A 72,089-nucleotide genomic window follows, 5' to 3' on the forward strand; every position below is an offset into this window, starting at 1 on the left:
TGATAATTTGCATGCGATGTTTACAATGCAAGATGTCTCACATGCATGGTGCTATGATCTCTCTGCCTTGAAACCTAACTTTTTTTATATTGCCATGATTTTACCCAACACACTCTTTATTCAAGCCTACTTGTATGGTTTACTTTAATGTTTCAATTTAGTCACAAGAAATTTGTTAGGGATAGCTGTTATAACTATGCATAAGTGAGTTATAAGATGTTGAATGATGGAGTAACAAGTACATAACTCATATAGCTATCTACTTGTTAAGACATAGTTCCTATAGCTATGCATATCCGAGCTATAAGATGTTGAATGGTGGAGTAACAAGTAAATTTTCTCTATTTCGAGCACTTTCTATCTATCTTTAACTCTCTCTCTGTGTACATGGACGTGCAGTCATGCACGCGCACACGCACACTCACACACACACACACACACACACATTCAAACATGTTTGAAACCCAGAGTCTTTACTACACAACTTATAGTAAGAGTTTGAATTCTATATGTGTGTGTTAGAGCAAGTTTTTTTTTTGGGACCAATATATATATATATATATATATACATACATATATATATACATATATATTTATACACATATATATATATATACATACATATATACATATATATTTATACACATATACACATATACATATATACATACATACATATATACATATACATATATATATATATATATATATATATATATATATATATATAAACAAAAAGCAGCTTTACATCTTTACATCAGATTTACCATCATGTAGGCCCTGTTTAGTAAATTGTAGACCAACTATCATCCTCGAACTTACAAAAGAAGACTGTTCCCATGAAATCTGATACAGATCATGGCTTCAGTAGTGCATCCTTTATAGAGAACCGTACCAATAGTTAGAGCAAGTTTTGAGATGCCCCCAGTAGAAGGAAAGGTTAGCTTGGCTTAGGTCTGCATGATTAGGTGTAGAGCCCCATGGAGGGACTTGGCCAACTCGTGGAGTATTTAGTGAAAGTCTGGCAAACTAAGAAAGTAAACTAAGTAGAGTGACTAAGGAAATTAAACTATATATACGTAGACACACGAGCGTTGTTGTCGGGTACAAAAACGAGCCGCCATCTTTGGCCGTCGCACGGACACGTCGGGACTCGGACACCAACGTTGTCCTCAACAGCAACAAAAGAACAGCTGCTTTCCTCTTCTTTTTTGCATTATCGTTCTTTCCAGCAGCAAGCAAGACTTGAGCTCATTTGAAGCAGAGAAAAGCACGAGAAGAGCTATTCCCTTGCTATACCCAGCATCGTCTTCTTCACCGGGTATTTTTTTCCCCCCACCTTCTTGCTGTATTCATCTCCGATCATGTGTTTCATTGGTGGTGATGATGATTATCATGATCGTAACGATGATGATAGGATGGGAAGAACTGATTTCTGTTTGTTGGCCTGAATGCATGATCTTTGTGTTCATTCCCTCATCCGTGCTCCGATCGTGTGTGTCGGTAGACTGTTAGATCCGCCCATGGTGAGCTTTGAGATGAAGGGATCGGCCTACAAAGCAGATCTTGCCTTTGCTGCCCTTTCTCGAGAGTTGGCTTGCTTGCCAGTTCAGACACAAGTGACTTACATCCAACAAAGCACACTAAATTTTCTTGCTAAGCTCTTGTGGCAAAGAGAGTAACAGAGAGAGGTGATAATGATGATGGGTCTTCTAATATTATAGCCAAGGCAGCGCCTGCAGGGAATGGGACTTGAAAGAGGGGATCTCTTGATTAGGATCCCTTGATTAGAGCCTGGTCAGTAAACCACCAAGCTAGAAAGAGAGAACAATAAAGGAAGCTCGTTCTCTTAACGTTTGCAGAAGGCCGAAATGACCTGATACATAAATGAAGACGATGGAGGTCCTATGCCAAATCTGTGGTTTAGAGAAAGGGAACATCAAATCAAACCAAAAACATTAAAACGTTTTAGTGTTCATCTATATACCACTAGGAGATGCAACATTTGCAATACTACAATATCGGCGGTCGTTAGATGTCAGGTGAGGTTCTGTTGACAATAGGTTTTACTTGAGGAGCAGCTGTTTTTGGATAATGAAAATTTTGGATGAGAGCTTTTAAATCATGGAAAACGGCCCATTTTCCTTATTTTGCACTGTGCGAATTTTAGCAAGTTAGGCACCTTTTTGCTTTAGTTGTGCTGGGGTGAACGATGCATGTTACTGGAGTATCTGATATTTCTGCTGGGTTCAACAGATCACATGTATCGATGAGTTTAATCAGTTGGAAAGAAAATCAGCATTTGTTTTGAAAGCACCTATGGTTTAGCAATTGCCACACATGCGTCCTTACTGAACATGAACATATTGCTTCTCTGCTTTCTCTTAGATGCGATGTACTTGGTGATGACACAACAAGATGGTCTCCTAAGAGCCACTGCATTATGGGACACCTGCCTTATAGGCAGAGAGAGAGAGAGAGAGAGAGAGAGAGAGAGAGAGAGAGAGAGAGAAATGAAATGAAATGAAATGTTATATTAACGTCTTCAAAAGGCCATAATGACCTATGAGACCAAAAAGTTACATCATGGTGGATCTGATACAATGTCTGGATAAAAAACCAGAAAATGAAAAAGAAAAATAAAGATGATACTATTGGCACCTAGAAAATGAAACTGGAATTGGAAGTCAAACAGAAACCCTTATAGGGTGTGAATATAGTGAGGGGGGGCTACGCTATGGAGGTGAGTGGAGTATAGTGAGGGGATACAATATCATGTGGGACGGGGGGGTACACTATGGAGGTGCCTCCATCTCATAATATGTGCCGCATCGGACGCTGGCGGATCTCCTCAATATCCTCTGTGGTCAGCACCCTGGCTGGGTGTCCCGCATGTCTCGCAAGAATAATCCGAATCCGCCGCTGCAACCTCCGTCTATGCTGGGATGCCCTCCTTCGTAGTCGTGGGCGTCTGGACCACCCAAGCTCAATCGCATGATCAATCAGTGTACCGCTGGTGTGGGCGGTATCCATGTCCTGCTGCTGCTGTGGTCCATCTGGCGCAGTGATGGTGGCTGGACTAAAGAAGTCTGTAATGTGCCTCTGAGTCTGGCCCTCTGTGCGCCTAAGCAGGCTATCTCTCGTTTAGTTAAGATGTCGGTGAGGCTGTGTTGACAATAGGTGTTACTTGAGGAGCTGCTAGTTTTGGATAGTGAAAATTTTGGATGAGAACTTTTTCATCACGGAAATGGCCCATTTGACTTCATTACGCGTTGTGTAAACTTTAGCAACTTTGGCACCTTTTTGCTTCAGATTTGTGGTGTTGGGGTGAGCGATGCATGTTATTGGAGTATCTAATATTTTTGTTGGGCTCAAAAGAAAGATCATATGTATCAATGAGTGTGATTGATTGGAAAGAAAATCAGCATTTGTTTTGAAAGCACCGATGGTTTAGCAATCACCACACATGCACCGTTACTGAACATGAGCATATTGCTACTCTGCACTCTCTTAGGTAGGATGTACTTGGTGATGACACATCAAGATGGTCTCCTAAGAGCCACTACATTATGGCACACCATCTTGATGACACATCAAGATGGTCTCCTTAGAGCCACATTGATGACACATCAACATGACCATCTTGATGACACATCAAGGATCGAGATGGTCTCCCAAGAGCCACTACATTATGGGACACTTATATGCTTAAGGACCTTCTCGTGACGGCTCAGTTTTACCACCTTGAGCACCATGTTACAGCGGCCCATGAGGGATGTGCTAGGGTGATATGAGAGCTCTCTGCCCATGTACCTAGATCAGATTTTATAGTTCTAGATTTTTGTTATCTTTCTTTATTACTATTTTGTAGATTTTTGTTATCTTTCTTTATTACTATTTTGTTATCTTTCTTTATTACTATTTTGTACCTAGGATGATGTACCTCATGGATATGATGTAACCTTTTGGTCTCATAGGTCATTTTGGTGTTTTGAAAATGTTAATACAACTCTCTCTCTCTCTCTCTCTCTCTCTCTCTCTCTCTCTCTCTCACCGAGTACATCCTATCTAAGAGAGCAAAGAAGCAATATGATAATGTTCAACAAAGGTGCTTGCATGTGGTGATTGCTAAACCATCAATGCTTTCAAAACAAATGTTGATTCCATTTTCAATCGATCACACTCATTGATACATGTGATCTTTCTTTTGTGCCCAACGACTCCAATAACATGCATCGCTCATCCCAAAACAACTAAAGCAAAAATGTGGCAAACTTGCTAAAGTTTGCGCAAACGAACACAAATGGGCCGTTTTTCATGACAAATAAGCTCTCATCCAAAACCAACAGCTCCTCAAGTAGAACCTATTGTCAACAGAGCCTCACCGACATCTAACGACTCCCAATATTGTAGTATTGCAAACGTTGCATCTCCCTCTCTCCCCTATCCACGAGAGAGAGAGAAATGTGTCACATGTGGAAGATCTGGGAGTCTTCTTTCAGTCCTAAACACCTTTCCAGGGACATGTAGATGCAAAATTCAAACAAAAGATGGAGAAAAGAGAGATAGTTGAGTTTTCCATATATTTAATATGGTATAAAAAGGGTACAATCTTGGCAAGCCCTAGGATGTCCCATAAAGGATGTTCTTGACTCCAAAAAGTCCCATCCTATTGACCCAGTGCTGTCCAGCTAGTAGAAAATACTCATAATATTATGCTTGTTGCCGACCGGTCCAATAGTCCATTCAGTACCCTGTTGGCCAGATCCTGCACCCTCAGGATGCTCTTCTTGGGATTCTGTTGTGCCTTGCTCATGCCCTAGTTATTCTGTTTATCTATTGCCCTTTCAGGGATCAGCATTTACATGTGCATGCAGATGACATCCCCTTCTGCTAAACATGATGACGGGATTCCAACTTTTGACCCTGGATGATTGTCATCATTCCTTTGTCTCCACATGGACTCCCCAACTTGTCATCCTTACCTTCTTGGTAACCTTTTCACTGAAAACCTTGCCTTGTTCTCCAATTCCACTCCAAATTCGATGAAGATCTGAGCATTTGTTTCACTTTGTCCCCTTGCCTTTTTGCCCTGTCCTTGAACACTTTCTTTGGTTTTTTTTTTCCGGAGTGTTGAGTTTGGCACTCTCACTCCATCCCTTGGAACTGTTTTCTTGAAAGCCTTTCTTGGATGTCCCAAGTGGCATCCGACACACAGGGTTGCTGCCATTCCCCTTCGGTGTTGTGGAGCACCACCAACCAACCTCTTGGGAACTTCTTCCATGTCTTGTATTACTCTTCTTGGATTGTGCACTCATTTGGGACACCATCAAGGTTTAGCCTTGCTGAGCCTGATGCTCTGATACCATTGACCAATGTCACATGTGGAAGCTCTGGGAGTCTTCTTTCAGTCCAAAATACCTTTTCAGGAACATGTAGATGCAAAACGCAAATAGAAGATGGAGAGAAGAGAGAAAAGAAAAGATATATTAATGTCTACGGAAGGCCAGATTGGCCCATGAGACAAATCTGTATACAAGTTTTTGTCTTGAGTGTCGTGGAAAGAAAAACTGAAATGAAAAGCTAATCCTAGTCATAAGTAGCTCACTATGCAGTTACTGTCTAGCATGCTATAGATGTACAATCATGATAGGTGGTATACTAGTATATCATACATGGGGCATGGGGCGAGGAGGACTCTCACATCTGTTGTGTCTTGGTGTAGCCTCTGGACTCTCTCCTCCATGGCTGTGCGGTATCGCGCTTGGATTTGGGCAGATTGGGCCTGATCGAGTAGTGGTGGTCAGCGTTTGGGTGGCAGCTCTGATCTTTGAGGTTCTTTGTAGTGTGAGCCCTCGTTGGGAGGTTGTAGTGTGAGCCCTCGTTGGGAGGTAGATGATATAGGGGGAGGGAAATGTGGCTCGCTGATAGGCCTGAAGAAGTTGGTGATCTGTGGCTGGGATCCTTGGCTCTGCAGTTGAATAAGCCTCTCTATGTCGGTGGACCTCAAGGAGGAAAAGGCCTAAGTATCTTTGATCAAGATACTCCATCATCCGGCTAGGTGGGCCAAAACCCTCTTTGAACAAGAAGTGGTATCTCTCTGATCTCATAATATACAGGGCATCTACATATGTAATGCTCCTCTGCCTCTACCTCTCTGTGGCATAATTTGCATACTGTGTCCTCTCTAGAGGTCCGTGCTGCACTCCATGCCTCAATCTCCAGAGTGTGAGGAAACTCTGATCTGACCAATAGTGACTCTCATAGCGTGAGACGTGTACATCCATATAGGCTGGGCGTCTGACAAATCCATCCTCTGTGAATCTAAGGAAATGACCTCTGTGTAGTATTGCATCTTGGTGGGAAGGGGACCCGACCAAGTCTCCTTGGTTTGGATCTGGATCAAATCTTGTCTCAGAATTCTATTCCTCTCCTCTCGGGAGAGTGTAAAGTATGGGGAGTCATCATCATATTGGAAGGGCGGTAATCTATCCATGTCGAGCCCATGTGTTGAGAACCACTCATCTACTGTAGCATACCATGATGGGTGATGGGTGATGGCCCTCTGTGTGGCAATACTCTGTGAGGACTCCATGGCCAAGCGGGGTAGTCTCTCTAGACCCATGCCTCTGATGCGTTTGATGTAGGCTATGGTCTGAAATAGAGTCTCTACCATCATGGGGGGCATTGCAAGCTTTGCTTTGACGATCTCAGGTGGGACTGATGGTTTGTTGCGAATCATCCTAGGGGTCACGAGGATCTACGGACTCTCCATCCGACGCTAATCATATGTGGAGAGGTTAGGGGCCCATACCTGTGTGGCATACATCATAGTTGGGGTGGCTAAGGTGTCAAATAGCCATCCTTTGGTGCGAGGGTCCTGGAAGTGAGCCTGATGACACTCGCTCCATCAATGCAAGGGCAGCATAACCTCGGGTGAGCCTGTCCTGCGATGCTTGTGTCATGGAGAAACGGCTCCCATTACTAGTGAAGGTAATACCCAAGTATACATGATTCTGTCACCTCCACCTGGTTTGCCTCTATATGTGATCATTGTATCGATATTTCATAACCTGTTTGGAAGTGTGAAAAGATCATAACCTTGGTTTTCCCAAGGTTCACTGAAAGGCCTCTCTGTGTACAAAAATCACCTAAGGCGTCCATGTGGCGCTACAGTCCCTCCTGCGAGTCAGATTTCAGAATGATGTCATCCGCATAGAGTAATAAAGTGACCAAAACCCCTGAAAGTGATGCACCACTCCCTCCTCCTCTGTCTGTTTAGTCCGTGACCTCATCTATGTACATGCCAAACAGTGTCGAGGAGAGTGGGCAGCCTTGCTTCACCCCCATAGTGCTATGTATCTCCTCTGACAGACTGTAAAGCGGCCTCGGTCCTCAGACGAAACCAAAGGGTGGTGCAAAAACAAACTTGCACACAAAACACTAACACCTTTGAAGACCTAGAAAAGGAAAACAAACAGGGGAGCTAGAGTGCTCCTGCAAATAGTACACGGACACCGATTGGCCCCAAAACGTAGTGGCGCCCCCTTGTGGTATTTCTTTAATTGATTATAAGAGAGATTTGATTACAATAAGGCTGGAAACTCGGCCGTCATAGTAGAACTCCGGAAGCTTGCAAAGACCCTGCATCATGGCTTCTTGTCCACTCGGCATCCACAAACAAGTCCAACCATTGTTCACATCAAAAGACTCTTTCACATGAGTCTTGCATACAGAAGCTTTCTCCCATGATCAGGGCTGCCACAACCTGTAACATACGGAAGCTTCGGGGGAGATCGGTAACTTCAATGCTCAGAAAAACAGCACACTTGTTGCGACGAAATTACCGAACAAAACTGAATATAGATGTGCAGAAAAATAGAGAGAGAGAGAGAGAGAGAGAGAGAGAGAGAGAGAGAGAGAGAGAGAGAGAGAGAGAGAGAGAGAGAGAGAGAGAGGACAAGAGGACACAGTATTGGGTCGCAAATACCCTCTGTAGGGCCCCCACCACGAATGGTGTATTTGCTTTTATTAGAATGATGCAAAATACTGAAATAAAAGACTGACTGAACCTTCTTGGCTGAGATGGATCTCTGCCCTTGACCTTCAATCCTTCACCCCTTCTGCGTTAGCTTGTTCTTGGCTGTCCTGGCCCTTGGTTCAGCTTCAGCACTTGGTGATTGATGAGATAAAAGAACTGATTTGAGCCTTGGGTATTTATACTCTTCTGGACAGCCAGTCGGCTGGTTTACAGCAGTCGGCTGTCTCATGAATGCTCCACGACTAGAAAAATACAGCATTTAATGCTGAAAATGCTGCGCATGACTACAAACAGGGCTGGGCACTATGCGCATTAGATATTGGCTGCTGGGCAGCCTGTGGGCTCCACCACACTTGCCCTACAGTCCCTTAGGGCTGGGTAACCAGTCGGCTACCTTTGCAAGAGCCCTAGGGCTGTCCTACAGCCCTCCTATGGCCATCCCATGGCTGGTGGGTACAGCCAGGGCCTTCCTGGCCCTTGTGGGGGTGGTCTTACACTTTCCCCATGCCCACAAGTGTCCTTGGGGTAGCTCTATGGGTTGGCCCATTTCCTATATGCAAACCCTAACTGTCTACACAGTGATCTGGCATCCAGTATCATACCAGATACACAGAACCACTGACGTCATTCCAGAGGGAGACTCCCAGCGCGGACTAGCATTGTTTCATGTGCAGGACAATGCACACCTGACCTCGAACGACTGGAATGGAACCCTGGCTGACTTGTCCCGGACGACAGGCCTCACAAGGGACCAGTTTTCCATCCCAGGTCCTGCACCTTTTGTACAAATATGTCTATGTGGCATCCAAGTGCAGGATGCACGTGACACAACCATCCATAGCCTCTCACCCTATGAACAGCATCACACCCTGACACATCCAATGCTCCTGCATCACAACAGACTCCAAACTATCCTGCACCCTCTTTGCCTTCCAAGGGTACTATCCATCTCAGCCATGGATTCTCGAACCTTTGTTCAATCAGCAGCAAGGCTGTACCAAACATGTGTCCATTCCTGTACCCACTGCCTGCATGTGACCTATCTCCTGGAGAAACCGTAAACATATGTTTCCTCGAGAAACCTATGACCTGTTTCCACATGAAACCCATAGGTCTGTTTCCCCCTTGAAACCTTTATCCTGTTTCCATACAGAACCATTCACAACACTATTCAAAAACAATGCCAACAACGGCATACATTCAGTCACATGTTCCCTCATGAAACATCTGGAAACATAGATATGCCCATAATTGTAGGTCCCTCTGTTCCTTTCAAGCAAGAAGAAAACAATATGCTCTGTAAACATGCACCCAAGTGAGCTTGCATCACTTCCATGCCAAGAAACGCATCCAGGTGACCCTGTACTTGCAGCTGGAAACCCAAGCACAGGCTGCGAGGCCAGGCGGCCAGGCCTGCCAAGCTAGGCGACAGGCGCCTTGGCCTACGCAGCCAGGGGCAGGCGCCTAGGCCACGCAGCAGGCGCCCAAGCCTACGTTGGCTTGTGGCCACGCCTACCCAGGCGGCCAGCAGGTTGGCGGGTGCCTAGGCCTACGTAGCCAGGCCTACGCAGCCTAGCGCAGGCGCCCAGGCCAGGCGAGGCAGGCGCCTAGGCCCACGTGACCTTGTGGCCAGGCCTACGTGGGGGTGGCGCAAGCCAGTGCAGGCCACCTGTGCGACCCACAGGCGCCGGCAGGAAAGCAATCACCGGCAGCATCAACGGGCGGCTCTAATCCGGGAGGGAAGTAATAAAAAAGAAGAAGGAAGCATTCAACGCTTTTGTTTTTTTTAGATTAAATTTTTTTTAAAAGTTTAAAAACCCCCTCCAAGATTAAAGGTGTTTTATTTTTTTTAAGAAAATTGAATATATATATATATATATATATATATATATATATATATATATATATATATATATATAACACAAAAGCAAAAGCTCAAGAAGCTTTTGGGGCTAGCTATATAAACCCCTTAAGTGGGCTTCTTGCCACACATCTCTCAAGTTTTCAAGCTCTCAAGCTCTCAAGTTCCCTTGCACTTTCATTGTGCAAAGATCAAATTTTCTCTCCACTTGTCCTCTTCACGATGTCGACCCAAGAATAAGAGTTGGAGCCCCTTGTTGAACGCGAAGGCTTGCCGGCTACGGAAGATACCGATGTCGATCTTTTTGATGATTATGTATCAAAATGAGATTTCCAAGAGTTCAAAGTAGCTCTCGAAGCTTCTTCGTCGGAACGTCAGGCACAAATCGCAGCCCAGATGCAAGCTTTGCCGAACTCCATCGCTCTATTGACCACTACCCTCTCTACTCTATCGGGTATGGATACCTTGGCTTTTGCCTTAGGCCACAACATTACTCCGGAACCGATCGGGGGCGAGCAAAAGCAACGCACCAAGGAGATCGTGAACACTTGGCATTCATAATCTCCACTCCATTAAGTCCCTTGGACTTACTTGTTACCACCTTCCACTCCTTTTTTGCCTTCTCTTTGACGCCTTTCTTGACCACGTCCTTCCACTCCACGGAGAATGCATGCTTGGTAGCTTCAATCTTAGCTTCCATGTTTCGGGCTAGTTTCTCTATGCGGGGCAATTCCCCTTCCTCCGGCATGACCTTCTTCAGGTCTTGTGTGGTGGTGGCCATGTCCTTCTTGAGAGGCTCCACTTGAGCTTGGAGTTGTTGTATCATCATGTATATTTAATATGGTACAAAAAGGGTACATACAATCTTGGCAAACCCTAGGCTGTGCCATAAAAGGTGTTCTCGACTCCAAAAAGTCCTACCCTACTAATCCAACTCATAACGGACTGAATGGTTCTAATTATTCTTGGTTGAGCCTTTTTATAGGCTTTGGGACCCCACTGTAGGTTGTTGATTGATGTTGGCCAGTAGAAAATACTCATAATATTATGCTTGTTGGTGACTAGTCCAATAGTCCCTTCAGTATCCTGTCGGCCAGATCTTGCACCCTCAGGATGCTCTTCTTGGGATTCCCTTGTGTCCTCGCTACTTATTTTATATGCTGCGCCTTCAAGGATTAGCCATGGGATTAGCATGTGCATGTGCATGTAGATGACATGATGACATGATGCCAACTGTATGCTACTCATGTTGTCACACTAAATGACAACGGTCCTATCCATGGGCTCACCCATATCACCAAGTAGCTTATGAAACCAAGCTATCTCACTAGTTGCCATAGCAGTGCTTGGGTACTCTATCTCTGTACTCGACAAGGCAATTGTCGGTTGTTTCTTGTTGCTCCAATTCACAACAGCACTCCCAAAAGAAAACATAAAGCTGCTGGCAGATCTCTTGTCTAAGACACTACCAGTCCAATCAACATCTGTATATCCGTGTTAAGTATCTCCCTGTGAAAATCCATAATCAACAGTGGACTTTATGTATCTGAGAATCCATCTAGCCACATCCAAGTGTGGCTTCCTGAGGCATGCATAAACTCACTCACAAGTCCAACAACATAGCTCAAATCTGGCCTGGTAACAGTCATGTAGATCAAGCTACTCACTATGTGCTTCTATATAGTGGGGTCTTCCACGAAAAGCTCACATGTATGTGCAAAAATCTTAGATTTCTGTTCCAATAGCATTGAAATAAGCCTATCATACCATACTTGGACAACATGTCTAAGTCATACTGCATTTGTAAGTTGTAACGGCAAAATGTCATCAGGTGACCTGACCACCACTATACCAAGAAAATACTGCAACTCACTTGGCGTGTGCATGCAAATCCCAGTGCTAATCCTTGAGAAGTAGCGTATAAATATCAGAAACGTGAAAGAGCTACCTAGGAGAACCGCCAGCAATGCGGAAGAGGACGTGAATGGCCTAGCCTAGTCGAATGGTCTCCCCACCCCCAAATCCCGGTGTCCACCATAAGTGGGGAATGAGGGAGACCACGGGGCGTAGTGCCCCAAATAGGAGGGCCATGAAGATCGAATCCTAGCATGTGGGATAGAAGCTGTTGATGTGGCGAATTTCAATGCCAATAGCCCCCCAGAAAGAGACGACTGAACGATGCCAAGCAGGAGCGAAGTCGAGCAGGAGCCCAAGAGCCAAACAGGCTCTGATACCATATTAAAAACGCAGAAGAGCCACCCACGAGAACCGCCAGCAATGCGAAAGAGGACGATGGATGGCCTAGCCTAGCTGAATGGTCTCCCCACCCCCAAATCCCGGTGTCCACCATAAGTTGGGGATGAGGGAGACCATGGGGCATAGTGCCCCATATAGGAGGGCCGTGAAGACTGAATCCCAACATGTGGGATAGAAGCTGCTGATGTGGCGGCGTAGGAGAGAAGGGTGGCGAATCTCAATGCCAACAAAAGACCTGATTTTGGAGCTTCAGCAACTATTAAAGGCATGCAAGGTAGTGTGATGGACTTGGTTCCTATCGACCAGCAAAAGATGGACTTATCATGGTGTCGGCTGCAGGAAGATGTTTTTATGTGGAGGTAATTGGCTGATAGCATGTCGGCTAGATAACAATTCCTTCAAAGGCCTATTTAAGGTAGGCGTTTGGCTCACATTCATCTCTCACCTATGGGTGTTAGGTCATAGTGAAACCGGCCTTCAGAAATCTGACGGGCGGTGAAACAAACACTCGCACATAAAACACTTCAACACCTTTGAGGACCTGGAAAAGGAAAACAAACAGGGGGAGCTAGAGTGCTCCTGCAAATACTACACGGACATCGATTGGCCCCAAAACGCAGTGGTGCCCCTTGTGGTATTTCTTTACTTGATCAAATTTGAGTACAAAGTACAACTTGTAGAATCCTCTACCAATAGGATCCCTTAAAGTCTCACCTAGGACTTCCAAATGAGAACTCTCGTTATCACAGCACAACATACCATAGAGAAGGCACACCTGTACAACACCTCCCTCCTTGAAAAGGTCTTCGCCATCTCTACCATGGATCCCTCAAACCCTTTCCCAAACATCAGTAGGGCTGTACCAAACCATATGTCCTTCCCTATAGCCACAGCTTGCATGTAACCTCGAGAAAACTACACCTGTTCGCATGAATCCAAAGACATGTTTTCCACATGAAACCAAAGACCTGTTTCTACCTGAAACTAAAGACTTGTATCCCATAAACCATAGGCATGTTTCCTCGAAATCAAAGTCCTGTTTCCTCTCGAAAACCAATGTCCTGTTGCCATGACAGATATGCCATCCAAGCACGGTGCCGAAATCAGGGTTGTTTTCCATAGCAATACCATGCGCTTTTTCCATAACCCAGAGAGAGAAGGATAGAGGACGTGTCAAGCAATCCCCTGAATACACATAAGTTCAAGACGAAGAGGAACAACACATCCCTTCCATGAACATCATCCTGTGCATCTTAACTGGATCCTCTGTATCCCAATCTCTTCAATAGGGCCTGCACCCCATGGTTTAAAATAGCAGTACTGTTGTACAACAATAGCAGGAGCATCAACAGTAGCCTTGCTCGGCACTACAGTACAATCCACACAAAGCCGCCACAACAGTAGCCGAGAGCAGTAGTACCTCCTCCAACAACCCACGCACACGCACACGCACGAGCGCCCACTAGCACATATACACACTGGTGAGTGTGCGCCCACACATGAGGAAGAGGGCAAGCCCTTGATGTCTCCAAAACATAGCCCAAGGAGACCTTTAAAGCTCTCCGCCTGAGGAATCCTGCTCAGCCACACGTATCTGCAAGTAGCGCGTGGATGCGAATCTTGTTGCCAGCCACACGTATAGCGCTTTGGGAGTCGCCAGACGACCAGCCACCCACGGAGAGAAGTGCCAGACGCTACATGATATCACCTGAGGCCATCGCCCCGCCTGGCTGCTTCCACACATGCAGCCGCCACCAGCATGTGGCTTGCTCCACGTTGCAGAAATTTGCCCACCTGGCTGCTTCCAAGGAGATGCGCCCGCATATACCACACGCTACCACATGACAACTCGAATTCTGCCACCCTTCGCCTTTTTATAAAGATGCGATTTGGTTCGCTTTCCAGAAAGCAAGATTTAAAGCAAAAAGCGCATGCTTCCATAAAAATAATATTTTAAATCATTCAAAGGTTATAAAACCTTATAAACTCAAAATCCCTTTTTGTCCCTTTCACACTTGGGCTGGCCACACATGGGTTTCTTTCTTGATTCCAAGCTGATGCCTTTCATACTGTCCATCCTATGCCCGTGCCCACCTGCTTGTTGTCTAGAGAAAAACACAGGGTTGTAATACATAGACTATATCACATGCACCCTTCACGCAGCTAGGGTACACAGTGACACATTGACATGATCATTAGTGCAACATTTTGTACAGAAGTAGTACCTTTTTTATGGGAACATTTGTTTGTGAACACGTTGTGAGCCCTCGGTCAAAGGATAGTCAGGCACATTCTACGTAGGTCAGTTTCCAAGCCATAGAGGTTAGTTGAGGGTCAGCCCTCTTAACCCACTTGGAGAATTCATCAGATAAGTGCATGTAGAGTCAGCCATAGCATGTAGTGTCATTATCCAGTAGTAGAACTTTATAGGTTTGCATTTGGGCCAGCCCATAGTGTCATCAGCCTGTCCAAAGGCTGTTCACACTGCACAGCCGTGGACAGCAGACAAGGCCAGCTGACCCAGTATGCTCCAGTGGGCCAGCATTTGCAGCAGGCCGACAACCTAACTTTGTATGAGCAGCAGTCAGCCAGCTTAAGGAATCGGCAGCAGCCAGTAAAAAGGCTTGAAATAGAGCATAAAACAGCGCTCAGCATTTAATGCTGATTAATAGCATTAAATGCTATTTTCAGCATTATTTGTCTGACAGGGAGCTGGCCGACCTGCTCCTGGAGGACATATATAAACAAGCGCTTTATTCCTCATGCATTCATTCAGGTATTGAGCAAAGTATTCAGCAGTTTAGCATCCTACTCATCTCCAGAAAACAGTGAAGATCCTCCTCAGCATTCAGCCAGCATGTGTGCAGTCCTACAGCTATCTGGACTTGCATCAGTGTCCCGAAGAGTCTTTTGCACTGCCTCCGATTGGTGGATACTCAGTCGAAGTACGGTCTTCCTCATCCTTGCATTGGGCATTCATATCGCTTGTTTCTTAAGCATTGTACAACATTCTGCAAAGAGTAATATAAGCAAATACTTTTGCTTTCAGGCGCGCGTGCGCACCGGGGGGTGGGCTTCAGTGGATATTTGGGACCCAAGAAGGTGTCGTGTACTTCACTCTCATTCTCTTCTCTCTCTACTCTTTGAATTTGGATGTTGAAGATTCTCACCACATAAAGGTATAAAGAAGGCCTTGTTGTGCATTATCACGATCAACCTCAGTGCATGTAACATTGGTATTAGAGCATTAGGTTGGTGACCCAACTCGCCTACCTAAAGAAGTGAGCATTTGGTGGATGGTAATACTGCGGTTTGGAAAAAACACCCAGGCCTCCACCATGTCGGGAGAGAAATCACATAAAAAAGAAAGCCAGCAAGAAGTTATGGAGGCACAAAGCTTCCAACACAACACACCAACAAAAGGTACGCTTTTGCTAAGCACAGAAGAGCTCTTGAGAATAATGATGGAGAAAATAAATTCTTTGAAGATGCAGCTTGCCGCAGAAAAAGAGAAACCCAAAGAAGGCATATCAAATTTGGCGCACATGTTCTTTAGCATGGAGGAACAAAGAAGAAAAGATGAAGATAGATGTGAAGATGTAAGAAATAAAGAAGAACAGAGACGTGCGGAGGAACAACGAGATAAGAAAGCCAGACACAAATATGGGGAAGACCAGTATTGTTGAGAAGTTGTTGATTGAGAGTTTCAACAAAGACTCGACTGGGAGGCTATGCAAATCCAACATTAGCAGACGATGACACAGATTCTGGAATCACCACTGTCGTACGAACCTCTTCAAATTTTAGTAAGTATGATGGTAAGTGTGATCATGCTGTTGTTACTCAATTTATTCATCAATTTGAGGCATATTTTCTTTTAGCTAAAATTATAGATCCACAAAATAAAGTCCATCTGGCAGCACCCCAACTCATTGGGGAAGCTCTTACTTGGTGGTAGCATTGGTCACAACTTCACACAGACCCCATCACAGGCCAATTTCAATTTGATTGGACTACCTTCGTGGCTGACCTCAAAGCTCGTTTTCTTCCATCATAGCACGTGACTGATCTTAAGGATGAGTTTTACAAACTCACCCGGGGTGGTTCCCTTGTTTTGACCTATTCCAACAAGGTCATTACAATGGCCGAGCAGTTGGGCGTATCGGAAAAAGATAAGCTCAAGCAGTTTATTCGAGGTTTGGACACTAACAATAGGTACCCAATTAGGAATTTTGAGTCTCAGACTTGTGCATGGGCATTGACCCTCACTCATAATTAGGAACTAATGTTGAATGGAGGTAAGCCCAAGTAGGTACGGTCTACTCCTAAGCCCCAATAGTAGTCATCTATCCACCCAGTAGTCATCCACCCAGTGTAAGGGACTTGGAACAACAAAGGCTAAAAGGACCAAAAGAAAAATTCTCAGAGTCAATCAGGCAATAGGAAGGATTCTAAGCTCAAGAAAACTCCTAAGGAAAAAGCTAAGGAGGGCATCATTGGAGGTTATCTCCAGTCGGATGAATAGACACAGTACAGGATAGAGAACCGTTGTTTCTTCTGTCACACTGTGGGACACGGGAAGAAAGATTGCACTAAGTTACAGGTTGAAAAGTCTGCTAAGGCATCCACTTCCATAGTAACAAACGTAGCAGGCCCATCCACATCTCCGCCATTAGCCTCTAATGTTGTTCAGCTTTTGCTCGCTTTGAATTCACTGCTACCAGTGGTGTTTGATGGTAAGCAAGAGGGTGAGGCTGAGGGATAGACAAAGGCTCTCATCCTCGCCTATGGCACTGCAAGGGGACGCTCTCATCCTTGCCTATGGCACTGCAAGGGGACAACAGTTCATTGTCCTCTTTGACATGGGTAGTTACGAGGATGTCATCTCTCTGCAGTTGGCAAACAAGATGAGTTGTTCCTTGGTTCCTTACCATCTAGATGTGGATGGGTTTACCCCTGGTCTACGTACACACATTTCTCATAAAGCTTGGCAGTTTGAGTTTCAGGTTCAGAGAGCAACATTCTAGTGGGATTTCATTGTCTCCCCTCTTTTAGGGTGTGACATGATCCTTAGGATCCAGTGGTTTAGACAGTATGCACCCATTCCTGATTGGAGGTAGGACACTTTCACTATCGTTGAAGGCTTTCTTGAGCCCATCATGATTTGCTGGGGGGGGGGGGGGGGGGGGGGGGGGGGGGATTGCAGCATTCCTGGAATTTCACTCATTTTTCACATTCAAGTCCAACGAGCCATCAGAAAAGAAAAGTGTGCGTTACTATGTGCGCTCTCAGTCTAATGCAGTTTAGATATCACTTGCAGTGGAGCAGTGGATGGTTGGTCTTTTGTCTCAATACATCAACATCATGCTCCGAGATGACCTTCCATCCAATCTCCCACCCAGTAGACTTGAGGACCATGGCATAGAGTTGGTTCTTGGTTTAGAGCCTCCCAGCAAGTTCCGCTATCACCTTTCTAAGGCGTTGGAGAGTGAGCTCGAGCAATAGTTAGCCTAGCTACTCCAGTCTGGATTTATTCGACCGTCCTCCTTTCCTTTTGTTGCTTCCATTTTGTTTGTCCAAAAGAAAGATAAGTCTACACACTTTCAGGGCGCTCAATAAGCTAACAGTCATCAACATAAATTCTATCAAGTTGATTTTTGAATAATGACCGCCTAGCTCCCCGAACCTTGACCTGCGTCCCTCCGCCTCTGTGGCTGCTTCGCCCCCTCCTTCCTCCGCCTCCCTTCCTTCCTCCATCGCTGCGCCCCTCCGCCTCTGTGCCTGCTTCGCCCCCTTCCTTCCTCCATCGCTGCGCCCCTTCGCCTCTGTGCTTCGCCTCATGCTTCCTTGTTGTTCGCCCCTGCCTCTGCCTGCCCTTCTTCGCCCTCTAGTTTGCGCTGTTTCGCCTCCCCTCCTCTCCCGGCCTCCCCTCCTTCCTCCGCCTCTTTTCCCTCTGTGAAGCCCTGTTGTGCTGCCCTTCCCCTGCCCTTCTTCGCCTTTGTGTCCAGCCATCTCCCCCTTGCTTCCCTTTCCTTTTTGCTTTTCCCTTTTCCACCCTCCCTTCCTTTCCTCCGCCTTCTTGCCTACCTCTTCCCCTTGGTTCGGATTGCTCCTCATCCGGGTTCAAGTCGGTCTTTTTCTTTGATTAGCATCATGGCTAATCATTCTCCCTCGGCCGGGCGAACCATTGTTTTTTTCGCGTCTCCAGGCTCGGGATTGGGTCCTGGCGGCTCTGCCCTCCGACCTCGCTCTACACTTTCGAGATGTCAGGTTGCTTGGAAGAGGTTTCTTCCAAGTGGATTTTGATTTTGAGGACGCAACCTTAGAGGTTTTGAAGGGCAGCCCTTTGCCATTGGGCCCGAGGAAGATATTTTTTCTTCCCTACTCCAGCTATTTTGACCCTGTTGAGGAAGACCGGAACCGTTTCCGATTACTCTCAGATTCCCAGGTCTTCCTCGCGCATATAGGCCTATGTTAGAGGCCATCGGGTCTGCCTTTGGGCTGGTTCTTCAAGTGCCCCCACTTCACGCCTTGCCGACATCTTCTGCCCAGGTGGTCACTGCCTCAGCGGATGCTGTCCCCAGGGTCATGGTTCTTGCTCGTGACATTGAGCTCTTTGAGGACTATGTTTTGCTTCCGGCCCCTTGTGGCCCTTTGAAGCAACGTATGGAGATTGCAGGTAAACCTGATCAGTGCCGGGTTTGTCACCATCAAGGTCACTTTGCTCGAGATTGTCCTTGGGCTCGAGGTCGTAGGAGGCCTCGTAAGCGTGCTTCTCAAGCGCCACCTCCCTTGGTTCCTTCCCGTCCTTCAGTCCGCCAGGTGTGGCGAGCTGTCTCTCACGTCCGCCCCCCTGTGCGATTGATGGAAAGGCCTCCTCGGATCATGTACAGATAGATGATGTTTTTGGTCACAGGGATGTGTCAGCTGATGCATCTTTGCATAGAGATGATATCACAGATCGGGATGATTTTGTTGAGTCCTCTCTCTACTTGGAGGGGGCGATATGCAGGATGTTCAGCACAGTGGGGATCATGTATTGCAGGATTTTCAGCATAATGCCATTGCCCTTGATGCCCCGCAGGGCGAACAGGTTTCTCGTACATATGCAGGTACTGTGCAGGGCCTCGGACAAGGGCATGTCAGTGGACTTTGACCCGTGGATTTTCCCGTCCTCCAGCATTATGAGAGGCGTCCTCAGGCTGTCCATCGTCTTCTTAGATCGGGGGTCAAACCCTCTTCTCTTCCATGAGAATTGTCTCATGGAATGTTCAGCGCCTTGGAGGGCTTCCCACCCGTGGTATGAAGCGCCTTCTGAAGGACCAGCTTCACCCTGCTGTTACAGGAGGGTCTATGGATGTGCTTTTGTTGCATTAACACAAATTGGATAGATCTCAGTGTGGCAAAACTCGTAAGCGTGCTTTCTGGCCACACCTTCTGGTCCTCGACAGTTGGAACTAGAGGGGGTGTTTGTATTTCAGTGGCAGCATCTATTATACCTCATGTTATTAGGCACGGTGTTATCATCCTTGCTAGAGCGCAGTGGATCTTGATCATGCATGAGGGTCAGAAATTGGGAATCTTGAATATCTATGCACCTAACGTGAAAGGTGAAAGGGTGGCCTTTTGGGACACCATTACAAATGTCATTCCCCAGGTTGATCATTGGATATTGGGAGGAGATTTTAATATGGTTGAGCAACCTTCTGACAAGAAGGGTGGACACGAAGGGGGTTTACACCCTTTGGAGCGAACCTCATGGGAGAGGTTCACGCTTTTCTTTTTTGGCAGGGATTGCTGGACTAAGGATGATTTCCAGAGAAGGCCAAATTCCTTATCTTTCTCTTGGCATAACCGCAGGAGCGGGGATGAGAGCATCTTTGCATGTCTAGACAGGTTTTATGTGGATGATTGGTCCTTGGACAGAGGAGGCACCATTGCTATTATGCTTGGCACCACCAAATCCGATCATTGCCTCGTCGTTTTGCGTCTCAGGGAGCCTGGGGCTCGCTCGGCCTCTCCCCGTGTCCGTATCCCTGACTCTCTTTATCTGATGCTGACATTTCCCTTGAGATCAGAGAGATATGGAGATCTTGTGACGGTCCTGATCCTCATCATAATATTGTGCTAGCTCTTGAGAGGACTAGCCATCATTATCATAGCACTGCCTTGTCTAAGAAGGAGGAGGCTCTGGACAAGGAGAGAGCTATTAGGCGTAGGATTGCTCCTCTTCAGAGGGAACATGAAAAGCATCCACATGCGACTTGGATTACAGACCTCTTGACCACAGTTAGGGCAGAGCTGCAGTTAGCCATGGACAGGAGGGCTGAGTTCGCCTTTCATGCGAACGAGGCCTTTTGGATTGAGATGGGCGGCAGATGCAACAAAGAGTCTTTTTCAGCACACAGGCCTTCCCATAGCAGGGATTCTGTGAGGTACTTGCAGGACTCACAGGGTGAGGTTCAGATTGAGCCTGACAAGGTGAGGGGTATTGCTTCAGAATTTTATCGGTCTTTGTTGACTGCAGAGGTGCCCTCTCCTAAGAGAGATGTGGCACGACAGAAAGTTTGGGAGTGCATGCCCAGGCTCATTACAGATGCTGTGTGTTCTTCCCTGGATGCCTCTTTCTCGAAGGATGAATTCCTTCACGCACTGCATGCTCTTTCCAGTGGTTCATGCCCAAGGGATGATGGTCTTTCTCCCGCCTTCTTTATTCTTTTTTTGGATCATATTGGAGATGCTATCACTGTTGCCCTCCAGGAAATGTGGTTGTTGGGTATGATGCCTCCATACCTCACGGAGGGGCTGATTCACCTTATCCCCAAGAGTGGGGACAAGACTGAAATCAAGCAATGGAGGCCCATCACCCTCCTTGGATCTGCATATAAAATCTTAGCTAAAGCCTTGAGTATAAGGTTGCAGCCGATTCTACAAAAGGGCTATCCATGATACCCAGAATGGTTTCCTCCAAGGAAGGAGTATATTTGATAACATTTTTTCTTTCTAGTGGGCAAAGTCTAGTCAGTAGCCTCTTGCCATTCTTTTGCTTGATTTTGAAAAATCTTATGACAGAGTGGATTGGGATTTTTTGGAGGGCACTATGGCACACATGGGGTTTTCTCAAAACTGGATCAGAGGGGTGTCTTGCCTATACAGGGAGGCTCATAGCACTGTTTTAGCCTCTGGGGGACGCGGTGAGCGTTTTCAGATTTCCCGTTCAGTGAGGCAGGGCTGTCCCCTCGCCCCTTTACTGTACCTCATTGTAGCTGAGGCTATGAGCAGGTTTCTTCGGGCTGCCCCTCCCTGGTGTTGTGGGTCTCAGGCTGCCTTTATGTACGGAGGAAGAGTTTTTGGACTCTTGAGTTAGCAGATGATATGGCGTTGTTCCTTGAGGCTTCACATGCTTGTTTATGTTCTTTCCGGACAGCCTTGGAGGCCTTTTGTTTGGCAGCAGGAGCTACTATCAATTGGCATAAGTCACTCGGTTTTTGGATCAGTAATTCTCCTCTTGCAGATTGGGGTATAGATGTTGGTTTTATTTGGATTGAGAGAGGATGCTCTGCCAGATACCTTGGTTGTCAGGTGAGCGTTGACATCTCCCGTGCACAACAGTTTGCTCCAGTGCTCTTAAGCATTAAAAGCAAACTTCATCACTGGAGTAGGAGGAAGCTCGACTTGGCCTCTAGAGCTTTGGTGGTGAACCAAGTTTTGCTAGCCACGACTTGGTTTATCGCTTCATGCTGGATTTTTCATAAGGGCTGCATTGGCCAGCTTCGTCGCCTTATTCGGAACTTTCTTTGGTCAGGGCTTGATGGAAATGCACACACCAGGGCTAGAGTTGCTTGGGAAACCATTATTAGGCCTAAGTAGGAAGGTGGATTGAATACCATTGACCCTGAGGTGCAATGTAAGGCTTTGCTTTGTAAGCTGGTTGTTAGGGGCTTTCTTCCAGGCACTGAGCCGTGGAAGGACTTTCTCATGCGGCTGATCACGAAGTGTGTCCCTGTTCGCGGAGGTGATTGGACTCTTAGCTCACGCTTTATTTTTTTGGATGCAGTTCACCGCTCCCCTTCATCACCCCTGGTTAGGTTCCTCCTACGGGCTTGGGACTGCCTGAGGAGCTTTTTGGTACACATCCCCCTGCGTTCAGCGGAGGAAGTTAACCGGCAGCCCATTCTATGGAATGATTTGATCTTAGATGTGCATGGTAGGCCTCTTGGGACAGCTGTGCATATTCTTTGGGTTGGCTGGGAGATCCTATGCCCCACAGTGCTGGCTTGGAAGAGGTTTCAGAGCCTCACTGAGGTACAGAGATTGGATTTCACGCAACATTTGAGAGGCTCTAGCCGGAGGATTGCACAGATTGATGCAGCCATTCCCAACCACTGGATTATTGGATCTTTCTTGGAAGGCTGTCATCATTCTTGGTTTGGGGTTTATTCTGGGACAGGTGTTCCTCTTCAGGTTATGTGCCTCCCCTTGCCTAGGGAGGATGATGTACCGGTCTTTTTTTTGTACAGGATGGATGGCAGCTGGAGAGATGTGACGTGCAGGACCTTATTGAGGTCCCTCAGATTCGTCCAGTCAGAGTTGTTGGCAGGTTAGGGAAGCACGTCTTTGTTGACCCCCCCCCTCGGGATGATCACAGAGAGTGTTAGTCTTTGGTTGTATGGTGGCTGCCCTATCAGACATTTGCATTGGGACCCTAGTGAGTGGGAGTGGAAGGATGCTTGTAACCCTTTGAAAAGCATGCCTTTTTTCAGTTATACGGTGTGGAATGCCAGACATCTTATCTTGGGACACATTCAGAGTGTCCGTACTCTTAGACCCCATTGGGAATCTTACGGCATTTCGACTGACATTTAGAGGTTTTTTTGGCAGAGATTGTGGCATTCTTATAGGAAGCCACAGATTTTCTCCTTTATCTGGGTTTCTCTTCATGGTGGTCTGGTCACCAATCAGTGGAGGTTTGTTACTGGTGCTTGCCCAGCATGCCCTGGATGTGCAAGAGTTTCGGAGTCAGTTTACCATTGTTTATGGGAATGCAGGGAAGCACAGAGGGTTTGGTCTGCGATTGCACACCTCTTTGGTAGGATTAAGAGGGATGCTATCATTTCTTTTGGTTCTATCATTTGGTTGACACAGTCTGGGCCTCAGCTGAGATTGGAGGGGACTGACAGGAGCTTGGCCATTATGGTTAGGCAAGGAGTTGCTCTGCAGTGTTGTCTTCAGGATTTGCCACTTTCACACTTTGTCCCTCCGGCACAGAGGTTAGACAGCTCTTGGAAGATTATTGCTAGCATCTTAGCCTGGAATATCTGGAAGGCTAGATGCACCGAGGCCATTGAGGGTACTCCCGTTCTTGTTTCTCAGTGTCTTTGCAGGATTTGGAGTGATATTATTCACACCATCATGGCTACCTGGGCCAGAATCCAGGGATCTTCGAGGGTTGCGGAGAGGAAGCGCGGCCAGTTTATGAGAGAGTGGGACATTGGTATCTTTTTCACGTCCTCTCATTCGGGACCCTATTGGCAGCACAGGGCTCCTGATTGGTTGAGATATCCAACTTACTTGGTGTGAAACCTCCATTTTGTAAAATTTTTTCATACTTAATAGAAGTCTCCTTTTTGAAAAAAATAAAATAAAAAAAATAAGCTAACAGTTAAGAATAGATTTCCCATGCCTAGAATAGAGTACATCCTATAATGACTCAATGGTGCAGATAGATCTTAAGAGTGGCTGAGGATCGGTAATAGGTGTGGGAGGACGGGGCTCTCTGAGTCTCCTCCAAGCAGCAGCAACATCTCTGCTCATGAGCATGTGATGTGTGTCCCCAGTACTGAGCCTCCTCATAAGCTCGCCGCTTACGGCAGGTGAGTATGCATCCTCCTGCCTGCCTGCCTGCCTCTGGGTGATCTCCCCGCGAGCCCTCTGCACTCGGAGATTGCGGTAAAGGTTTCTGCACTCATCATCATACCATCGGTTTTGGGGCATGCTCCCAGATGTAGGTGGCTGTCCTGTCTGTATGTGGTATGGGAAACTCCTCGCGGCTGCGGAGTGCAGTACATGTGAGAGCTGGGAGGTGAGCATAGCCATGGCTGCCGATGGGTCTAAGGCAAATAGCTGATCATGAACATGATAGTCGTACACATCGGCTAGGCATAGTTTCCAGAAACGGCGTTTCTGGACCACCGTTTCCACGTTTCGGAAACGTTTCCAGAAACGGAAACGGCGTTTCCAAGTTTTATTTTTTCCAGGGTTTAGAAACCCGCGTGCTCTCTTTCGCCGGCATTTTGCGCCTTTTTTCCGCCGCCTGTTTGGAGCTGCTCTACCCATCTACCTTGCCCTCTACTCCTCTACCTCCACATCAGCCCTCTACCACGCCCTCTACTTGAGCAAAGATGTATTTTTCAAGCTTTTGTAATGTTTTTATTAATTATATATGTATGTATTAAACCCTAAAACCGAAACTCCGTTTCCCCGTTTCTTCCCGAAGGCCGAAACTCCGAAACTCCGTTTCCCGCCGTGCTCCGCACCCCCGTTTCCGAAACTCGTGGAAACTATGCGGCTAGGTCCTGAGTGAAGTGGAAAATAGTGCGTGGTGGCTGTATGATGGGTGGGTGGGTCTCCAGTAAGCTCCTGAAAGTGAGGGATAGGTATGTATGATTGTATGATGGGTGGGTGGGTCTCCAGTAAGCTCCTGAAAGAGAGAGAGAGAGAGAGAGAGAGAGAGAGAGAGAGAGAGAGAAAAGAATCGCTTATATTTGTAGCAGATATGGAGGCAAGCAATCAGCTATATATCAGCCTTGAACGGAGTCGACCAGCCTTGTAGAGCTATTGTGCATGCCAAACTGACACCTGTCCTCAAACCCTAGTGTGTTCCACTCCAAAAACAGCTAGAAAGGGGGCGCCTAGCTGCTTTTGGCTTCTCTCCCAGAATAACAACTCATGGAGCTATTATTGCATGATGGGCTGCCCACTTTGAGTATAATTTGTCCGCCCAAACTTAAGTGGTAAACATCTGCACTCATAAACCTTAGTATGATAAAATATAAGCTGTAAATTGAGTTTGGGGTCACTTGCCACCTGCAAAACACGTAAGACCACTGCCTCAGTCCCAAACAGGTGTACACACACGCGTCCACAGGGTTCAAGGTGTCGCCGGAGTCCATGGACAATCACAAGCAAAAATACCAAGTCTTGTCTGGGCAGCTAAGACAAGTCTTTCATGCATGCCAAAACACACACAAATGCTTTATGCATAATATTATGGATTCCATCTCCCAACTTATTTATCTTGTTCAGAACCTGTCTCGGCGGGCACCGTCCATACAAGTATAAAGAATGCTCACCAAGGTGTCCACCCTTCCATGAGACTTCATCAGCATGCCGGGAACTCTCACCAAGGTATCTACCCTTCCATGAAGCCCTTCCACATGTACTGAGCCATGCCAAGAACTCACACCGGGATATCAATCCTTCCATGGAGCCCTTCCACATGTAACAAATCATGCCAAGAGCTCACACCAAGATCTTGATCCTTCCATGGAGTCCTTCTACATGTACTAAACCATGCCTCAAACACACACCAGGGTCTATACCTACCCTTCCATGGTGTTCCTCCACATGTGTATAGTCAGAAATATGACAGTAATCTTATCGATTTAGCCCGAAGGAGGAGGACAAGATTGCTTGGCGATTGTAAGATTATCTTAATAAAGGTTTTGTTCAGTCTAGTACGTCTCCATGGGGCTCGTAGAAGAAAGATGGTAGCATGCGCTTCTACGTGGATTACAAAGGCTTGAACAAACTCACGGTCAAGAACAGGTATCCTTTGCCGAGGATGGATGACTCGGTAGATTGTCTCCAAGGTGCTAAGTATTTCACCAAGCTTGATCTACAGTTAGGTTATCATCAAATAAGGATTAAACTTGAGAATGTGCTTAAGACTGCGTTTCGGATGCGCTATGGCAACATTGAGTTTTTGGTCCTACGTTTTGGGTTGAGCAATGCTCCTGCTACTTTTCAGTAGATGATGAACAATTTATTTTGTCCATATTTGGGAACGTGGATTGTTGTCTTTTTGGATGATATATTGATTCATAGTAAGTCATTGAAAGAGCACATACAACATCTCAAAGTCATCTTGGAGGTACTTAGATGAGAGAAGCTATATGTTGAGGTGGGTCATGTCATCTTTGTTGATGCAATGAGAATTGATCTAGATAAGGTTCGGAAGGTCTTGGAATGGACATTTCCATAGACAATTAGACAATTGAAATCATTTCTTGGCTTCATTAGCTTTTTCAAGAAGTTCATTGAGGGCTTATGTCACGATTGTTGTCACTCGTGACTCAACTTTTGAAGGGGTGAGAAGTAAGAGGGGCAAGTTAAGTTCTTTGGTGGTTTGGAATGACAAGCTAGATTAGTGTTTCAGAGCACTGAAGGAGCTAGTCACCTCAGCACCTATGTTATAGATTGTGGATCCTGGTAAACCTTTTGTGGGTGAAATGAATGCGAGTGATTATGCAATAGGTCCTGTCTTGTTTCAGGATGGGAGATCCATAGCCTTTGAAAGTAAGAAGCTTTCAGAGACGCTTTGAGAGGTGGTATCCTACCTAGGAAAAGGACCTTTTGGTTGTTATCTATGTAATGAAAATCTAGAGACGCTATTTGTACTAGTCTCGATTTGCTATTTGCATGGGTCTCGATTTGTTGTCTGGATGTATCACCACTTGTTGAAGTATATTTGTGATCAACCCGACCTTAAGGGTCGGAAGGCCCAGATGGGTTGATCTCATGGAGAATTTCGGCTTTGAAATCCGTTACTATAAGGAGGTAACAACCAATTGGGTTGCTGATGCCCTTAATAGGATCCCTGAGGTCAATGCTCCCCGAGGTCAATGCTATTGCTTTTTTTGAGATAACGTCTGACTTCTATCTGTCTCTCAAAGGACGTTGCCAACATGATTTCCATTTTGGTCGAATCTAGCAATTGGTCAAGATTGGTTGTAGCCCACGAGATCCGAGTGTTTCCGAGTCTTGACACTCCGATGAGTATTGTTGAGAGAAAGATACTGGAAAAGTATTCCATTAGAGGTTGATTATTGTTCAAGGATGGCAAGCTTTTTGTGCCTAGTGACCTGGACGTCCAAGCTTTGATAATACATGATTGCCATGATGCACCTAGTATGGGGCACCCGGGCATTCATGGAACCTTGGCCATGGTTGGTTGGCATTTCTATTGGCCATGCATAAAATCCTTTGTTGGAGGATTATGTGCGAAAGTGTATCGAGTGACGGCTTAATAAAGCTGAAAGGCTTTAAGTTGGAGGGTTATTGCATCCTTTGGAGATTCTTGAGAATAAGTATGTGGTGTCTTGATGGATTTTGTAGCTGGATTATCTTGGACTAGTAGGGGCCATGAATCATGATTCAGTATGTGTTGTTGATTGATTGACGAAGATGGCTAGATTCATCCCTACCAAGTTGTCGGTAAAGAGTCACAAGTTGGCTCAACTCTTTGTGGAACAATTGTATAAGCTGTATGGACTGCCTGAGGAGATTGTTTGTGATCGGGATCCCAAATTCACTGCATAATTTGGCAAACACGCTTGAGCAAGTCACCTTCGGATCATCCCGAGTCGGATGATCAGATGGAGAGGACGAACTAGACTATGTCTCCAGGAGACAATCTGAGTGGGAAAGGTCTCTTCCACAGATTGAGTTTGTTTATAACAGTAGTAAAAGCACGCGGCTATTGGTTTTAGCCCATTTATGCTTATGTACGGTTATCAGCCGAAGTCTCACCCATTGCTCTAGAACTACAAGGAGTCAAGTTGCAATCAGTAGTAGATTTCTTGCATGATATGCAAGATATGTTGAAAGTAGCAAGGGAAAGCGTAAAGGGTGTTGAGGATCGTGCTTAGTATTACGCTAACCACGGACGAACCCCAAGAGTTTTACAAGAGGGCATGTGGGTGTATCTTAAAGTCCCAAATGACTCTAAGATGATGAGGACTGGTGAACATTACAAGTTATCTTCTTGATCTTGTAGTCCTTCCCCGGTCACAAAGAAGATTAGTGACGTGGCTTACCGGTTAGCACTACCTCTTGGATTCACCTTGTATTTCTCATTAGTCATTTGAAAGAACTTTTGGATGAAGGTGATGATGTTGTGCTAGATGGTCTTGGCATACCATCTATTCAGAGTACTTGATCAAATGTAATGGACGGTCTGAGGTCGAGGCTACATGGGAGTCAGTGCGTAGTCTAAAGAGGCGCTTCCATAGATTCATTGCTGAGAACATCAATGGTTCTTAAGGGGGAAAGTATGTTACGTCCCAAGGCTAACTAGGGTCAAGAACTTTAGGTTAGGTTAACCATAGCCTAGGGGAGCCATGTCTCGGATGCTACTACTCCCTTGTGCTCGGGGTGAGCCTGAATGGCTCTATGGTTGGGTGGTGAGCTAGATGCCCGAGTCTTTGTGTGTGTTCCTTTTTGTTTATACTTAATCGAAGGGGGCCTGACACCTCCTATAAACTAGGAACCATTATTAGTCCGTGCCTCATAAATACACTAACCTCCCCATAAGATGCCTAATCCCGAGTCTTTGGTTAACCTAGCCCAAGGCTAGACATGTTAACCTTGGTAGAGCCTTGGGACGTATCGGCGGCCAGCCCTTTTATGACCCCAAAAGGTCGTTTCTTGTGTTCATATTGTGCCCAACTTGTGTTCCAACTATCGGTCCATGTTCTGGGCACCTCTTGCACCTATTGGGCTGCCAAAACAGGCCCAAACAGGCCATACTCTGCCACGCACTTTGCCTAGAAGGTGGCTGCGAAGTGGGAAGCATGCCCATGTGACACTCATATGGGTGATGCACGTGACATCATATTTCTTAAGGTCATCAGCCTTCAAATATCACATTGATTATATTTTGCAAGCATAACTCGTTATTTAAGTCATTCACTTAAGAATCAGTGGTTTTAGACCTCCTGTTTGTTATCATATATTTCTTGGAATATTTGATAACTTGTGTTATAAGTGTGCTTTTAGCATATAAGAAGTGCAGTTCACTTGTATACTATTTTCTTAGTGTTGTGGTGACAATATGATGTCTCACATTGCAGCATTTCTTTTGCTGAAAAAGTTCAGTGCTGCAGCTGGTGTTTGAATCGGTGACAATGAACCTTCATGACTGCCTTTAGATGATCTGCAAGGGAAACATAATAGCTAACGTGCACAGGTTTGCAGCAACTACTCAGACACCTCTAGCATGGAATCAGAGAATGAAGTTGGAAGCACATCTCCTGCAGATCACATTGGTAAAGGATCAGAGGAGGTAATGTTTTTCTCTTTTGGGAGTTGATTGCTCTAACTTTACTCACACAATAAAGACTTGAGAAAGCTCACTGTTGGTGGAACACTGTTTTTCAAGTCTTACGTTTAGTGTGGATTTTGGAAGTTATCATTTGTATTAATACTTCTTAACCTTGGGTCTTTGAATGCAGCCATCGAACTTGGAAGCAATGGATGGTTTGCATCTCATGCCTAACAGTCATGGAGATGATGTCAGCCCAGAAAAGTTTGTGCCAAGAGAAGACAGAGGTCATATAAACTTGCCCCATGGTGATGAGGAATCTGCCAAACAGGAAAATGAGTTAAGGGCAGCTCAAGAGAGCATTGAAAAGTTGCAGAAGGAATTAGCACAAGTGGAGGAGGCAGTGGCAATCAGTAAAAAAGATTCGTTTGAAGAGATCTCTTCTCTGCAGGATGAACTACAGAAGTCTAAAACTGAGCTTGAAGCTGCTTTAGTTGATCAAGGGAAGCTCAAGGCCTTCAAAAGTGAGGCAGATCGTCTTGCAGAAGAGCTCAGTGCTTCCACACGTGAGGCCACTAATTTAAAGGAGGATTTACAAATGACAAAGGAGCACCATGAACAACTTTGTTGCCAGGTCGATGGTTTGAAGGAAAAAGTGTCTATGTTAGAAGAACAACTCTCTGCTGCAAACATGAAAACAAGAGAAGCTGAGGGAAGTCTTTTATCACAAGTTGAAGCCCATGGAGCAGAGCTGGCTGCAAGGGAATTGAATGAAGAAAGTATCAAAAAGGCACATGGTGAGACCCAGATAGAGGTAGAAGCCTTTAGGAACAGGGTTTTGGACTTGGAAACTGCCCTTAGGGCTGCATCCAAGAAGGCAGAAGAGTACGAGAAAGAAGCAAGGAATCAAGAAGCCATTACCAAAGAGTCTTTGGATGAATCTCTAAGCTTAAAAAATGCAGCAGAGGTAGCAATGATTAAAATTAGCGAGGCAGAACAGATGGTAAAGTCCTTGCAGGGGGAACTTGCTGAGATGAAAGGCCAGATTCTTGAGGGAGCTCAAGTAGAAAAGAGCCTGGAAGAGACAAAAGCTCAGATGGCCAAAGTCGAGGAAGACTGGTGTCAAGTGAAAGGTGAACTTGTCCGACTTGAAGGGGATTTTGCTGATGAGAAAGCCCGAGCTGCAGAACTAGAATCGAAGCTACAGAGCACAGAAGCAGAATTGAAGAACCAATTAGACTGCGTTAAGACAGCAGAGGACACTGCAGTTAAGGTCAAAGAACAAGTTGTAGACCTAGAAGGTATGCACAAAGATGCTGAAGATAAGCTTAAGGCAAAGGAAGAAACTGCTGGTACTCTACAAGCAGAACTGGACGACGTGAAATCAAAAGCTGTAGAACTTCTGAAAACAGCCGAGGAGAATTTGAAACAATTGGAGAGAGAGCATCAGGAACAGTTGAAGGCTTCTGAAGAAAGGTATCAGGTCCTTGAGAAATCTATGTTTCGATTGGAAGAGAAAACTGCTCAGCTGCAGGACTCTCTGGCTGCTGCTGGATTGGATGCTGAAACTGCCAGGAAGAAGGTAGCTGAGCTAGAGCTTGAACTGGAAAACCTTCTACAGAGCAAGGGTAAATTTGAAGAAGGAGCTGCAGAGCTTCAAGCACAACTAAAGAGCACTGAAGAAATGCTAGGCAAACACGTGGACGGTCTGAAAGTAGCAGAGGAGAATGCAGATAAAGCCAATGAGCAAGTTTTGCACCTAGAAAGTGTGCTCAAAAGTGCTGAGGAAAAGCTCAAAGCAAGTGAAGAAATCATGGAGAGCTTACAGTTGCAAGTGAATGACTTGAAATCAAGGGAAGCAACATCTACAGAGCGCCTCAAAGAAGTCGAAGAGACCTCACAAAAGCTGCAGCTTGAACTTCAGGATAAGCTAGAGGCCTCTGAAGAAAGGTGTCAGACACTTGAGGAGAAGGCCGCACAGCTGCAGGACTCTCTGGCTGCTGCTGGATTGGATGCTGAAACTGCCAGGAAGAAGGTAGCTGAGCTAGAGCTTGAACTGGAAAACCTTCTACAGAACAAGGGTAAATTTGAAGAAGGAGCTGCAGAGCTTCAAGCACAACTAAAGAGCACTGAAGAAATGCTAGGCAAACATGCGGACGGTCTTAAAGTAGCAGAGGAGAATGCAGATAAAGCCAATGAGCAAGTTTTGCACCTAGAAAGTGTGCTCAAAAGTGCTGAGGAAAAGCTCAAAGCAAGTGAAGAAATCACAGAGAGCTTACAGTTGCAAGTGAATGACTTGAAATCGAGGGAAGCAACATCTACAGAGCGCCTCACAGAAGTCGAAGAGACCTCACAAAAGCTGCATCTTGAACTTCAGGAGAAGCTAGAGGCCTCTGAAGAAAGGTGTCAGACGCTCGAGGAGAAGGCCGCACAGCTGCAGGACTCTCTGGCTGCTGCTGGATTGGATGCTGAAACTGCCAGGAAGAAGGTAGCTGAGCTAGAGCTTGAACTGGAAAACCTTCTACAGAACAAGGGTGAATTTGAAGAAGGAGCTGCAGAGCTTCAAGCACAACTGAAGAGCACTGAAGAAATGCTAGGCAAACATGTGGATGGTCTTAAAGTAGCAGAGGAGAATGCAGGTAAAGCCAATGAGCAAGTTTTGCACCTAGAAAGTGTGCTCAAAAGTGCTGAGGAAAAGCTCAAAGCAAGTGAAGAAATCACGGAGAGCTTACAGTTGCAAGTGAATGACTTGAAATCAAGGGAAGCAACATCTACAGAGCGCCTCAAAGAAGTTGAAGAGAGCTTACAAAAGCTGCATCTTGAACTTCAGGAGAGGCTAGAGGCCTCTGAAGAAAGGTGTCAGACGCTCGAGGAGAAGGCCGCACAGCTGCAGGAATCTTTAGCTGCCGCTCAATCTGAAGTTGGAAGGGTGGGGAGAAAAGCTGGTGACCTAGAGCTTGAATTGGAGAGCCTGCATCATGACAAGGGTGAACGAGAAGAAAGGGTAGGGATTTCGGAAGAAAAGTGTTCTCAGCATGAGAGTAATGCACACACTTCAAGGATGAGAAGCGTGGAACTGGAGGGCCTCATCACTCAGCATAAAACTAAAGCGGATGATGCACTCGGTAAGGTTGCAGTGCTGGAGGCTGCCTTGGTAGATGCCCAGAACAAAAGCATTGAATTGGAAATGAAGTCAAGGGTAGCTGATGACAATGCTCTGCTGCTTGAAAACATGGCCAGTGAATTGTCAAACCGTCTTGTTAAGTCGGATGACTTGACAAAGGAATGCTCTGAAAAGATTGTGGAACTAGAAATGGCTTGTGCAGGCTCAAAGCAAAAAGAGCAAGAAATTGCAGAGAAACTGCAGTCTGCAGAAAAGATGCTGATAGAGAGGCGAACCGAGGTAAAATGTGCAACTGATAATATCAATGAGCTGGAGTTGTCCATCACAGCTATTGAGGCTGATTTGAAGGGTGCTTTAGAGAGGGAGAAGCATCTGACTGAGGAGAAAGCTTTCCTGGAAGAGAAGATGGCAAAATTGGAAGCATGCACGACAAAACTAGAAGCAGATGTTGCAGAGGCTGAGTCTAGAGTTGCTGAACTTGAGCCATTGGTTGAGAAAACGAAGGTTGATTTGCATGCAGCTGCTGCCAGTGAAGGGAAGCTGAAAGAGGAGATCTCATCTTATCATTCTTCCAACAGTAAGTTGCAGGATTTATTGTCCCGAATTGAGAATGAAAAGCAAGCTATTGTAGTTCAACTTGACAGTACGCAGAAGATCTTTGCTGAATTGAATGAACAGCTTGTGGAAGAGCGGCAACAGCTACAGCAACAGGTTTCCTTCACCACCACATTTCTTTAGTTGAAATGTTTTATGGGCAAATACAGCATAGTTTTGCATGCTAATGTCTTCCAACCAACAGTGTCATATTCTGGCTGGATTACTAACTTTTGGCTGCCTTTTCAATCTGGTTAGATAGCAACACTTAAGCAAGAGAATGGAGATTTAGCAGAAAAGTTTGCTGGTATACAGGAGAAGTTGAATGCTACTCTTAGGGCAGCAGAGGTGTCAGCTAAAAAGCTGCAAGAAAGCTCATCAAAGGAAGCCACATTGGATGCTGAAGTTGAGGATCTGAAGATCCAACTGAAAAAGGCTCTAGACAACTGCTCTCAAATAGAAAAGCTAGAGAAAAATCTCAAAAACTCTCTCACCACAACAGAACAGCACCAGGTATCGGCTACTGCTTGATTAGTTTTTGAGATTTGAAACAGATGATCTTACATATGGTTTTAGCATAAACAAAGGTCTCTGATGAATACAATGGAAAAGTTTGGTTATCTGTTTTTGTGATTTTGATGGACTTCCCTTTGATCTCAGGCACAGATCAACCAGTTACTAGTTACCTTAAGGCAATCTGAGAGCAAGCTAGCTGAAGCAGAAGAGCAGTTGTTCAAATCAAAGCTGGAGATCAATAAGGTCCAGAAAGCTTATAACGAGCAGGGAACCCTTGTGAAGGACCTGGTATTCTGACTCCTGAGACTCTACTATGTTTTTTTTTAAAAAAAAGGACTCGTGGAAGTTACGAGTCCTTCCAACTGCACTTTCTGTTAGATTCTAAGCAGTAATTTTTTGATGGTGGTATGTATGCAGGAAGGAAAGACAATGAAGGCAGAAGTCATTGATGACCAGCACCCTTTGGAATCTACCAAGACAAGAGATGTTGATCTGGACTTTCAGTCCCCAGGGAAAGTTCGACAGAGGAAGAAGAAAGGGGTCAGTTGGGAGGCAGACGGTGTTGCGGCTTCAAAAACGAAGGCAAATGGAAAGCCTACACACCTTCCAGTGCACAGCCCGAAGCAATTTTTAGCCCATTTGTGCATAGCTATAGTATCACTAACAGTTGGATTTTGGCTTGCAAGAAAGATTCATTTGTAGCTCTGGTAAATGAAAGGAAGCAGGAGATAGCTTAATCAAGAGGATTGGTCATGCTGTGAAGGTTACGGCCTGGACTTTTGATATAAGAAACATGATGCTTTGTTGAATGGCTCTCCTTGGGGGTCAGTATCTTGGAAAATTGCAGTTTTGGAGTTGTAACAAGTCACTTTTGGCTGGCCAGCTAGTATTTTTGGAGTGTAGATAGATGGATGTTCAAAGTTGAGAGCTTATTACATAAGTAAGGTAATGTGAAAGGGTATGATGATATGTTTTGTATATCTAAATGCGTGAACGTTGTAAAGATACAGATAATCTTCAAATGCGAGTGTGAAAAATGCGTGTGTGTGTGTGTGTGTGTACAATCAAAGAGCTGTTTTCATATGCAGTTAGCCAACAATAGGAAGATACCATGGAGATGACTTAGATATGACATAGAGAGAGAGTTGGATGGGCCGGATTGCCTGTCCATGCTCGATGAAAGCATCCTAGATAGCAGGACGCCATAGTGAAATTTGTAGGGCTAAAGTTAGTCAGGAGCCAGTATTTTTTGAGCCACAAATAGGGCTAATGTAAAGGTATGGTTTGATGATAAGTTGTGTGTGCAAATTCTTAGAGACTAAAGCCCAAGGGTTTGTGAACTTTGTGACAGGCTTCACTAGAGAACATTATGCAAGGCTGTGTTTGATCGAGTTAGTATCATTTTATCAATTGCGACTACTGTTGCTCGTTGGCAATGGTGCAGAAAGTGCTCTCTATATGCCAAGAAAGTCCTCGTGATTGTACGTCCCCTTTGCCCTCCTTTCTTGTTCATGATGGCATGGTATCTGAGCTTGGGAGGCTATGTTGATTGCATGTGGGTATTTCTCAGCCATTTTTTAAAGACTGCCTCTGGGCTTTTTCTAAACGGCTGAAACTGCCAGAGGCCTCCTTTGCTTGTTGTTAATGTCTCGTTTTTTTGATTAAGAAAATGTGGTGCCCTTTCCATCCCCTTGCCTGAAGCCACATACAGGCTTCTTGGATAGGCAAGATCGCTTGTTCATGCTCAGAGTATCGCCAAATAATAAAGGACGAAAAGTAGAGAAACGACAACATGATTAATTATGAAACTAATTATGCTATGGTTAGACATACACAATGATTAACATAAGTAGAGCTCTAATTATATTGCAAATTTCACTGTAAAATGAGCTTGTGAAGATATAAATTTATAGCTCTCAATGAGTTTCTCTAGACCCACTTTTCTTCTTGTTATCTTTATTTTTTTTCCAGAGAAAAGATCATAAGTTAAAATCAAACAGCCAAATGCCACATGTACATGCTCAGAGCCCTCAAAAGAGGTGAAGATAAAAGTTGGGGTGGGTGTTCCTTCCATCGCTGGTTGCTCTTCGAGGGCGACTACCTCATACAACAGCGGGGTGGGTGGGAAGCCAAACAGGAGACTTGTAATGCTAAGTGATCTATCATATAGAAAAGGGGACCATTGCCGCCCATGCATGTGACTTGAAGCTTCTTCCATTGACCGTGGAGAGTATGAATGATATCAGTCCAAATGGAGCGGATGGACTTGACTTAGGGGTGCGAATGCCCTCGATGGCCTCAACATTGCATCTGGCTCATCATATATGCCATGCAACAATGCTATTGATTGATTTTCCATCTCTAACTATCTTGTTGCCTCCTCGTAGAAAGAGGGCAGGGCTGACCTCTGTTGCCATGGCAACTGCATCTTAAGTGACCACATGTGGTGAAGACAACATGGTTGTGTAGAGGCAAAGAATCCTTTGCCAAACCTAGTGTGCTTTGTGATAGTCCCAAATATAGTGCTGTTGTGATCCAAGGGGTGATTACAACGCGTACATTGTGTTGATCGTCCTCCGTTGGCCAGCCAAAGTGTGAATAGCAAAGCTGCGGTGAGCTAATTGCCATAGAAAGAGTGCGATCTTCCTTGGTCAAAGCTATGGCATAGAAAGAGTGCGATGTTCCTTGGTCGAAAGCTCTCCCTTGGTCAAAAGCTATCCCATAGACGCTTCCAGAAATCACCGAGGAAGTGGGAGGAAATGCCCTGGGAGGGCTCCATGGTTTACTGTTTGCTGGTGTCTTATCACATGTCTTGTGACCCATCCTGTTGTGTATAGTAAAGAAGGGTGTGGTCGGGCTCTTGGGGGGGCTGAAGGGGTCTTCGCCAAGGTCTCATGGTGGGACACATCAGACATGCATCAAAAGGCAGGTTGGCTTTCATAGAGCCATAGCCACCAACAGTTGTCACGGGTATTAATGTGCCAGTGATGATCATGAAAGCCAATATTCCTCACCTGCTGAAGTGAGGCACCGTTGAAACTGAAAAAGGGCAGCCATTTGAATCGAGGACAGGTAGGGGGTTATCATGACGAGTGAAGGCTCTGATGAGCGGGGGGAGGGGGAGGATGTCCCATGTGTCTGGGAGGAGCCTCTTGAAGGTGGTCCGAGCTGAGCAGGGCTAGTGCAATAGCACCCAACAAATGTTGGATCAATGATGCCAAGGACACCATGACCATGAGGTTGGATAATCACTCTCCATGCTTGCGGCGCAGGTCGATTGTCTCTAACCAAAGAAAGTTCCTCATCAACCGTTGCACTTGTCCCCAAGGCATGCTGTAGAGAATCCCGAGCAAGAAGTAATGTACCACATGTTAGCCATGCCTCAAGAGTAAGTGCCACGGGTCTTTAAGACCTCGGTCGGATGAAATCGACAGCGATGGAGCGGTGGAAAAGTTGGTGTGCAAATTGTGGCCGTCGATGCAAAAGTAAACTAGGGCTAGTAAACTAGGGACAATAAACTAGGGTCGATGAATTGCGTATCGCGGAGAATAGTGTGGAAAAACGTACTGAAGGAATAATTTTCAGTTGGTGAATATAGAAGGAATAAAATGACATGCACAAACTTTTAGGTGGATATAGCAGAAATAATCAAAATTTGAAACTTGTAAAATTTTGAAATAAGAAGAGATTTTTAGGGAGAGGGCCTTCTTTGAAATCTTGTGTATGGTGTCCCAAAGTAAACTGTGTGTCCAATGTGAAGGCTACAAGTCAAAGTAAACTAGGGCAGCTTGTGGAAAACTAGGTAGTAATTAACGTAGTAAACTAGGCAGTAGACTAGAAAGTAAACTAGGAAAAAACTTGGGATTGAGCGCTTTGTATAAAGTAAACTAGGTTGGCCAGCAAAGTAGAAAAAACTTGGAAATGAACGCTCTGTGTAAAGTAAAGTAGAAATTAAACTAGGCATGGGTGATAAACTAGAAGGTAAACTAGGACGGGTGGTAAGTGGGCTTCATTTCTCTTCTAATCATTTTTCTCTTGTTTGATATCTTGTGTAGACGGATGGATTGGCTTGAAGATGATTCTAGCGATTTTGTGCTCGAGGAGGAGGAGGACTTAGTTGATGATACAAGCTCCTACGATGAAATGAGTTATGATGTCGATATTGAAGAGCTTCTCGAAGACACCCTCAAAAGCAAGGAAACATCAAGTAAACGAAGCATTGTTTCTGCAATGGATCCAAATCTCTATGTCTCTCCTACCTTCTACTCTTTTGATAAGAAAAGTTACGAAGCAATGAAAAGTGCAATCCAAAGGGATGTTACTATAACCTTGGAGACTTTGAAGTCTTGTGATAGTAGAGACGTGCTTGATCTACAGAGATGGACAAGAATGAAGGAAAACATTTGCTTGTAGGGATGGTTCCCTTTGTCTTTGTCTAAACTCCCCTCCAAACTTGAAAATTCCCTACATAGAGGAGTGGGAAAGCATAGTCCAAGATTGTCATGTACTCTTGGATGGAAAATATCACCAAGGTATAGATGAAACTCTTTAAACTCTAAAGTCTACATGGTGCGTAGACATCAAACGCCATGGAATTCCTATCTCTTATGTGAAGGATTATCTCAAAGCTTGTGATTGTAAAAGAATAATAGAAAAAGTCTATGTTGAAACCCATGGCATACTGCTTCCAAAACAAGAGCCAAAGAAGCTTCTTACACATCAAAAGAGTGTAGAAAAGAATGAAATTGATAGAGCTTTGGAGGAGATAATGATTGAGCATAAAGCTAGGCGAGTTAGGGTTCATTCATTGTTGATTACTCATGCCAGCGAGGTGGAAAACCTCATAGGAGATCAAGAACAATCAAAAGATTGAGGATCTCAAAGAAATGTGATTGTCCATTCAAGGTAAGAGTGGAGTACTCTACTAAGACAAACACAGCCTCCATCTTAGTATTCAAGACTCATGAGGGACATGTCCCTGGCACACGTAATGATTTATATCATCTTCTTGTCCATCCAAGTGTCATTGAGTGTTGCATGGAAGATTTATTTGATGTTGGTATTTCGTGGCATGTGGTAAAAATGTCCACATCAAAAGAAAGGTTGCATAAGGAAAGAGCTTTCCCACTTGACCAAATAATATACAAGTTCTTTATGATTCGAGAAGAGGTCTCCATACTATCTTACCAAATACACAATGAAGGTATGATGAATGGTAATAACTAAATTGTTTGTCTATTAAGCATGTCACTCGGTTTACATTTCAATTACATTGATCGTATTTATTTATACAGGGAGCCTTTCCAAGGATGATTGGAAGGCAATGTACATGGAGTCCTTAATTTTGAAAACACAAGACAAGGTATGTACTTCAATCTTAAAACAAGTGGTTAATGAGACCATATTTGTTATTAACCTTTTACAAATGCCTTGTTTTTTAAACGGGTATTATATTGTCAGCCATACAATCCTCATGTAGAGGAGGATAAAGATAAACCATTCATTGTTATAATCCAAGAGAATTGGATGCTAGAGATGGCAATTCGCTTTTCTAGGCACAATGCATGGGCTATTGATAGCACTTTCAAAACAAATGTTTTTGGTCTTCCATTATATGCAATTAAAAAACCTCCTTTCCTGTAAGGTTCCTCCCTTTAAAAATGGGAGAAACACTTAAGATAGTCCGCTAAGTCTTATCTTGGGAAAAATTTCCTATTCATCGACACCTTGACCCTGTAGAGATTCAAGGATACGATTTATAGGTATGACCTAGCTCTATCCCGCAGGGGGAGCGTGATTTCCTAAACGTCAAATCACCCATAGGGCAATTGATCAAAAATTGGGCAACTACTAGACTTGATTTCTAGGGACAACGCTTTTTTCCTCATCTTATGCAAGGCACAGCCGTTGGCCTAGTCTTCTTGAATAGAGTTGCCCAAGAATCTAACTATCTAACGTAGGGCTTTCACTTAATTTGTTGGAAAGCTACCCGACTAATCGGGTCCACCCATCCGTAGGATGGTGCCGTCAGGGCATTCCATCCTCCCACTTTCCACCCTACTCACGCATCAATTTGTTATCTAATTAATACTACCACACTGTTTGACATAAATAAGCATATTCCTTAATTAGGGTCCTTCTTCACAAGGTTCGTTATAACAGTCTTCTTACACAATACAATCATACCAAAGACAAGATGCAATTATATAAAAAGTTTATACATGAATCCATTTCCATACAAGCCAATCCGGCTCTCTTATTCTTATTCTGCCGATGATCTAAAATTCGGCCTTCCAGTCTCTACACGCTGGGCAAAACCCTACGGGACCATACACCTCATCGTCGGCCGCTGGCGAGGACTCAAGCCGGCCTGTCGCCCTCTCAGGCTCCATCGCTCGATCCTCCCGCCCCTCAGAGGGATGTCTGCGCACTAGGGTGGGCTTATTTACCGCACTAGCCTGGGCCCTCAGAACTAGGCAGCCTCATAATCTCTCGCCTCAATCGGCGATCCTTATTCTTCCAAAGGTATGAGGGATACCTTGGACCATTACCGGGCTTTGCTAACGACGCCGCCCGGCTACACAAGCACGGAACGGAGTTAGCGTTGAAGCCAAAAAAAATCTTGAATTCCAAAGATAACAACTTCAATGCAATTTTCTAAGTATAACATTCTTTCATGAAGATAGCAATTTCAACGTAATTTATCGAAAACAACATCACATAATTCATAATTTCGTGTAATTTTTTTTTTGTCATCATTTTAAGAGGAAAAGACACCATTCATTAATACTAATTTTAAGAAAAAATCTCTCCTTTTGAAAATTAACCAATCTAACCTGGCCACCGTTTCCTTGAGCGGCTTGAAAAGGGCGGACTGGAGCCGCGTTGGGCGCATCTCCCTCCATCTCGTTGTTACGTGCGCCTCTTGAGGCAATATTTTGCAGTTTCCAGGATGAGGCCATCGTAGGTGTCGCCTTGTAGAGCTCGCTGCTGCGATCGAAACGCTTCAGCCGGATCTGAATTCCGAGCTCGTTTGCTCACCGTATGAGCAAAAGAAAATGGCGCACGAACCCTTGCTTGAGTAAAAAATCCCTTACTAAAGTCTACGCAAATGGGGGGGGGGGGAATTGTGAGGGTGTCCTTAAGGCCAAAGGCAAAAACGTGGAGAGGGTTGGGAGGGGTGGCTGCAAGCCTCTCTGTAAGTCTATTCACACGGGGGGGGGGGGGGGGGGGGGGGGGAGGAGAAGAGTTAAGGACACTGGCCTATGGCAAGAGGAGGATGGAGGAAAATTGGCTTATCTGAAAAGGGCCAAATGAGGGGGTGTGAGAGGGGTGGCTGCAAGGGCGGTTGTACTTGCAGCAAGTACGCTACGGCGGTACGGACGGCGGCACAACAGGGCATACACTACACAGAAGTGCGTGCCGACTGAGGAGCACCCCGGGGGTTTATATAGCTGAGGGGTGAGGGTGCGGGCGTTGCGCAAAGCAGGGACGAAAGGACGGTGTACCTTCAAAGTCTATGGATCAGTGGCCTGCATGGGTCTACGGGAAAGGTACGGTGCCGGTTGTCTGGGAAAGGAGTGGTACGCATGTACCTTATCCGGTCTGGGTGTCCGCCCAAGGGTACGCGTGGACCAAACAGTGGACGGTCGTCCTTTGGCCATTGTATGGGCGCCCTAGTAAGTGTGTATGGACCAAATTTTGGGGCGGGGTACCCAAATTTGGGGCGCCCGCCTCGATTTACGTGCCGGACCGCCCCGGGGGGCGAAATTTTTTTTTTTTTGTCCGAGAGGTTCTCCTGGTCGCAGGGGTTCAGACCGTTCGTCAAACGGACGTGCGGTCGTGCATTTATTAAGGTTTAAAGGTCGTCGTTTTTTAACTAAAATGATTGAAATTAGCGTATAGGCTTGATCCGGTGTCCATTTTGGATGCTGTAAAATCCTATATTAGGGTAAAATCGCGCGCAGATTCCAAATTTGGGCTCAGAATTTGAAGATTCTAAGTAGAAATGACTCAAATAATCAAATTATTGATATTTATACCATAAAAACTCATAATTACACGGACATTTCTTTATTAGTGAAGATGGGTACGTTACATCCTTCCCCCTTTAAAGAAATCGAGATGTCCTCATCTCGTCATGAATTGGGGATAATCCTTTAAGAGTGTAGCTTCATCTTCCCAAGTTGCATCCTCTTCAGGGTAATCTTTCCACTGAACTAGATGTTCTACAAGAGTTCTATTTCGGAGTTGCCTTTCCCTAGAATCTATGATGCTATTGGGCTGTAATTCAAGGACTCCTTGAGTAGGGATTACAACTTGTTCATCATCAAGAATATGATCGAGACTGGGGACATATGGCTTTAACAGACTTACATGAAATACATTATGGACTTTGATATGGGCTGGAAGTTGGAGTTTATAGGCACTTTTACCTAGACACTTGATAACTGTATAAGGACCACAATACCTAGGGCTGAGCTTCTTATATTTCCCAAGTGATAGAGAACTTCGTTTGGGGTGCACTCGTAGAAGAACTTTGTCTCCTTCCTTGAAGATCCTTTCAGACCTCTTGTTGTCAGCATAATGCTTTTGTCGGTCTTGGGCAGCTTTAATATCCCTTTGGATAGCTTTGGTTTGTTCCTCCATTTCTTCGAGCATTCTCCTGGATGCCTCAACTCTTATGGTCGGATCAGAGAAATTTAGAGGAGACAAGCATTCTTGCCCATAGAGTGCTTTGAATGGTGACATTCCTATGCTTTGATGATAAGACGCATTGTAGGCGAATTCCACCAGAGGAAGGTATTGAATCCACCTTCTGGGTTCCCGTCCACAGTATGCTCTGAGAATGTCTTCAATTACTTGATTGACTCTTTCAGTCTGGCCATCGGTCTCTGGATGATAAGCTGTGCTAAAGCAAAGTTGAGTCCCCAGAGCTTGAAATAAAGACTACCAGAATTTTGAGGTGAAGTCAGAATCCCGATCACTTACTATCCTTTTTGGGAGACCATGAAGTTTGAAGACTTCCTTGATGAATATACGAGCAACATCAGAAGCTTTGAAGGTCTTCTTTGCTGGTATAAGGTGAGCTACTTTGGTAAGTAAGTCCACTACTACTAGAATGGAGTCATATCCTCCTTGAACAGTGGGGAGACGTGACAAAATCCATACTAATGCACTCCCACTTCATTTGGGGAATATCTAAGGGTTGAAGCTTTCCAGGCATCTTGACCCTTTCAGCCTTGATCCTTTGGCATGAGAGACATTGTTTCAAGTACCGAAGCACATCATTTTTCAAGCCTGCCCAATGAAAGCTCCTTCTTACCGCATTTAATGTTTTTGCATAACCTGGGTGTCCTGCAGCAGGGCTATCATGAGCTTCATGGAGGATTAGTTTCTTTAAAGCAGGATCCTTAGGGATACATAGCCTGTGATTGAAGTAGAGGCTTCCTTCATGAGTGGAGTATCCCTTGATTAGATTCTTCTCTTTCTCTGAATGTCCCCCTTCTTCTACTAACTTTATCATCCTTTGATAATCTGGGTCATGAGATGAGACTTCTTCCACCTTGACCAGTATGGGATTATTTGGCATTGAAACTGCATTCAAGAAAGATTTGCGGCTAAGTGCATCTGCTACCACATTATCTTTCCCAGGGCGGAATTTGATGTCGAAATCATATTCTTGTAGAATTTCAATCCATCTCCTTTGCCGCATGTTGAGGTTAGGCTGGGTGAAGATCCACTTTAGACTTTTGTGGTCAGTTACAAGCTGGAATTTGCCTCCCAAGAGATAATGTCTCCATAATTTGAGGCAATGAACAACTGCTAAGAGTTCCAAATCATGGGTGGCATAGTTTGCTTCATATTGCTTCAGCTTGCGGGAAGTATAAGCGACTGGTCTTCCTTCTTGGCCTAAGACACCACCAAGTGCTAGGCTACTAGCATCGGTAACCACTTCAAATTCCTTGGAGAAATCAGGAAGCTTTAAGACTGGGGCAGAAGTAATAATGACTTTCAGCTGATCAAAGCTGTTTTGATGGATTGGCAGCCACACTATTTTGCAATCCTTCTTAAGAAGATCTGTCAAGGGTGCAGCTACCAAGGCATAATCTTTGATAAAAATCCTATACCAACCCGTGATTCCCAAGAATCCACGAACTTCACGAACTGATTTAGGGGGTGGCCATTCTAGAATATCCTTGACTTTGGCAGGGTCTACTGAGATGCCATCTTTGGAGACGATGAATCCAAGATACTCAATTTGATGAGTAAAGAAGGTACATTTGCTCTTCTTGGCATAGAGTTTGTGTCTGCGCAGCAATTGCAGAACTCTACGCACATGCTCCTCATGCTCTTCCATTGATTTGGAGTAGATTAGGATGTCATCAAAGAAAACAAGCACAAACTCATCCAAGTACGGGCGGAATATATCTTGCATTAGGCGGTTGAAGGTTGCAGGAGCATTGGTTAACCCGAATGACATTACAGTAAACTCATAGTGGCCATAACGGGTATTAAAGGCTGTTTTGGGTATATCTGCTTCCTTGACTTTGATCTGATAGTAACCAGACCTCAAATCTATTTTTGAGAAGACTTTGGCCCCATGAAGCCTGTCAAGAAGTTCATCGATGCGAGGGATAGGATACTTATTCTTGACAGTGACTTGATTTAGCTCTCGATAATCTATGCAGAGGCGGAGAGTCCCGTCCTTCTTTTTTTGGAAAAGAACAGGTGCTCCCCAAGGAGAGCTACTGGGGCGTACAAATCCTTGTTCAATGAGTTGGGAAAGTTGCTCCTTAAGTTCAATGGCTTCAGGAAGGGACATTTTATAGGGAGTTTTTGAGACGGGTTGAGCTCCAGGGATCACCTCGATTTCATGGTCGACTTCTCGAGGAGGCAGTAACCCTGTAAGCTCGTCAGGGAAGATGTCAGAGAATTCTTGGAGCCAAGAGAGTTCTGTCTCCATACTAGGTTCAAAGACTTTGTTGAGTTTGACTAAGAAAACTTGCTGACCCTTACGTGTCCCCTTGAGAAGATGTTTTGCCTTGACTACCCTAGACTTAGGTTTTCCTGTGATTCCCTGAACAGATATTACCTGGCCATGCTCATTTTCAAAAGTGATACTCCCCTGGTTACAATGAATGCTAGCTTTGTTTGCAATTAACCAATCCATCCCAAGGATTCCATCATAAATTCCTAGTGGCAAGACTCTAAAGTGACCATGAGTTTGCTCATTACCCAGCTCAAAATCAAGGTTTCCTATAGAGTGGCGAGATACTACTTCTTTCCCACTGGCTAACTCTACAATCATTTTTCTATCTGTTTTTTGACTCAAGTTTAATTTTTGTAAGCACCTAGGGGAAAGGAATGAATGGGTACTGCCACAATCAATCAAAAGCTGAAATGGCTTACCGTGATGAGTGGCGGGGGTTTGGATTACACCAAATTGTTTATTCGGACCTTGGTGTTCTACTGCCGCATGGACGGTGGCGCGCTCTTCTTCAGCCTCTTCCAAGGTTGGTTCTTCACTTATAACACAGGCAGTTCTAGCAACTGTTCCTCCGTGGCCTCTGCCACGGCCACTGCCTCTTGCCCCTTGGTGGGTAGGGGTTCCATGGCCTTGATTTCCTCTGTTACCTTGGGGGAATGATGTTGCCATCTTGGGACAGTTGGCTCTAAAGTGTCCCGGCTCATTGCACTCAAAACACAGAGGGCCTTCTCTGGAAGAAGCAGCATACGAGCGGGGGGCAAAAGAGTTGCCTTGTCGCCCTCTGTTGTAGTAGGGGAAATTCTGTTGAGGTTTCTTGTAGGGTTGATCTCTAAGGTTTGCCTCAGGGTAAGATCTCTTTTGATTCTTCGGTTTGTTAGCCTTCATTTCTTTCACAAGGGGCTTTGCCCGTATTAGAGCATCCTGTAAAGTGGTTGGCCTCATTGCTTCAAGGCGGGAATCTAGGGGTTCATTTAGCCCTTGGCAGAAACGAGCCACTTGCTGGGAAGTAGTCATAGCTGGGGCATACTTCCGAAGGGTAATAAATTTGGAATAGTAGTCCTCAAGAGTTAAGGTGCACTGTCTAAGACTAAAAAACTCATTCATCTTTATGGACTCATGGGATGGAGGAAGATATCTTTCCTTCACTGCCTGCTTGATGTCTTCCCACGTTTGAGAATGCTCGGTGACCTCCTTGTCACGGCACCACTGTTTCCACCAGAGTTTAGCATCTCCAGTGAGGCGAAACCGTGCGAGCATAGACTGATTTGCTACTCCAGTACCGGCAGCAGAGAAATAATCGTCCATCGCCTCAATCCAGACTTCAGCATCCTTCTCAACCTTTGAACCTTCTCCTTTAAAGGAGGGAGGTTGCATTTGCTTGAGCAGGAGCTTCTTCTCCTGGGTATCGGTATAAAGCGCATTGGGAAGTGGAGGGTGGTCATCCTGGCCATCATCGTAAAAACAAATTTTAAGATTACAAGATTCATATTTGCACAACGCTTAATTTTTGGAGAGCAAAACCATTGAAATTATTTTATTTCCAAATATTTACAAGGACAAGTTTTATTACAAAGATCTGAGACTAATATAATTAGTCTTATTTGACATCAAGGGAAATTCCTAGGCTTCACCGTGACATAAGGGTAGAGCGGTCCACATATGTGAAATATGGGGGTTCCGCTGTAGTTTCTAAGACTCTAAAAACTGATGGTAAGGGTGGTAAACTCTGGATTGGGGTGGGTCCCAACACTGCTACTCTATCAACAGGTAAGACCTGCATCACTTTGTCATACACCCAACGATTCTGAGGTATGCGAACCCTATCTATAGTCACCGAGGTGTCGTCCCTGGGGGTACCGACGAACCAAAATAAGCGGACCATCTTCAGCTTCTCAATCCAACGAATCCGCTTAAGGTCGGTGGTGAGGTTCCCAATCTGATCTGCTCGGATGATGAAGTATCTCGGCCCACGACTCCAGAAATCTCTACCCCATCCTCTCTGAATACGAGAGAAATGAGGGAGGGATATCTTCTCTAATATCTGCACCATGGTGTCGCAGAACTCGAAATTCGAGGAGTGACTAGCAGTCTCGAAGATGCATTGGAAAACTAGAAATTTGGAGTAGGCATCTTCCTCTTCCTACAATCATTCAAACATCAATTTAATTTATTTGTTTTAGTAGGATGTCTTTACTAATTATGTTAGGTAAAACATTTATTACAAAACAGTCCTTAAATAGCAATTCCTAGGAGCCAAACAGGCTCTGATACCAATTGTAAGGTTCCTCCCTTTAAAAATGGGAGAAACACTTAAGATAGTCCGCTAAGTCTTATCTTGGGAAAAATTTCCTATTCATCGACACCTTGACCCTGTAGAGATTCAAGGATACGATTTATAGGTATGACCTAGCTCTATCCCGCAGGGGGAGCGTGATTTCCTAAACGTCAAATCACCCATAGGGCAATTGATCAAAAATTGGGCAACTACTAGACTTGATTTCTAGGGACAACGCTTTTTTCCTCATCTTATGCAAGGCACAGCCACTGGCCTAGTCTTCTTGAATAGAGTTGCCCAAGAATCTAACTATCTAACGTAGGGCTTTCACTTAATTTGTTGGAAAGCTACCCGACTAATCGGGTCCACCCATCCGTAGGATGGTGCCGTCAGGGCATTCCATCCTCCCACTTTCCACCCTACTCACGCATCAATTTGTTATCTAATTAATACTACCACACTGTTTGACATAAATAAGCATATTCCTTAATTAGGGTCCTTCTTCACAAGGTTCGTTATAACAGCCTTCTTACACAATACAATCATACCAAAGACAAGATGCAATTATATAAAAAGTTTATACATGAATCCATTTCCATACAAGCCAATCCGGCTCTCTTATTCTTATTCTGCCGATGATCTAGAATTCGGCCTTCCAGCCTCTACACGCTGGGCAAAACCCTACGGGACCATACACCTCATCGTCGGCCGCTGGCGAGGACTCAAGCCGGCCTGTCGCCCTCTCAGGCTCCATCGCTCGATCCTCCCGCTCCTCAGAGGGATGTCTGCGCACTAGGGTGGGCTTATTTACCGCACTAGCCTGGGCCCTCAGAACTAGGCAGCCTCATAATCTCTCGCCTCAACCGGCGATCCTTATTCTTCCAAAGGTATGAGGGATACCTTGGACCATTACCGGGCTTTGCTAACGACGCCGCCCGGCTACACAAGCACGGAATGGAGTTAGCGTTGAAGCCAAAAAAAATCTTGAATTCCAAAGATAACAACTTCAATGCAATTTTCTAAGTATAACATTCACAATTCATGAAGATAGCAATTTCAACGTAATTTATCGAAAACAACATCACATAATTCATAATTTCGTGTAATTTTTTTTTTGTCATCATTTTAAGAGGAAAAGACACCATTCATTAATACTAATTTTAAGAAAAAATCTCTCCTTTTGAAAATTAACCAATCTAACCTGGCCACCGTTTCCTTGAGCGGCTTGAAAAGGGCGGACTGGAGCCGCGTTGGGCGCATCTCCCTCCATCTCGTTGTTACGTGCGCCTCTTGAGGCAATATTTTGTCGTTTCCGGGATGAGGCCATCGTAGGTGTCGCCTTGTAGAGCTCGCTGTTGCGATCGAAACGCTTCAGCCGGATCTGAATTCCGAGCTCGTTTGCTCACCGTATGAGCAAAAGAAAATGGCGCACGAACCCTTGCTTGAGTAAAAAATCCCTTACTAAAGTCTACGCAAATGGAGGGGGGGGAATTGTGAGGGTGTCCTTAAGGCCAAAGGCAAAAACGTGGAGAGGGTTGGGAGGGGTGGCTGCAAGCCTCTCTGTAAGTCTATTCACACGGGGGGGGGGGGGGGGGGGGGGGGGGGAGAAGAGTTAAGGACACTGGCCCATGGCAAGAGGAGGATGGAGGAAAATTGGCTTATCTGAAAAGGGCCAAATGAGGGGGTGTGAGAGGGGTGGCTGCAAGGGCGGCTGTACTTGCAGCAAGTACGCTACGGCGGTACGGACGGCGGCACAACAGGGCATACGCTACACAGAAGTGCGTGCCGACTGAGGAGCATCCCGGGGGTTTATATAGCTGAGGGGTGAGGGTGCGGGCGTTGCGCAAAGCAGGGACGAAAGGACGGTGTACCTTCAAAGTCTATGGATCAGTGGCCTGCATGGGTCTACGGGAAAGGTACGGTGCCGGTTGTTTGGGAAAGGAGTGGTACGCATGTACCTTATCCGGTCTGGGTGTCCGCCCAAGGGTACGCGTGGACCAAACAGTGGGCGGCCGTTCTTTGGCCATTGTATGGGCGCCCTAGTAAGTGTGTATGGACCAAATTTTGGGGCGGGGTACCCAAATTTGGGGCGCCCGCCTCGATTTGCGTGCCGGACCGCCTCGGGGGGCGAAAATTTTTTTTGTCCGGGAGGTTCTCCTGGTCGCAGGGGTTCAGACCGTTCATCAAACGGACGTGCGGTCGTGCATTTATTAAGGTTTAAAGGTCGTCGTTTTTTAACTAAAATGATTGAAATTAGCGTATAGGCTTGATCCGGTGTCCGTTTTGGATGCTGTAAAATCCTATATTAGGGTAAAGTCGCGCGCAGATTCCAAATTTGGGCTCAGAATTTGAAGATTCTAAGTAGAAATGACTCAAATAATTAAATTATTGATATTTATACCATAAAAACTCATAATTACACGGACATTTCTTTATTAGTGAAGATGGGTACGTTACATTTCCAAAATTGAAGCAGACCTTGAGAAGAAGGACTCAACCCAAAAGAGGTCACTACTAGAGCAACTCAATGTTTGCAAAGAGAGCCTCATGAACTGTGATGCCTTCAAGGGGCAACATTTGCCAAATACAAGACAATGATATACAAACAAGGCTTGGCCATGGAAAGAAGATGGATTCTTGTAATATCATGCAACCCATTCAAGATAAAGAGCTTCTTCAACCTGCCAAGCATACTTGTTTAACTGGTGTGTTGTGGCGAAAGTATCAACGAGGGAGGTATCGTGTTCGCTTTTGTAGAAAGGCCACGCATTTGGTGTCCTCATTGTTGAACAAAGACTTTAATGATAGACCCTTTGGTTACCATCTCATGCCATGCATTATTGCCTCTAAGCTCAAGACATGCTTCAATTGAGGTAATTTCCACACTAATCAACAAGAGCATGAGATTTTTCCTCATTTCTCCGAGTATGGTATATAAAATTACCTCTATAAACTATGGTGAATTTATAGATGGTGAGAGACACTTCTCATTATTGACTAGGGATGGCCAATTGGTTACCAATGTATTTGCATCTCAAGAAAGACTTTTGCTCTTGTAGTGAGAATCAAAATCTTTTTACTTTGTAATGAGAATTGTATCTTTTACTTTGTAATTTGTTGTTTTATTTGTTATGAGAAAAAAGTCTTTTACGTTTGTAATGAGAATTGTGTCCAAGTTTACTTCATAGTTTACTTCTAGCCTTTCTATTTTCATGGCAAGACATAAGGCTGTGTTAGCAATCAAGAAAAGCTCCATATATGAAGGAATGCTTATTTACTTCGTGATTTTCTTCGTAGTTTACTTCCAAATTTACTCCATAGTTTACTTCCAAAGTCTACGGCTAGTTTACTTCGTAGTTTACTTTGTAGTTTATTTCCAGTCTTTCTATTTTTATGGCAAGACATAAGGCTATGTTTGCAATTAAGAAAAGCTACATATATGAAAGAATGCTTATTTACGTCGTGGTTTTCTTCATAGTTTACTTCCAAGTTTACTCCATAGTTTACTTCCAAAGTCTACAGCTAGTTTATTTTATAGTTTACTTTGTAGTTTATTTCCAGTCTTTATATTTTTACAGTAAGACATAAGGCTACGTTTGCAATTAAGAAAAGCTACATATATGAAGGAATTCTTATTTACTTCATGGTTTTCTTCGTAGTTTACGTTCAAGTTTACTCCATAGTTTACTTCCAAAGTCTCCGGTAGCAATTAAGAAAAGCTTGTCACATATCCAAAATGATTACATATCCCAAAAAGAAATGTAGAAGGGTACATATCCAAAATAATGCTTTTCCAAAATTACACACAAGGAATGTATCCAAGTATGCTACTTTGGAATTCTACTTGTTACATATCCAAAATGATTACATATCCAAAAAAGAATTGTATAAGTGTATGATGCTTTGTATTACGCAACTAAAGATCCTTCCCCATCCATAGCATGAAGGCACCAATCAATGAGATCTTTCTTCAAAGTCTCCACTTCATCGTGCTTAAACCATCTTCTTGTTAGCTACATCGGATGGAAAATTGGTAAGTTTTCAACCAAGTTAATAGAAGAAAAAGAAAGATATCCATTAAACCCTAAACTCACCCAATTCTTTGATCTTGTCTTTAGAAAAGCTCCTTCAATAAGGTGCTTCATGTATGTTATTATATAATAACCCACGATCAATAGTGTTTGGCTGGCGTGGTACCTATGTAATTAATTGATGTGTTAATGTGTATACCTTGAGATCTATTAGTAACCTTGAAAAAAAATATGGACTTGATGTACCTCGACTATAGACACAAAACATAATCTCCAAAGATTTCTTCAAAATGGGATTTGTGCATGTTTGTGAGATTAGTTGAAGTGCACTGAAAAAGAAAGAGCAATGAATTATACTAGCAATCACCAACAAGGAGAAGGCAACAAAACAGATATAAATTATTCTCACCGATGAACCACAAGAAGATAATGTTGAGGGTCACTTAGCGGCATAGGGTCAAAAAAGATGATGCCATCATTATCCCATGGCAAGCATGTTATTCTCTTGATATGATGGTTGTACAACACATAGAGAACTCAATGTCCCCTTCAAGGAATCCAAATGTTAAACCAAATATATCTACAACAAAAAAAATTAATCACAAAGAGTGAGGCTATTCGGGAGAGTACAAGTATACCTATCGACAATTGGAAGGAATTGTAGCATTATGTGGTAGTGATGTGTGTAAACACACTTAGGACCGCTGGGGCACTTTTTCCCTCATTAGGAGGTTTTTTTCCCTGTGCGTATGTACACCCTCTTATCTACTCATTTTGGGGTGTGTACTTACCTTTTGTATCTGGCACACATTTGTTCATTCTCATCTAGTGAGTTTGTGTGCTCTCAAGCTTCTCTATCTTGTGTGTGTGCATTGTTGCAACCCTAACCCTAATTCTAACAATTGGTATTAGAGCAGCTTCCTTGACACTTGATTTAGTAGTCTGCGCCTCCCTCCTCACGACCCTGTTTCTATCTCCGATTGAGATACCCTCTTAGGAGAAGATGGTATATACTGTAGTGTGCTATATACAAAGTTTACAATGTATACAAAGTATACAAATTTTTCAGGGTTCGTGGCACAATTCGGGTGCTTTTTGGACACCACAAGGTTTCTGTAGATGTTCTGGAGAGGCGTCATTTTGGATTGGTTTTGCTCGATTTTGGGTGTTTGGGTTGTGTAGCGACAAAAATTTAGTGTGCAGCAGCACCTACAGTGTCTTCAACAACATCGACCATCATACTTTTGTCCCAATAACACTATTCTCTACTCTGTGTTATTTTTCATACATTTTGCAGGTGATTCAGTCAGTTGGCAGCCATCCAGGATCGCATTCAGTGAATACTGAGTACTTACAGTGCATTGAACGATTTTGCATTTGGTAGAAAGTCATTGGCTGGCAGTAGTGATGTATTCAACATGTTGTCTGCTGGACAAACTTGATGGGACTAACTAACCATTGTGGTCCTATATGATGAGGCATGCATTGGTTGCTAAAGGCCTTTGGAATGTGGTAAGTGGTAGTGAAACTCATCCTGTCTCACAAGTACCAGTGCAACCAGGTGCTGCAAGTACATCTGAAGTAGAATCTGATACAGATGTGGCACCTCCACATGCACCACTAGTACCTCCCACTACTGCTCAAACGAGATGGGATGGAAGAGATGCACATGCACATGCATTGCTTGCACTTGCTATGAAGCGAAGCATTATTCCTCATATTTGGTCATGTAAGACTTCAAAACATGCATGGGATGCACTTGCTGTACAGTATTCCAGGTGTGCAATGAAGCACATGTTGCATATCTGTGCAAACACTTGGAGTTTGAGCACATGAATAAGGGAGACTCAATGGACAGCTTCTTAACCAAGATCAAAGATTTTAAGGAGTAGCTTGCTAGTGTGGATGAGATATATCCTGATAGTACATTGGTCCCACATTTCTCAATGCATTGCCGGATTCTTATTAGAGTTTTGCCTCTACCCTTAGACTCATGATGATGAAAGGAAATCCAAATGCCCTTACATTTGATGAGCTGGTTTTAATACTCTTGCAAGAGCAGTCTAGGCAAAACAGATCTGTTATGCGAGTTGGTGACCAAGCTTTTGTTGCCAATCAGAAAGGAAAAGATAACGCTTCTTCGCATGGTGGCTATAAGCCAAAATCAGAATCCTCAGGTAAGGATGCAGAGAAAGAAGGTGATAAGCCTAAAAAGAAGGGCAAGTGTCACTATTTCAGGAAACGAGGGCACTACATAAATGAGTGCAAGAAAAGACTAGAGAAGGAGGAAAAGAAAGAATCGGGCATGGTTGTTGGCTGATGCATTTGCACCACTGCAGAGAAGAAGGAATCTGCAAGTTTTTCTCAAGATGATTGGACATGGACTGTACATGGCAGTTATGACCCTTCTGTTCATGATGTATGCATGTCAATGGGTAGAATCGGATGCTTGGTACTTTGACAGTGGTGCTAGTAAGCACATTACTTCACAAAAAAAATTGTTCTCATCTCTGGAATCTGTCCCAAGTACAAGAACCATCACATGTGCAAATGGTTCCTCATATCCTGTCATTTGTGCTCACTGCTACAAATGGGGACGCATTTACTCTTTCTAAAGTTTTATATGTGCTAGGCATAAGAAGAACTTGCTGTCAGTTTCAGCCTTAGCCTTGTAAGGCTTGATGGTGAAATTTGTGGATGATAGATGTACAGTTTAGGATAGAAATGATGGCTATTCTATCATTGCCTCAGGTACCTTGTTTCGTGGTCTATACAAGATGGATGTATTTGAGAAGTTACAGCATGATGCTTGCTCAGTCTCTATGACTTGTGTTATGAGTGATGCAGAATTATGGCATGCACGATTTGGCCATCTGAATTATGGCAGTTTGTTACGCCTTCAAAGGCATGATATGGTGTCTAAGTTGCCAACTCTTGAGACCCCTACTAGACATGTATGTGAGGGGTGTATTCTTGGTAAAATGCATCGAGCATCATTTCCAAAGGAAGGATCTATGAGAGCTGTTAAGAAATTACAGCTTATACATAGTGATGTATGTGGTCCTATGAGGACACCATCTATTGGGGGATATCTCTACTTCGTCATTTTTATTGATGATTACTCTAGATATAGCTGGGTGTATTCATTAAAGCAGAAGCTTGAGGTTTTTATGTGCTTTAGGCACTTCGTATCCATGGCTGAAAATGCATCTGAATGTAAAGTTGGCACCCTTCGTTCAGATCGAGAGGGGGAGAATATGTCCAAGGAATTTCATGCATATATGGCTGAAAAAGGCATAAGGCATCAATGTATAGTGCCATACACACCTCAGCAAAATGGTGTGGCTGAGAGGAAGAACATGTCTCTCATGGAGATGGCACGATGTATGGTGAAAGCACAAGATTTACCTTATGGTTTTTGGTTAGAGGCAACTATGTGCGCAAACTATGTGTTGAACAAATGCCCTACCAAGGCCTTGCAGTCTAAAACTCCTTATGAAGCTTGGCATGGCAGGAAGCCTTCTGTGGCTCATTTGCGTGTTTTTGGTTATCTTGCTTATGCTCTTGTGCCTTAGCAACAACGCAGTAAGTTTGATGATAAGGTAGTCATATTTGTGGGATACAGTTTAGAAAGCAAGGGATATAGACTCTACCATCCGGCCTCAAAGCGGATCTTGGTAAGTAGAAATGTTATTTTTGTCAAAAACTCAATTTAGCCCATGCTTTCATGCAAAAAACAGTAGAATGTATGCTCACAGGACATGTTTGATTCACTCCTACCTTTGTTTAATGGAGGGCAGTCATATGTGAAGCAATTGAATGCTCAACCAAGTGCTGAAATTCAGCCTTTGCAAGTGCAAAATCAGCCTGCAAATCATCCTTTTGATGAGGCAATTATTGAGGATGTAGTGGATGAGGAGAGAGTAAAGAGAAGTGGGGGAGAGGGAGAGCTTCAAACCCTAGCAAGCAAACACACACACACAAGAGAGAGCAAGACACAAGAGAGATGGATATCTGAATTTCCTTCTATCTTCTTCTTCTCTACTCAACCAACATAACATAAAGATAAGAGTACACACTATATGGGTTAGTACTCAACTACTATAACATACAAGGGTCGATCCATAATGTGAACTCAACTAAATGAGCTGGCGCTATAACTATGCCAGTCTCTAGTAATCCAAAATGGTTGTCACACAGCCTGTCATCCCACTGGCTGCATATCACCCATAATCTCACCAACCATGCCAGTGGTGTAGATGCAGAAGCTATCACCCAGGCGGGTCATTAATGTCTGTCGTAGCACTAGTTGAGCTCGATATCTCAATGCGGGTCATTAATGTCCGCCATAGCACTAGTTGAGCTTGATATCTCAACACCCCCTCGAGCTCAACTCCACACACTGCACTCCAAGTAAGCTCCTAAACCTGTGGAGCTTCTCTGTGTCCAAGGCCTTCGTTGAAGATGTCAGCCACCTGATCCTCTGTGCTGACATATACCAGATCTACATCTCCTACTAGAACCTTATCCCTCCACAAAGTGATAATGCACCTCAATGTGCTTTGTTCTAGCATGATATACTGGGTTACTGGCCAACTATATGCTGCTCATGTTGTCACAATATATGACAATTGCCCTATCCACGGGCTCTCCCATGTCACCAAGTAGCTTCTGAATCCAAGCTACCTCACAAGTTGCCATAGCAGCACCCCTATACTTTGCCTCTGTACTTGACAAGGCAACTGGCTGCTTCTTACTGCTCCAACTCACAGCAGCACTCCCAAATGAGAACATAAAACCACTGGTAGATCTCCTATCTGCAATACTACCAGCCCAATCAGCATCTGTGTATCCATGCAAGTGTATCTTTGTACCAGCCTTACAGAAAATTCCATAATCAATTGTGGACTTTATGTAGAGGATCCGTCTAGCCGCATCCAAGTGTGGCTTCCTAGGGGCTTGCATAAACTGACTCACAAGTCCAACATCATAGCTCAAGTCTGGCCTCATAATGGTCATGTAGATCAAACTACCCACTATGCGCCTGTATGTAGTGGGTCCTCTAAAAGCTCACCTGTATCTGCGAAAAGCATTGTGTTCTGCTCCAATGGCACTAAAATAGGCTTACAGCCTATCATACCATACTTGGACAATATGTCCAAGCCATACTGCCTCTGCAATAGAAAAATGCCATGAGGTGATCTCACCACCTCTATGCCCAAGAAATATCGCAGCTCACCCAAATCCTTCATCTCAAACTTCTGCTTCAAAAGCATCCTGACATCATGTATGTCTGCATCACTATCACCAGCGATAATCAAGTCATCCACATAGATGACTAATAGCGTGATCCCTCTATGTGTCTTTTTCACATATAGGAAAAAATCTGCATTGGATATCTGAAATCCAATGGTAACAAGGTACTCCCCGATCTTGTTTGACCATGCTCTGGGTGCCTGCTTCAAGTCATACACAAAATTTGGATGTGCATCACTCTCATAACCTGGTGGTTGCATCATGTACACTTGTTCTTGCAAATCACCATGCAAGAAAACATTCTTTACATCCATTTGATGTAAAGACCAACCCTTCGCTCTACAGCCATAGCAATGACAGCTCTCACGGGTTGCCATTCTTGCAATCGGGCTGAATGTCTCCTCATAGTCTATGCCATAAGTCTGCGCATAGCCCTTGGCAACCAATCTTGCCTTGCACCTACTCACTGAACCATTAGCATTGTGCTTGACTTTATACACCCACTTACATCCAATTGCCTTCTTTTCCTTAGACAAAGGCACTAACTCCCATATTGCATTTGCATCCAATGATGCCATCTTCTCATCCATGGCATCTTCCCATTTCTTATTTCCAATTGCCTACTCAAAGCAAGTGGGCTCAACCTCTTGTATTGCTTTTACCATGTAAGCATAATGATGGGCTTTATATCCATCATACCTCAACCTGTCAATAGGGTATCTAACCCTCGTAGACCTGCGTACACCTGGATCACTGCCATGTTTTCTCAAAACAGCCTTGGTTCTCCTTACACACCAGGAGTAACCATAGGCGGAATGCCAAGCTCCTCATCAAGGCTCTGCTCAGAGGAGCCACTAGAGTTACCATCCACATATGAGTGACTTGCTGACAGATCAGGCACAACAGGTTGATCTACCTTTTCCTTCCCTTTCTATGATACATGTGTACCTGCATCATTCCTCAACCTGCTTGACTATGGGCTAACATTGGATCCATTGCTCGAGGAGTCCACTCAGCACTTGTGATTGTTGCTCTACATCTGGTGCAGCATTAACACTTCTTACATCTACATCTTCTGATATTGCCTTCACTACTACTGGTGCATACCAGCTACTCATCTCATCGAAGACAACATCTCTGCTTACTCGTATCTCACGAGTTATAGCATCTATAACCTTTTTGATCCATAGCATAACCAATGAAGATGCATTTTTCCACCTTTGGATCCAACTTTGTTCTCACTTCATCAAGAACATGTACATATGCAATACACCCAAACACTTTCAAGTGAGACACATCCGGTCTTATGCCTGTAAACTTCTGTTCACAGGAGTCATACATGAACAGCTGCAGTGGGTGTCCTATTCATAATGTACAGAGCAGTTGTTACTGTTTTTGCCCAAAAGTAATGTGGCATATTCTTTTTAGCCATCAAGGCACGTGCCACTTCTACAATGTACATGTTTTTCTTTTCTGCAACACCATTCTGTTGCACGGAGTGTACCTGCACGTAAATTGCCTCTTGATTCCCTTCTTTGTCAGGAAATCGCTGAAGTCATTGGAGAAATATTCTCCCCCACCATCTGATCTCAGGCATTTTATTTGCATGCCTTTTTCCTTCTTGACCAAGGCTTTAAATCTCTGAAAGTGAGCAAACACCTCATTTTTCTCCTTCATGAAATAAACCCACACTTTCCTAGTGTGGTCAATGAATGTAACATAGTACCTGCAACCTGCAATTGTTGCAGTCTTGGTCGGTCCCCATACATTTGAATGTATGACATTCAATGGCCTTGAACTGACATGCTTTTCATGTGAGAAGGCATGTTTGGCCTGCTTACCAAGCTCACATGGTTCACATACTTTTTATGCATACCGTCAACCTTAAACTTTGTCAAACCTACAACAATATTTTGGGCCTGCATAGACTTCAGTCTCGCTGTACATTCACATGACCAATGCGCTTGTGCCATATGTCAATATCTGTAATGACACTTGTTCCATGCGCAAACATAGCTACCTTTATATGGCATGTTCACATCCAACATCCTGCCATTTCTGTTACCATTTGCAACCAAGTGACACTTAATTTTGAAGTCTTCCACAAAACATCCTTGAGGATTAAACCTCACTTGCAGACCTTGCTCAACCATCTGTCCAACAGAAACCACATTCTTTGTAATATTCAAAACATGAAGTACATCAGCCAAGCACATCATTTTGCCATCCTACATAGACAATGGCACTTTACCAACATGCGCAATGGGATGCGCAGTATCATCATCTGTTTCTACATAACTTGGTTTTTCCATTTTTTGCATATCTCTAAACCACTCAGCATGACTGGTCATGTGGTTACTAGAATCCACATACCATATATCTTGAGATCCTGACACATCCCCTGTTATGGAACTAAGCATGTGCTTTATCACAAACAGCTGCTCACTTATGTCATCATCTCCATGTTTGCTAGATGATGCATAATTTCCTTGCTGCAACTTCTCACTTTTAATGTCATTCTGTTTTTTGTAGCAATCCTTTGCCATGTGTCTTGGTTTTCCACATTAATAACACTCTATGTTTTGATTTCTTTGCCAACCACCTCGACCTCTTTGGCTCCCCCTGCCTCTAGACTGGCCTCTTCCACGTGTATGATTGTTGTTGTGAATCATTGGACTGTTGTTGTCCAGAATTCTGATTTCTTTATCGGCCACCACCGCCTTGGTCTCGACCACACGACCTCTACCTGAATTAGAGTAGAAGGCCAGGTGCAGATAGGCGGGTACAGACTGGTACTACTGGGCAGCAGGTAGGCGGGTACAAGCAGGTACAATGGAGCATTCAATTCTCCTATTCCTCGATTCTCTTGTTCTCCTCCCAATAATCCTCCTCGCTCATATATGATCTCCCTTTTCCATCCATGGGTGGAAGCTCCTCCTTCTCTTGAGGTATAGGCCCCACAAATTTCTTAAGATTGGATATATGAAATACATTGTGGATTCTTGCAGAAGTGTGGGCAAATCAAGCTTGTAGGTCACGTTCTTCTATGATCAGCATAGATATCAAGTCCCGAAAGTTGGAAATATTCTCCCTAACTACAATGGAGGTCTTGAATGGCTTGTACTCTTTGCCAAGCCCATTCAGATAGACACTCACCAAATCATCATCCTCCACACTGATACATTGATAGACCCAAGGGATTCAACAATGCCCTTGATCTTTAAGGCATATTCATTGATGGACATGATTTTCTTTTCCACAGTATGCAACTCTTGCTTTAACTACAACTTCCTTGCCTTTGTGTTAGTCTGGAACATCTGAACTAGATTCTACTGCCGCCATGCAATTGCTGCAGTGTTTGCATCCTGTATGTGTCCTATTATAGTGTCTGTGACACTAATTGAAAGCTAGTACATGACTTTTCTTGCACCTTGATTCCAATCCTTGAATGCCTTTATATCTGCACGAGTGGCATTCTCCTCAGATAACTCTGAGGCTTCTCATTGTCTCCTTCTACATAATCCCAAAATCCTTTACCCATTAGGAAATTGGTCATTCTAAACTTTCATGCATGGAAGTTTTTCTTATCCAGCATCTCACTAACAATCTGATTAATTCCGTCAGACATGTTTTCCTGTAGCACTCAAATAACCTGCAAATAGACAACTTCTGTATGCAACCTGTAATACAGCAGTATTTCCTGTAAACTGCTGTAGCAGAGCGGTACTTCAGCATAACCTGTGTGTCACCAAATGTGACTAGAGTACATGTACATACACCCAGTATCAACAATACATGTGCAAACCTCATCTGCACTTCCAAAATGCACTGCTGCACTGCAATAGCCAGATTTCGAGTAGAAACAGTTCTCTACCAGAACTTCTAGAAAACTGTCAAAAATACCCTGCAGTGATGACAAAAGAGGGCCCATAAATAACGCGCCCGAAATGCGAATCTAGCCGAAAATATTTTGTCCAATATACCTACCCTATAGCTCTTCTCCCACGAAGACAGCTCCTCAATCAAAGATGTGTAGCTCCCAGAGCTACTGAGGAGGTGTTGTACCTAAACCAAGAAGGGGAAAGAGATAATGGTGCTCTTACCCATGTAGTACCGCTTCCTTCCTTGCTTGTTCTTGCCTCTTGCTTACCTCCTTAGCTCTCACACAAACCAAGCTCTGATACCATAAAGAGAATGTGGGGGAGAGGGAGAGGTTCAAACCCTAGCAGAGCAAACATGCACACACAAGAGAGAGAAAGACACAAGAGAGAGATGGATAACTGAATTTTCTTCTATCTTCTTCTTCTCTACTCAACCAACATAACATAAAGATAAGAGTACACACTATATGGGTTAGTACTCACCTACTACAACATACAAGGGTCGGTGCATAATATGAATTTGACTAAATGAGCTGGCGCTATAACTATGCCAGTCTCTAGTAATCCAAAATGGCTGTCACACAGCCTCTCATTCCACTGGCCGCATATCACCCATAATCTCACCAACCATGCCAGTGGTGTAGATGCGGAAGCTGTCACCCAGGTGGGTCATTAATGTCCGCCGTAGCACTAGTTGAGCTCGAGATCTCAACAAAGAGCAGCCATAGAAGAATCTAGGCGTATGCCAAAATGGCTTGTACAGACATTGAGGGATAGCAAGTTGGCAGCTCCTTTACCTAGCAGAACTCGTGCAGGTTGTCATCATGCAGATTATTCTAATGTGGATCATGTTCTCATTTCTACTTTATGTAATGAGAAGGAAGAACAGGATGGTGATCATTGGATGCATGCTATGAAGGATGAGTATAACTCTATACTCAAGAATGACACCTGGTATTGGACAGATCTACCTCATGGCAAGAAGGTCATTGGTACTAAGTGGGTTTACAATTTAAAATGCAAAGTAGATGGTAGCATTGATTGCTACCAGTCCAGACTTGTTGCAAAGGGGTATGCCCGCATTGATTATGATGAGACCTTTGTACCCACATCTCGTATGACTACCATTAGGTGTCTTATTACTTTGGCAGCACATCATGGGTGGAATGTACATCAGTTGGACATTAAGACTGCATTCTTGAATGGTGATTTACATGAGGAGGTGTATGTATCGCAGCCTCCTGGTTTTGTTGTGAAAGGAGAAGAGTCTAAAGTATGTAGGTTAAAAAAGGCTCTTTATGGTCTTAAGCAGGCTCCTAGAGTATGGTATGAGAAGATTCATACATACTTGGTGGCAAATGATTTTTGCAATAGTCCAACAGAGAGTACCCTCTATGTGAAGAGGAGTAAGGACACATTTTTGGTCATCATTCTATATGTTGATGACATGTTGCTCACAGGACCCGATATAGATTAGATTTCAGTCTTTAAGGCTGATTTGTAGTCATTGTTTGAGATGTCAGTTTTGGGACCGTTGCATTACTATTTGGGGATTCAGTTTATGTAGCGCAATGATGGCATTGTTATGTTGCAGTCTAAATATATATAGAAGCTATTGAAGAGGTTTAATTTTGAAGATTGTAAACCTGTGGCTACACCAATGGAGACAGGTACTTGACTTAGTCTCAAGATGCAGGAGACTCTTTTGATGCTAGTTTGTATCAGCAAGCTATTGGATCCCTTCTTTATGTATGCAACACGAGGCCAGATATACAATATGCAGTCTCAGAGTTGAGAAAATTTATACATAGCCTAGGTACGAAGCATTGGCAGGCTATTAAGCGGGTTTTTTGCTATTCACAGGACACACAGTATTTTGTATTGTTTTATCCAACAGGGGGTGAGTCACAGTTGCATGCTTTTGGATGCTATTACACATGAGTGCTTGCTAGTGGGTTTTGCTTTCGCCTTGGTGATTCATGTATATTGTTGCTCAACAAGAATCAGCCTATAGTGGCCACTTCTAGCTCTATGAAGCTGAGTACAGGGCAGCTTTTACAGCTATAGTTGAGTGTGTGTGGCTCTCAGACGTCTTATGGCTGATTTGGGTGTTCGACAATCGTCTAGCACTACGATTTTCATTGACAGCGAGAGTGCATTAGTAGTTACGAGGAACCCAGTGTTTCATGCTCGCACTAAGCACATTGAGGTGCATTACCACTTGTCAAGGAAAGATTCTCTGCTGCAATAGAGATCAGCTTGGTCTATGTGCCTACACATGACAGCATGACAGAGTTATTCACAAAGGCTCTTCCTCGTGAAAAGTTTGAAGCTTTTCGTAAAGCTTTGGGCTTACTACCTTTTTAGGATTATATGGTAGTGATGTGTGTGAACACACTTAGGACCACTGGGACACTTTTTTCCCTAGGAGGGTTTTTCCGCTATGCATATGTACACCCTCTTATCTACTCATTTTGGGGTGTGTACTTACCTTTTGTATCTGGCACATATTTTTTCATTCTAATCTAGTGAGTTTGTGTACTCTCAAGCTTCTCTATCGTGTGTGTGTGAATTGTTGCAACCCTAACCCTAATTCCAACATGAATAGGAATAGATGCTCCTTCATGTCAATGTTCCCAAGAAAATTCAAGATAGCTCTAGAGTCCTTGGAGAGACGCAGGGATATAAAATCATACCAAAGGGAATCTAGGAACCACACTTCCTCTAAAGTCTCCTTGGGTAGAGTCTTCTCTATCCACCTACCAAAGTTTAATGAATTGTATTAAGAAGTAGTTCACACACATACACACACACACACACACACACACACACACATGTAGTACTTTGAAGTTTGCCAAACTTACATGGTAAAGATGTTAAGAGTTCTTGTGGAGGATTTTTCTTTTAAGATAGACTAAATAAGTTTCTCATCCACTTCAGCAACTATGCTGGATCTTTGAGATTGGAAGTGAAGCAACATACCACATCTCAATCTATTGAAAATAAAAAAACAATTCATAAAAAATATAGTATACATAAGACTGTCAACATTTCTTAAAAAAAGACCCAAAAATCTTTAGACACACTTGTCTCTCAATGTAAGTGCATTATCTTGTATGTTTGAAGGAGACATGAGCTTAGTCGCGCTATTGGAAATCAACAAAGTTAATGCCATGTTTGAACTCGAACAAGGTGAGTTACTTAAAAATTCACATGGCCTTGACCATGAAGCATATCTGAAAGAATCCAACCAAGAAGTGTACCAATTTACCATGTGTAAAAGAAATAAATAACATGAGACTTGGGAGGTTTTCCAGAGATTCATGCTAACCTTTTGAGGTCTGTGTATGGGAGATGATGGAGTCTCCACAGAGATGTCCATGCACTTCATATCATCTACACAATTCTCTTTGACCTGTCTTTGTCTCAAGTTTGGTTTTGAGGGTGCGAGGGGACAAGGGTATCTAGACTTAAGAGATTTTTCTACAAAATAAGCTTCTTAAATGTCATTATGTAACACACTCAAGTCTGATAAACAGATAAAGACTCATGGCAATCTACATACTGGTGTAAGGGACTCATTTACATTAGGTAGATCTTGGTGTTGAAGATCTTCGCACGCATGATCATCATTTTGAAGTAAATCATCATCTTTCGTTGGCCTAGTTTGCCGTTTCTAAATTATGGGAAAATATTTTAATAAGCAAACATTTTAATTTATGTTTATGTTATGAACATAAATGGTAAGAAAATCACTCACATGTTTCTGATAGCCCTCATTAATTCTTTGTTGAATCGATTGAAGCCGTTGATCATTGGATGCCATGTATGCTTCCATGGCCTTATTGACGAAGTCGTTAATAAATTTTCCTGGGAATCAGTGCCATGTGATTCCACCATGCTCTCCCATTCACGTTCGGCCTTCAATCTTTTCAATTTTTTAAAATTTTTCCTATTGTTCTCTAGCTTTCGCTTTGCATCATGGAAGCGTACTTGAGTCTTCTTTAGAAATCAGAGACTAGGAGCACCATGGCCGCCCCTATCCTTAGGTCGGCCAATCTTTCGCACAAGGGAATCTCAATGGAGATACTGTGAGCATCCTTTAAATGATCCATCATATCTAGCCTCTTGTGATAATTTATAGTTCTCTTAGGACACTCCTCGGAAGCTTGACATTGTCGAACTACTTCTCCATTGGCTAATGTAATGGTCACATAAGGGTTTGGAGAAGATCCCATGAGGAGCCCAACTTTTAAGTAGAACTATGTGAGAGAGTGAGGGAGTAAGGGAAAACTCAGCCAAGCCTCACTAGTTGGGACTAGAAGAACTCTTGGGAATTTCCCATGAAAAAAAACTATGAATAAGCTAACACACTCTTTGGAATATTGAGTTTTTTAAACAAAGTGCATAGTCAAAATGAACTAGCTTTACAACCATAGAATCATACAAGAACTAGCTTTCTAGCCATAGAATCATGCACAAACTTTGTTCAATTTCCTTCAGGATCATCAATTATGCAGCACGCTAAGCGCTAAGACAAAATACAAGTAAAAATGATGATGTTTACTAAGAACACAACAAGGGAAAATGCGAAACTCGTGGAAAAAAATGACCAAATAGTTGAGAACCTTTGAAACCTATGATAATGTGCTTGAGGATTGAATGTCAAAAGAACCACACCACAACTGAAGTATCTGGCTGCTCAACGATCGTGAGAACTAATTTTCCTGTTAACAATTTGCGGCCATCATGTAAGGATGGGTTGGAATCTAGATGGGCATATCGTTGACTTGTCTACTAGCTTGGGTTCGACTATTGATCTTAGCTTGCAATCATGGGTGAGGAGTAAACTAGGGCATGAGGTTGCTGTAGCCCAGGGAGAGGAAAACAAGCGCACACTTGGGAGAGTAAACTAGGGGTGAGGTCTGGCTGGAGGCAACTGGAGGCAAGCCTAGGAAAACAATGTGTGAGGTTGCAGCCCTATATAGAAGGAAAACAAGCACACACCTAGGAGAGCAAACTAGGAGTGAGGAACGTGGAGGCGAACTTGGGAAAAAAACACATGCAGCAGTGGTAGGATGACTGGGAAAACTTCGAGAGAAAGAATCGTGGGGTTTTGAGGGAGGCAGAGGCGCTCTAGACACGAAGTAAACTAGGAACATGTTGAAGTAAACTAGGGCCAATCCTAAACTCGAACAGCCTGCAAACGTGCTACAATCACGTCGCTGGCCTGTTGTGAACAGCCCTACAATCACATTGCACATATGCAATCAAGCGTATGCAAGCAAGCCTGATAGCCGCCGATGCAGGTTGACCACCAGGAGCCGCCCGTTTTATGGCAGTTCATGACCTTTTTCAAACAATTGGCGACCCTTTTTCCAACAATGAACGCGTATTGTCGATCTTCTCCATCGCTCCACCGTCGTTGATTTCATCTGACCAGGGTCTTAAAGACCCCATGGCACTTAGTCTTGAGGGTAGCCATGAGCATTTGGTTGGCCATAACCACATGATCAACGAGGGAGAGTCGGGTAGTGCTCCAATAAAGGAGCTTCTTCCGAATGCTCAAAAGAAGAGGGACAAGCTACTTAGGCAAGATGTTTATCCCACCTGACAACCCAAATATCTAATTGCACCTCCCAAAAGGTGAAATGTTATCCAGGATACTCCTATCTTGAATGAAGAGGTTGATGGGTGCACTGGCATCACATCCCTCCTTGGAATCAAATGAATAAGCCCCTTCGATAGCCACTGTGGCATGTGACTAGAGACCATGACCTTTTGGAAACCATATTCCATGAGATCCTAGTGAGGAAGGAAGAGGGAAACATGGGGGCCATCCATGCTAGGGCACTTTCCATGAACCACCTCACTCAACTCGCCAAGTGATATGACTTAGGTTTACCAGCTGTACTCCTTAGCTTACGAGCCCGGTCTCTATAGTGATGGGGGCCAAATAGCTTAAACTTATCCCGATTGACATTATATCCTACCTAGGCCTTGAAAGATGCTCAAACATTATATCCTACCTAGGCCTTGAAAGATGCTCAAACATGGTACTAGAACTCCACCCTCCTCTCCTCAATCCAGCGGATCTCTAAGTAGGCTGGTTCCATCTTGAACCCCAAATAGGGCCTATCTGAGTACTGTGCTTGGAGGAGGCAATGAAGGAAAACAAGGCTCCTACAAAGTCTCATCTCTTGTTCTCAGAATGAGGGTTTCCTACTGAAGGAAGGAGCTAATCTCCCTAAGAACAAGATTGGGAGCTGAAAAAGAGAGCTCCCCAATTCTCTTAGATCTTCCTACAAATTTTGGGATCCTGAATCAAGCTCTCTGGAATGCAGATGCTTTGCTGCTTCCTTGGTCCAAGGATCCTCTAGGTGAAAGAAAATTAGAGGATGATCTAAGAGAGTGGTGCCTGTAATAATGCCAATCTACATGGAGGGCTTTTGAAGATGGTTTATATGGAGAGTAGTCATTGTCTGTCCGAGGTCTATTAATCCAAGCTAGGTGAGCCCTGATCTTGGCTTTTCCATGAAGGCCCACTTTGCTCTCACCCTATTGTTGTATGCATACATTGGGCTCCAACCATCACAATATAGGTAGTAGTATGCTAGCATGAGGGGAACTTCCCACCGAAACATGGTGAAATTGAAGAGAACCACCTATAGGCTCAAAGATGTAAGGGTTCCATCCACATTCCGTTGCCTTGACCCTCCAAGACTTATCAACCCACATACCGATATTCTAGTAGAAGCAAGTGATGAAGGGCTTGTGGGGCATCCATCAATGAGACCACCGCATGATGTCAAAGGGCTTCTAGAATCCAGTATCTAGCATGTCTTTGAAGGTGACCACCATGTTGTAAAGGTCTATCTACTTTAAAAAATTTGGGCCTTTATTGAGGTCAAAGATGAGGTGTTCTTTATTTGGTCCTTTTGGTACCTCCTTGAGGATGAGCACGATGAGCTAGAAGAAATGACATGTGGCAACTATGGCTAGGTTGGGATCGTTACATAATAGAGATCATTGAAATTTTCATTCGGAGTTGTTGAGTTATGGCATAGCTATATAGTGGCATAGTAATTATGACACTATATGGTTGGTGAGATTATGGTTGATATGCAACCATAATCTCACCAACCATTGTGGTTTACTAGAGTTATGGCATAGCTATAGTGTCAAGTTATATAGTCGGTTTACAAGTATGTTTTAAGTAGTTGAGTAGTTCTCCTTATAGTATGTACTCTTACCTTTACGTTATGGTTATAGAGAATTAAGAAGAAAGAAGAAAATTCAGCCATCCATATCTCTTATGTGCATGTCTACTCTTGTATGTGTGTGTGTGTGTGTGAAGAGCTTAAGCTCACCCTCTCCCTTACATTCTTCTCATGATATTAGAGTGGCGGTTCTTGTAAAAAGCTCAAGCGGCAAAAAAAAACAAGCAAAGAAAGTGGCACATGGGTAAAGGTAACTCCATCTCTTTCCCTTTGATTAAAAAGCAAATCTCTGCAGGTAGTTACTTGTCAAGGATATCAGTAGAAGGCACATCATGTGGGGCACTATCATATCTTGGGGAGCCCTCTTTAGTGAAGAAAAATCATAGTTTATACTATGTTAAAGGTGCAAAGGACATTGCTTCATTAATTTGGCTATCTAGAGTCGTTTCGGACCCTATTTTAGCCCTACAAGATTTTTGTAGACACCATCTACATAAGTGTTGGACATGATAGTTTTTAGCTATACAGTGTTTCTATGCATGTTTCGCATAGGTTGTTGTGCACAATGGTTGATTTGAAGTGCTTACAGAGATTTTGGGATTTGCATATGTATGGCAAATGTATGTTACTTTGATTGGTTACATAATATGTACGACTGATAATTGTGTATGTATCTGTTAGACATAGTAGTGGAGATTGCAGGATTGCTCAATGAGTGGAGAAGTTACTATAAGTTTTGTTTAGCCTACATAATATCCTATTTGGTGTAATTGAAAGTTACTATTGGTGGCTATGGTGGGGGAGCTCTACAAGAGAACACACACACACACACACACACACACACACACACAGAGGAGCTCTAAGAGAAAAACATGAGAGAGAGAGTCGTGCTGGAAAAAGTACTTTGACAATGATGTGGAATGAAAGTATAAATTACTCTAAGTACTCTAAGGCTCAAGGCCACCCAACACACAAGGGTGTGTCTCCATACGGGAAAAAACCTTTGTCTAGCTAGAGTAAAAAGTGCTCGTGGGGAGAGGTGCTCACATGAGGACTTCTCAAAGGCTAAATGGTTAACAAACCCCTAAAGTGGTGTGAATGTGTATAGGGTGTAGCAGACTACCCTGGTAGAGGTAATAAGTTTAAAGCTTTGCAGAAAGCTTCAAACTTCTATCCCAAGAGAGACTTGGTAAACCCATCTACCACATTGGCCTATGTAGGCATGTAAGTCAAGGCTCTCTCTCCTGCATGGAGCCTCTCCCTGACATAATGATAATGCACCTCAATGTGCTTTGTCCGTGCATGAAAAATCGGATTCTTCACCATTGATAATGCACTTTGGCTATCAATGAAAATGGTGGTAGAGGATGGCTCTCTAATACTAAGATCTGCCAATAGACGGTGATGGCACGGAAGCGGTAAAGCTGTTTACGCCTTTATAGAATGCCACACTTCCACACACGCATGCAAACACACCAGAACACCAGACCAAAGAGCATGAACAAGACTTATATTTCAGAAAAGACCTTCATCTTTACAGAATTGGATATCCGAGATATCCCAGACACCAGCTTCATCAAGCACCCGCTCGCAATCAGCCCTCTCCAGCTCCTGGTTGCTCCAAATCCCTTCGCTCTTGCTTCTCTGCAGTAGCCCTCCTCGTTCTTTGCTTTTGCTCCTTAGCTGAAGGTCTCTCTGCTACACCACCAGCACACTACCAGTCCTCACGCAAAGAACCAGTCACCCTTTTGACTTTGTCACAAACCCAACAACCAGCCCAAGCCACACAATACCAAAGGCCCACCAAGCCTGCGCCCCTCTGCACTTCGCCTGCCTGTAGCTGTCTCCCCAGTCGCCTCAGCAATTCAGACTCTTCACTTGATGATCCAGGCGCCTTCAACTAGCACCAACACCAGCCTATGTATGTTCCCTTCACTCCAGAACCGGTCACCTACGCTGGCTGTCTTCACACCTCTGCCCAGCAGCTTGCCTCCATGCACCTGAAAGGTCTCTCCTCCACACGGTAGCAACCACACTTCTCTAGCTTCTCTGCAAACCCTTCCTTACACCAGCACCTAGGCGGCTCACTCTCTTAGCTCCCTCTCTGCTGCAACCAGCGTCACACGCAACACTTTCTCTCCTTCTGCCTATCAGAGACGGCTCCTCTCTCTTACCACAACCAGAGGTGGCCCTTGCTCTCTAGTCGCCAACGCTGTGCCTTCCACTTGTTCGCCGGCTTCACTCCTCTCTGTTGCCAGCCACCAGTCTTCACAGCAGCCCACTTTGCTCTACTCTCTCCTTCGCTTGCTTCCCAGGCGGCTCTCCTCTCCAACGTCTGGCGGCACACCCCAGAGCTTCCAACTCTCCACACGGCGATCTCACTTCACGTCTGTCTGCTCCTGTGGTTGCAGCTAGTCACCCAAAAACACACACACACCTCTTTCACAAGGCGGTTACGCCCTCTGTGTTCAGCTCTCCCACGCCAGAGAGGTCTCTCCTCCACTGCGTATGGCTGTGCCTACGCCCGCCTGAGAACCCCCCCCCTCAACAACACGGTGGCCTCCTCAGCTAGCCACCCAAACACACGGGCTCTTCTCACCAACAAGCCCCACCTCTTCGTCCAGTTGCGCCGATTTCATGATTCCGTTACTGCGCTAGCCAGCTTCCAGAATTGTCATGCTGGCAGCTCGAAAAAAACTCCACGTGGTTTACCTTATAGGTGGCCACGTTGTTTATCATTTCTTTCCTTTTTCTTAAAACCTTATAGATGGCCACCTTTTCACACTCATGCCAAGGTTCATGGCTCCCTTTTCTATTATTTCCCTCATGCTCCACACATTGTCAAACACAACCTTGTGCCCATTGTATTTTGACGTGCCCGCACATATCAAACGGCCGAGCAGCTAACATCTTCTCCATCATCTGACCTCTCACCCGACAGGCCTGCAACAAGCTCAAAGCCAATACCGTCCACCCTGTACACCTGGCAACGCCCTCAAAAGTAAAACCTTCACGCCATGCACACGTATGTACACATTATCAGCCTCTATTTTTAGCCACACATATTTAGCAACCCCCTTACTTCTGCTGAGACATTTATGTCCAGCAGCTGCACAAACAGAAACCATTTATCCCCCTGGATCAAACAGAAACCTCGGTGCATCTACCTTCCAATCCTTCCAGCATTTTCCTCTGTCAAACAACCATTGATACACCTTGTCATGACCTTCCGCTTTCAGCAACCCCCTGGGCTCTTTATATATGGCATCATCACCATCCACTGTTGCACTTCCTCCTCCAGACCAGCTCACATAACCTTGTGATGGAGACCACCACTCCTCACCTCTACTCTCCTCTGACACATCTGACTTCCATTCATAATCATATACCGAAATAACACACATCTGGTCTTTAACTTCCACCTCATAGTCACCCAATTTGCAGCCCACATCATTGGCTTCCAACTCTCCCTCTGGACAAACTGCCAGACTAAGACTATGACCAAACCACTCATCCATATGCTGAGCATCAACATGTGGTGTGTTCACCATACACTCACTTCCCTTCAGCCCATCAACATCACACATAGCAACCTCGTGCACTGTAGACTCATCATTGTCGCTTTCCTGTAGTTTCTCCAGCTTCAAGACCATTGGCGATCCTTCAAGATTCTCCACATCTTGCACAGGCATCCCTACCAAGTCCAAGCTCCCCAAACTCCCAGGCAAAGCATCTTGGTCCCCCTGACCAACAACAATAGCCTCACATGCATCCTCACCACTGACAACCGACTCATTCTTTTGGGCATGACAAGGAACACACACCTTATGATCAGCATCCGCACCTGCGAAATCTATCACACCATCATCCAAAGTAGCATCCAACTCATCATCAGTCACACCATCACTCCCTTCCTGCACAACTGGCATGCAAGTAATCTTCTCCAAGGAAGCCAACTTCAACAAATCATCCAATGCATTATCTAGAACACTATCCAACTCACCATCCACACTCTCACAGGCTGCAATATCCAACTCATCACCCGGATCATCCATACGGACCCCATCCATAGCATCTTCATTAGTGACACCTTGATCATCACATTCTACCTTGACTGGCTGAAGTACTGGCACCTGCAAGTCATTGCTCTTTTCTAAATCAAAGAGATCATCCAAGTCATATCCATACTCAAACACATCAGGCTCCACAGCACTAGCATCACTTTCACAATTCACTGCACCATCAATAACCTCATCCTTCTCCTCCTCACCTTCTGAAAGCTCTTCAGGATTGATTCTAGAAACCTCACCCTTCTCCATTCCCAACAGATTAATCTGTCCCATATCCTGCTCTGCAAATGTGACCTTATGGACCTCACAAACATTGGGCTGAATTGCACCCTTCATCTGCATACTAGGGCCACTCACCCTATCACTCATTCCCATAGACAATTGATATATACCACCATTAGCTTTGGCTGGTCTCTCACATTGTGGACTGATATGACCCCACTCACCACAATTTCGGCATTGCACATCACTCAGATACCCTCTCCCTCTTCCAATATCTGCTGAATTTCTTTTAGAACCAGATGATGCATCACTCTTCCTTCCCATATCACCTATGCCTCTTTCTCTTCCTGTAGACTCTATCCAGTTCAAGCTTAAAGACCTTATGAGCTCCACTGCATCATGAACTTCCCTCTTCAATGAGTCCTCCTG

At 44.3% G+C, this 72,089-nt stretch overlaps 1 protein-coding gene across 8 annotated transcripts; it reads left to right on the top strand.

The window, feature by feature from the left end:
- Positions 1-1,059: 1,059 nt before the first annotated feature.
- On the top strand, positions 1,060-34,752 carry LOC147632299 (uncharacterized). Of its 8 annotated transcripts, XM_086807111.1 has the most exons (8): positions 1,112-1,321; positions 15,208-15,581; positions 15,653-15,964; positions 29,407-29,502; positions 29,672-33,316; positions 33,458-33,712; positions 33,860-34,003; positions 34,133-34,752. In XM_086807111.1, exons 3-8 carry the CDS (start codon positions 15,914-15,916, stop codon positions 34,415-34,417), a joined length of 4,476 nt encoding a protein of 1,491 aa, XP_086663237.1. In that variant the 5' UTR covers positions 1,112-1,321; positions 15,208-15,581; positions 15,653-15,913; the 3' UTR covers positions 34,418-34,752. The 8 variants fall into 8 exon arrangements, with proteins under 8 accessions (XP_086663240.1, XP_086663238.1, XP_086663239.1 ...); XM_086807114.1 differs by lacking the exons at positions 15,208-15,581; positions 15,653-15,964 and having other exon boundaries at positions 1,060-1,321; positions 29,415-29,502; XM_086807112.1 differs by lacking the exons at positions 15,208-15,581; positions 15,653-15,964 and having other exon boundaries at positions 1,104-1,321; positions 29,291-29,502.
- The last annotated feature ends 37,337 nt before the right edge of the window (positions 34,753-72,089 follow it).

This window comes from Cibotium barometz, chromosome 13 (assembly GCF_041138505.1).
Source record: "Cibotium barometz isolate CiBa-2024 chromosome 13, ASM4113850v1, whole genome shotgun sequence".
NCBI classification, from domain to species: Eukaryota; Viridiplantae; Streptophyta; class Polypodiopsida; order Cyatheales; family Cibotiaceae; genus Cibotium; species Cibotium barometz.

Excerpts from the sequence above, each read along its gene's own strand:
- LOC147632299 (XM_086807110.1), top strand. The coding sequence starts at position 1,908 with ATGCCAAATCTGTGGTTTAGAGAAAGGGAACATCAAATCAAACCAAAA. Across the intron at positions 2,043-29,406 it reads CGGCGGTCGTTAGATGTCAG|GTTTGCAGCAACTACTCAGA; the intron begins GTGAGGTTCTGT and ends TAACGTGCACAG. Across the intron at positions 33,317-33,457 it reads GGCAACAGCTACAGCAACAG|ATAGCAACACTTAAGCAAGA; the intron begins GTTTCCTTCACC and ends CAATCTGGTTAG.